Here is a 72,089-nt window from a genome sequence, read left to right as displayed (position 1 = left end):
GAATAAAACCTTTGGAATAATTTAAGAATTACTCTATACAATTTTTAAAGGAAAATCTATAGTTTGTCCTAAAAAAAAGTCTGGTTTTGTTATCCATAGAAGCAACCTCTGGGTTTATATGTATGTATATTGTGTGTGTATATGTATGTATTATTTGCTTAGAAACTTCTAGTCCCCTTTTCTTATGCTGGATACATGCAGAAGCAGAATTACTCCCATTGAACTCAAAACAAAGGAGTCTCTGAGGATAGGGGGACATTAAGGTTAAAAAAAGTACTTTAACATGAGTGCTTTATGAAATTAACATTATTGGTAAAGAGAGCTCAATTATCCAGGGGCAAATTAATCAGATGCATCTTTAAGTAAGAAAACTACACCATGGGGGTTGGAATATCCTTGCTCTTTGGGGAAAGAAAACTTTGAATCTGACTGGCTGCTTATGATGACAATTTAGTAATGGGGAACCAAATCTGATGAGAAGTGATGACACTAGAAAAGGAAAAATTTATCTGGGCTGGACTAGCAGGGTTTAAATAACCATCACACTGCTGCATGAAAATCTTGTCAAATAAAATAGACATAGTATAAGTATTATTCCCATTTTACAGAAGAAGAAACTGAGCCTCAGGAAAGTTAATTGACATCCTCCAATGATATGATCTTAGATGCCCACAGCTCAGCACCCCCATCCACACTATTTAGTATTTACACTTCTGTGGTTAATTTCAATAAACTACATGATAGCAGGAAAGAAATCCCTAGCAGCAACTACTCAGGAGAGAGCAGCAAGTAAGACAACCAAGGACTCAGCCCTCTGGAAGCTTTATCAAGGTAAAGTAAGGAAAGCTGTAGATTTACAAGCTAAAGAAGGGAGGGGGAAGATAAAGAATCAAGCATCTGAAGGCATGGTAAGAAAGAAAACCTGAAGGAGAATCATAGCAAAATAGACATTATGTCTTAACATAATTTCAGGTAGCGGTCCACATGACAAGGGCTTAAACATTTTTTTTTCCTTTGTTTCAGTGAACAAAGAGTTAAGCTGCACATGGGACAACTAGGAAACATCTGTTCCCTACCCCCTTCTGTGTTAGATTAGCATGCTTATGAAACATGTGCACTAAGCCACTAAATGTCTGTGGCTTCTTCAGTATTTTCTCTCCCCTTCTTTAGCCAATGCATAGTCTCTCTAGGTTAGCATAACACAGCATTGGTTTAAAAAAAGGGAGAAAAAGAATTGGGGGAGGTGGGAGGGAGGAGTGTCAGAGATACAGTCTTCTCAACATAATGGATCAAGATCTTGTTCAGATACTACCTCCTAGGGGAAGCCTTTCCCGACATTATCAGTTATTCACTCCCTCCTCAAATTATTTACAGTGCTTACAATATAAATTGCAATATAGTAATTGTAATACAATTGTAATATTTACAGCACTTACCTGTATACAGGTTACATCCTCCCAATAGAATGAAAGCTCTTAAACACAGGGAACATTTCATTAACACCAATAATAAAAAATAGCATGAATATTATGTTTTAAGGTTTGCCAAGAACTTTATATACGTGATCTCAGTTGATTTTCATATCACCCAAGTAGATGAAAAAAAAAACAAGGCAAGAGCTTAAATGATTTGCCCAGCGAGTAGGTAGGCTACAAATTTTTTTTAAAACACTATATATGTCTGCCCTTATCAAAGTGCAAAGACAGTCTCTGCCCTCAAAGAGTTTATATTTTATTGGATAAGATAAAACACGCAAATAGAGCTAAAAGTTACAGCTAAAAGTCTATATACCCATAAACTTTTTTTTTTAAAGCCCTTATTCTATGTCAGGCACTTTGCTAAGTGCAAAGACAGTCTCTGTCCTCAGTGAGCTTACATTCTATCAGAGAAGATAAAACATGCCAAAGAGCTAAAAGTTGCAGCTAAAAGTCTATATACCATCAGATGCACAGTTGGAAGAAGAAAGGTAGGCATGCCTGTGTCCCAAAAATGGAGGCATCCTCCCATAGGAGCTCACTAAAGGGAAAAATAGGTCATTATGGCAGAGTGCCAGAGTGAGAAAGCCCCAGGCATTAGGGGAAGTTTAGGATTTGAAATCAGGTCTGTCCTTGCCTAGTCTAGCACTTTCTCCCCATACTACCTTTTGTCTTTGCAAACCCAGTCACTAGCACGATGTCCTAAAAGCAGTAGTCACTTAATAACTGTTTGCTGAATTGTTGAATGCCCAAAGGACTATACCTTAGATCAGATTACCAAGAAGTGAAATACTAACTGCCTGCCTTCTACTGCGTTCATGTATTTGGACACTGATGTTGTATAGTGAAAAAAAGACTAAACTTTAGAGTCAGAGGACCCATGTGTAACGTTAGACACTGGACCTCCTTTTGTTTCCTTGATTGCAAGATCAGGGGATTGAACTATATGGATTCTGAGGATCTCTGAACCATTACATATATAGAAAAAGGGAAAAGTGATGAAGACTTTTTAATTATTTTATTTTTTAAAAGACTTTTTTAAAAGTTAGCATTTAAATGGACTTTAGATGTCACAAAACCAATTGCTTGTATTTTACAATTTCAAGAAAACTTGAAGTCCAGACAAGTTAATAGACTTGACCAGATTTAGACAGCTAGATAATTCTCCAAAACTGGGAATGAATCCCAAGTCTCTGGGATCCCAAACCAATTTTCTTTCCCCTATCATTGTAAAGCCAAGCACAAGCAGCTTTCCAGAGGACTGCTGCTGTGAACAGCTTTCGAGGTTCTGATTACATAGTATAGTGAGCTCTCTATTTATTCAAGAAAAAATTAGAGCAAAACATTCATAGAAAATCAAAATAAAGCGTTCACATGTTTCAACTTATCACAGAAAATCAAAATACAGCATTCATCATGTCACAACTCAAAACTAATTACTAAAATGGCCACATAGTTTTCACCAATGTGGTCACATCATTTTAAACAAAGCACATTCATTTAGTCAATCACAAAGTACAAAAGGCAAAGTTCTCCACCGCTAGGTCACAGTAAATCATAATCTTCTCAGTCAGTACACAGTATCCAAGTAGAGTCTTCTTTCAGCTTTACTTGAGCCTAGCTCTCAGCTTCCATGGTTCCTCTTCCATGGTCCCAGCTCCAACTGTCACCTGGGTTCAAAGGTAGGCAGCTCCTGGTTCCTTGTCCAGTTCTTCATCCAGCTCCCATTCCATATTGAAGTTTACAGTGTCCAGTCCACCTCAAGTCCTTCACAGTTTCTGTTTCTGGAAAGACAAAGCTTGACAGAGCCACAATAATATTCATATACATTGCCAGCACTATCATCAATTCACTATCTGCTGTGAAATTAACTAAGACCATCAACAAAGTCTGAGAACTCAACACAAACCATCAAAATAGAAATCAAAACAGACCCACAAACAAGGTCCAAGAGGTCAGCACAAACCATCAGTAAACTCCCAGGACCTCCAAAACCCTCCTCCAGGATTTCTGTACACATACAACCAGAAAATCCTCTTTTAGGGCTTCCAGGAAGGTCCCAGGGCTTCTGTACAAAGCCTCACAAACAAACATCAACACAGACAGAGCAAACAGAGTGCCAAGATACCACAAGTCTTCTCCTTCTTGTCTCTGCCACCACAAGAGTCCTCTTCTCAGTCCTGCTGTCTCTAGCCTGGGCCTCTCCTTATACATGGTCATTAGCTCCTCCCTTCCTGTTGCAGGAGTTCATGAATTCTAGGGTTCACAAGTTGTGGGGTTCACAGGTTCTGTTTTTTAACAGACTTGATACAAGGCTCAAAAGAAAGTTGAACTGAAACAAGGTGTTAATTCAATAGCTGAAACAAGGTGTGAACTACTTCTCTGCTTGCCATTACAATCATCCCTGTTGATTTGTATTTAATCAATAAGCATTAATTAGGCACCTATTACATTAGTTTGTTTTTATACTCCTCATTGGTTGATAGTTTCTCAAGTTGCCATGGACACACAAGAGCTTAGCTAGGCTAATCTTCACTTCATATATACATTCCATTAATGAACTCCACTAGTAAAACAGACCACATGCCCTAACCTCCATGTCATAAGGCAATTCAGCTGTGCTTCAGAGGAGGTCAGTTTGTTACTATCAGTATCAAATGGGCAGAGAAGCAAAATTTGAAGCAATGAAGACATCTTATTGAAGGAGACAGAAGGAAATGGATGATATTATAGTGTATAACTATGATGGAATATTATTGTTCTACAAGAAGTGATGAAGGGTATGATTGCAGAAAAAGCTGGGGAGCATATGAATGATGCTAAATGAAAGGAGAACCAAGAATATAACTTATGTAATAACCATATTGTAGAGAAAAATCAACTTTGAAGCACTTGGAAACTCTGATCAACCATATTTCCAAAAAAAATCACAAAAGAATTATCCACCTCCCTATAGAAGAGAGATTGGAGAATTTTTTTTCTTTTCTTTTTTTAGGTGTGCTTAATTGGCAATTTGTTTTACATGATGATATGTTTTTGTAAAGACTTTTGTTTTTACTTGCCTCCTCAATTGGTAAGGAAGGGAATAGGAGGAAGAGAATTCAGAACTGAAAATAAAATGTTTGAATTTAATAAAAGAAAGGAAAGTGGGAAAGATGAGAGATGAGACTAGCAGGGAGAGAGGGGAAGAGGACTTCAATCTTTTCCTAACCTATACTCCATCCATCCCTACCCAGTCTAAGTTGGAAAGAAATGGTTGTTTAGCAGGGAGAAGATAAGACTTCAGGATAGGAAGTATTATAGTTGCCTTCAAAAGTTTTAAACTTTGTCATGTGGAACACAGCTAGGTTAATTCTGCTTAACTCCTGAGGGCATAATCAGGAGCAATGAGTGGAAATTACAGCAATATGGATTTCGGCTCAACTAAAGGAAAAATTACCTTACGATTAGAGTTGTCCAAAAAGTGAAATGGGCTGTTTTACCTTTTTTTATTTTGGAGGGCAATTGGGGTTAAGTGACTTGCCCAAGGTCACATGGCTAGTTTTGTGTGTGTGTGTGTGTGTGTGTGTGTGTGTGTGTGTTAAGTGTCTGAAGCCGGATTTGAACTCAGGTTCTCCTGACTCTAGGGCCAGTGCTCTATATACTGTGCTACCTAGCCACCCCTGAAATGGGCTGTTTTATTTGTAATGAGTTTCTTTCCACTAGATGTATTTAAGCAGAGGGTGGCTGAATATTTATCCCAGTGTAGACAGGATTATCATAGGTAGCAGTAAAACTAAATTGTCCTCAGGACTAAATGATCAATTCCAATTTAGATCACATTGATTTTATCCTTCAGAGCTAAGCAGTGCCTTCTTTGAAAACAATTGGCACATAATAAGTGCTTCCTGAATTAAATTGCCTACCAGAAGCTCTTATTCCAAAGGAATTAGTATTGGTATGTGGATCAGTAGATATCCTATGAGACAATGCCCAAGAACATATTCCACAGAACCATTGATTCATGGGAGGTTAAGCTATGGGTCAGGACATATATGTCTATGCTGAGAACCTTGAATAAGGTGAAAGGGTATAAAATGTCAACATCATTGATAATGTCTCCAGCTTCTTTCACAGTCTAGCTAGCAATAAATAGGACTACCAATTATTTTTCTAACACTAGCAATCAGTAGTGTGCTTAAGCACCCACTATGTACCCGAAAATTGGACTTTCCTGCAGCTTTGAACTGTCAGAACCACATGTAAATTTTATTAGGTTATGATGTCATGATGGGGTTTTATTGGCCCTGGAACATTGCTCACAATGGCAAGATGCTTAGCCAAATAATATAAAGGCACAAGTTCAGTATCCGCAGGGATGGAAAAAAAAAAAAAAACAAACCCATGCATTCATTTACTACCCACTTTATTTTGCTCTCCATTTACTATTCAAAAGAAAGTATATCTGTTGAAAATTGAATTTAGCAAATTTCTCATTTTTCCTATCAAACTTGCTATGAATCATATAGTACCACCAGTTGTGACATTTTCAGCTCTACCATCAAGACTGACAATTGCGCTTTCCTATTACATCAACCCTTTTCCCCCCCACCCATTGTAAAAATGACTCCATTTGTAATAGCTGTAGGGGAGTTAGACCCTGACACCTCAGGGATAATTAACAATTATGTTTCAAATGGGAGGAAAGTCAGTATACTGAGGGAGATAAATAGGAAAGTAAAAATTTCTGAAAGAGCAGGAGGAGGTGGCAAGTATTTTATAGAGCTGTTAAAATGTTTTTAACAGTTTCAAGAACAATGGTACATCACAGAGCTTTTAATACCCCCCAAAAAATCCTCTGTTACGAAAAAGGATCAAAATGGTCACTAGATGGTGGGTTTTTATGGGCTTCATTCAGGGTTGCAAATATTACTGCTACTTAACAATTGCACTTGTCATATAGTTTCCCCATCACGAGAGCTGAAGTCACTCAAACACACTCAAATGCAAATTCACCACTCACACAATTCAGGGTAATCTAATACTTAGCAATCTCTCTCAGCTTCTCAAAATTCCTAGTAATTCCAAAAGAGGACTAATTCTTTTTTTTTCTTGCTTTTTTTTGGAGGGCAATTGGGGTTAAGTAACTTGCCCAAGGTAACACAGCTAGTTTTTAGTGTGGCTGTGAAGTGTCTGAGGCCGGAACCGAACTCAGGTCCTCCCGACTCCAGGACCAGCACTTTACTTGCTTTGCCACCTAGCCGCCCCAAGAGGACTAATTCTTTCAGCAGTCAGAGATTGTTTCCTACAGACATTAGCAGAACAGCTTGAAAGTTTTATTGAGGTTTCTCTTTAGCCTGCTACTTTAGGGCTGGGTAATCTGTGTTATATTCATTGACTTTTCTTCACACTAGCCCCCTGCAAGAAAAGGGAAAAAAAAAAAAAACTGAATTTGCACTAAGATATATTTGATAGTTTTGTGAGTTGTTTTTGTTTGTTTTTTTAATTAGCAAATGTTAACAAGCAAACATCTGAAGATCTTCACCACTTACCTCATGCACAGTAGTCAAAATTTATTCACCTGGGACTTCCTATGACCTTTTTGGGAATATCTCGCAAATTTTAGATATATTTTCTTATTAAAGGATAAGACAGGCAGGAGTTCCTCAATTTTTTTTTGCTTTTTTTTTTGGAGGGCAATTGGGGTTAAGTGACTTGCCCAAGGTCACCTGGCTAGTTTTTGTGTTAAGTGTCTGAAGCCATATTTTAACTCGGGTCCTTCTGACTCCAGAGCTGCTGCTCTATTCACTGTACCACCTAGCCACCCCCAAGTTCCTCAATTTTTTCATTTTCATTTCTGTTCATACCATAACATTAATCTTTGTTGTGTGAAATTAGGGCACACTGAAATAAAGTAAGGTGACTCAGAATGTGATTGCTACTCAAAGTTCCATATCATTTTAAGCACACTTAGTAAGGATTCAGTAGCTCAGGCTTAGTAAGCTCAGTAGGTAAAACACACCCTTTGAGGATGACTGCCTTAAGGAAAGTTCTTGGTTGCTTATCTAGTACATTTTAAGGAGCTCTTGCCCCCAAAGCATTTTCTGCCAACATTTGCCATAACATCATTTTCCTTCCCTGTCTGGAATTCCTATCCTTGGTTAACTCTCCTGGGTGAGACAATAAAGCATTGTCCACAGAAAAACACTAGTAACTGTACTCATGTTATTTGGCCTCTCCCATTAGCACATTAGCAAGATCAGTTCGTTAGAAGAGTTGGTTGACACATTTAAGACAGAACATTGATCCTGAGGGAACTGGTAGCAAAAGTGAATCTATCCTAGAATGAGAGGGCTAAGAAAGTAGACAGATACTATTGCTCTTATTTTAATAGTTTCTCATTTTTTTAAGAAAAATAACAAAATTAAAACTTTCTAAAGCACTTGAAATCTAGATGATATTTCAGCAACATAAAGTTGTCTACACTTAGTGCATTGTTTCTTGACCTTGCAGCCATTTTAGCCACTCAACTCAGCTCATCTCTTGTAACAGAATCCTCTCTCATACTGTCATTAGTTTAGGATTTGATGGGGGTCAGAGAGACCCCCAATTAAGTCTTAAACATTGATCTCCTGTTAGAGGAAGTATAAGTTATATAGATGATGCAGAGAACCTAAGAGTTGGTCTTAATATGTTTCCAGTTCACCTTACAGAAACACATGTTTCTTTTTTGTTGGGGGGCTTGGTGATACAGTGGATAGAATGCCAGATCTTGTGTCAGGAAGACCCAAGTTCAAATCCCATCTCAGACACCCATTAGCAGTGTGGCCCTGGGCAAGTCACTTAACCTCTGTTTGCCTCAGTTTCCTCATCTGTAAGATGGCCACAATAATAGTGCTTGCCTTTGAGGGCTGTCATGAGGATCAAATGAGATAATAACTGAAGGGCTTAGCACAGGGATTGGCACATAACAAACACTAAATAAATTTTAATTATTCACTATTATTACTTACCAGCTATAATCTACCAGTTAGATTGAGTCATTTGGTCCCATCAGAAGAGTATCACTACATTTTAAATGACATTCATTAAACACATTCATAAACACATTTGGGATGCTTAAATCACACTACAAAACATTTGCACAGCACAGGGAAAAACAAAATACTTACTGATTACCAGCTTTTTGAACACTGCTCTGAAACACCATATTTCTTTTTGGCCTACAGATTGCAAAAATTTGTCAGGTTGCAACTAAATTTTGACACTTTTCTAAACATTTTGTGAGCATTTGACAATGCTCTTTTATTTTGACCTTAGGTCTGATCTCTATAGCTAACATTTATAACTTCCAGAATTGGTAGAGAAAGAAAGGAAAAGCATAACATAGATTGGCTGTTGCAACTACATGCCTAGAAGAAAACAAATCAAAGATGATTGGAAGGACCATAATAAGCCTCTTGGTAAAAACAAACATACCCTTTGTACCATAGACCTTCATGAGCAGTGGATATATTTTGCAGAATTTTTTTACTTCTCTGGCTTTATAAGCCACCTCCATTCCCAAGAAATTTAGGAAAATTGTTCCCTGCTTGCTGCCACTCACTATACTGACACCAATTCCCCTTGCAAGCCAACTGCTCACATTAAGGAATGGTTTTTATTGAAATCAAGAGAGAGCAAAATAGAACACTTAGAAAACAAACATAGACCTGACAACTAGGAACCCCCTCAATTCAATATACACTTATTAAGCACCTATTATCTCCTAGATACTGTATTAACAACTGGGGTTACAAAATAAAAAAAGGCAGCAGCAGCAAAAGACAGTTCCTGCCCTCAAAGAGCTTACAATCTAATGGAGAGACGATATGCAAACATATACACATAAAGCAAACAATATATAGGATAAATAGGAAGTGACTAATAGATTTCCCAAAGATTTCTTATAATCTAAAATACACAGGTTCCTTATTTCCTATAGTTCTTAGTAGCTTCTAGGAGATATCACCTTGAATTTCTTGCCACCTCATTCCCAACAGGGAGCTCTGTTGCGCAGAAAAATTGTTGTCTTTTGGCCAAGGAAAGCCAAAAGAAGTCTGCCGAGGCAAAAAATAAAATAAAATTAAAAAAAAAATTGTGACAATAGCCACGAACTAAAACACAAAGAACAAAAGTCCCAAAGTATTCTCTTATTCTTTGATACATAGTATGTGATTAATAAATATTTATTAACCGATGTCTAGTAATGAAGCCCTAGACCAGGAACTTGCTCTCATATAAATTTTTCCATTTTATCCTATACTTGTCACCTTCTTACCACACCACAGCTTGTATAAGAATACATTCTGTATTAACTCCAGGGGAGACTGGTCCTCTAAAAACTAAGGAACCTTTTTTTGAAGCTGACTCCCAGAAGACTGCGAACCTGTAGTTTGACTTTATCGTTATCGTCAACCTTAATGCTTTCAAGGGATATCGGAGAGGTGAAACTACTACAGATGTGAGAGGTATGTTTCAATGGTTTTCCCAATGAACCCACCCACACCTCTAAAATGCAACCCTCAGGACAAAGGAGCTAGTGACACAATTAGATCTTAGATATAACTTTTTTTTTTCCTATTTCTCAATTCTACCCCAAGTATCTTGGGAAAATCTACACCTGATTTCCTCCAGAATATTGAGGGAAAAGTTCTCATTTGCAGCCACAGATAATATACTCACAATATTGCATAAAGTTTTATTAAAAGGAAAAAAAATAGAGGTCCTTGACTGAGTAACCATCCATTTGAAAGATTCCCAATGTATATTCCCAGAGTTACTTGAAGTCCCAAATATTAGGAATCCTCCAATAAGGGTTCGATGTCTTCCTACTTTTCTGTAAGTCAAAGAGGAAAGAAAGTTAGAATAAAGGGTTTCTCCTCTCACCACCCTTGTCCTCTTTCTAGCTTGTCGTTGCTCATGGTTTTCTTCTGTAGCATTCAATTCCAATATATATTAAGCACCTATTTTGCCCAAGACACTGTAAGACACTGGGCATATTAAAGTAAACATAAAGTAGCTTCTGTCCTCCATAGGGAGAACGTAATATGTATTTCAGTAGTTCAATGGATCTGTAATTTCACCAATGTGAGCACTACTACAATGATGCAGGTCACATTCAATGCTTACTGTGTCCCAGGCACTGTGCTCATCACTTTACAAATATTATTCCATTGAATCTAACAACCTCTGAGCTAGGCACTATTATCTTCATTTTACAATTGATGAAACTGAAGATGACAAAGACAAATGACTTGCTTAGAGTCACACAGATATTAAGTGTCTAAGACCATTTATAAACTCAGGTCTTCTTGACTTTAAGCCCAGCCCTCTACTTCCCCACCCAGCTACCTTTAAGTGGTTCAATGGGACTATGAAGTAAGTCACTATGCCCCTACAACAGGGAAATCATGATCATGGTTACTCAAGTCAATGGCAGAATAAAGATCTCCCCACCACCTTCAGAGAAGTAGGAAAAGGGGCTATTGAAGAAATATAAGAAACCTTACCCTGAAATATTGGGGCCAGAGTCAGCCATGTGAGATTATCATACATTTCTCTGAAGACATTCTTGACACATTTTCTCTTGCAGAATTCCTCATTTGTATTATTTCACTGCTTGTTCATGCCCACTCTGCTTTTCTCCATTGTCCTTTGACCCTCAGCCTCAATTTTTTGGAAACAATAGTATTTCACTGTCAACAACCATATGTAAGAGACAGTTTGTGTATATAAGAATATGCACATATACCCTGGGTTGATGCAGTCAGAATGTAATCACACATTATAATGTTTTAATATCTTAAAAAGTTGTATCCACATGCTTTTTTTTTTAATGATATTCAAACACCTCCAAGTCAAAAAGGAAATAAAATTATTGGCTGGGAAAACAAATGAACTATTATTGACTATTAAATTATTAAATACTATTAGTCATTATTAAATTATGAAATACTATTATCTGGGTGCTTTAAGTAACTAAAATCCTGTAATGGGAATGGGAATTTGAAGACCTTCCCTGCCCCTTAATATAAGAGAATTTAAAGATCTTTCTTGCTTTGAAGATCTTCCCTGTCCCTTAATGGATTGAATGTAATCACATGGAGCCTGTGGTGGGAGGAGTTTGCTGAATGGGTGGAGCAGAGCCCAGAATAAGCTGGTAGTCACAGCAGTCATAGCTGGGGGAGAGAGAGCACACAGGCGATGAGACAGCTAGGCTTGTGTTTGTGGAAAGATTTTGGGATGGTGTTGCTCTCTGCAGTGTTAGTGTGTATAGGTTTCTTTGTTACTGTGATGAATTCAGTTTGGTGGTGTTGGGATTTGGCTTTCTGGTGTCTGAATAAATGTTTGACTTCTGTCTTCTATATGGAGAGTCTTATATTTTGCATTTCAGAACTATGCCAGCAAATTCATAAGTGCCAGTGAGGTAAATATGGCATTGGTGTGACAAAGCCTGAGCAGCTCAAGGAAGGCAAGGAAATGAATAATTAAGAAAGAAGATACCTGAGAGGAAAAGATGATAATTTGTCTTTCTCCTTTTCCCCTCCTCCCTCCACCACCAATCTTGGTATCTGACAACAGCAAAGGAAGGGGCCCATAAAGCAGTTCAAGATTTCATTGGTCTGAGAGAGCAGATACAGACCCTCCAGACAAACAGAAAGAAAGTCACCTGAGAGAGAAAGCAGCCTCAAGGAACACAACTCCTGGTAATCAAGAGTCAAACCCTTGAGAGAAACAGACCTAGAGTGAGTGCTGTAGAAAGAAGAAAAAGATTTCCATTTCTTTCAGTATCAGGAGTTGTGAGTAGCCTTTCTCACACATGTATCCTACACATGTGTCTCACTAGAATTATACTTTTAGTTTGAGGTCACTCTTTCTATTAAGGCTTTGTGTATTTGTGGAACAATGTACCCTCAGTTTAGAAAGGGAATATTTGTAACTACTACTATTATACCATCTTAGTAAATGCATCCTCTAAGAGCAAACTGTTTCCTTTTTTTTAGGGAGATATTTTCTCCAGTTTCCTGAGCTCAGTTTGAATTTCCTGTCCCAGTTCACAAACTTTACTTTTTAAGGATTTGTTTTCCTCAGTGAGATTTTTTTATATTTTGGCCAATGTAATTTTAAAAGAATTGGTCAATTTATCTTCTACCTCTCTAATCTAGCTTTTAAAATCTTTCTTGAGCTCTTCTAAGAATGCTCTTTGGGCTTGAGACCAGTTCATATTTCCTTCTGTGGTCTCAGGTGTGGATATAGAGTCAATGGTGTCTCCTGAAAGTGATTCTTCTCATTCACAATAATAGAATTCAATCGTCTTTGGTTTTCCCTTTCCATTTCCCATTTTCCATTTCCTGACCATTTCAATTGCCTATTTCCTGGCTTTTAAAGTGGATTTCTGTTTTTGGGGTACAGAGTGCTCTGACCCAGCTTCTCAAGCTGGGAGCTAGGGGCCTGGCTGTTGACTTTGTGTACTGTAGCCTCTGAGTGTCTAGACTGAAGCCAAGGCCAGGACTCTCAGTATTTCCCCTAGGTTACCCTGAGGCTCCCAGAGTGGGATGTGGGGGAGGGGTGGTCTGGCCACTTCAGGTTTCTGCCTCTGTGTCCCTGGGCTAGAGCTCAGGCAGGCTCAGTAACTGGTGGCCTGCAGTGCTGTTGTCTGTAGATTTCTTTGATTGTGTTAAGGCACACCTGGGCTTCTGGTGTTAGCATTTGCTGGCTCCACACCCCTGGGCTTCGGGATTTCCCACTGGTCAGCTAAGATGGGGTTTGTTGGGACACCTCCCGCCTTTCATTTCAGGCCAAGCACAGCTTCAGTCATACCCTTCCTCTAGGACTCCCAAGCCTGTTGCTGGTTCCACTATTTCAGGATTTTACACTGGGGCAATAATCTCTGGGTTTTCAAGGTCAGAATAGGGGATTAGAGCATATAGGGTTTATTCCATCATCCTGTCACCCAGAAGTTCAAGTAGATGATTTTTAAACATCCGGGTAGTGGGTTGATAGCCCCAGGAGAAGCTGCTGTCACTGCCATGGGCCCTGTACTTTCTCTTACCCAGGTCTGACAGATCCTCCATCCCTAGGGAAGAGGTCTTCTAATCACCCTTGTGGTGGGGGAATCCACTCACCAGGGCTCCCTCTGGCTCTGCTGTGGTCTGGTCTCCAGTCTGTACTGCTGCAGCCCCTGTGCACTCTGTGCTTCCCCTGCCCAGTCTTACATGCACACACTTTCCTGGACTGGGAATCTGTAGTGCCCTGTCTCCCAGTGGATTCTGTTACTCTAAAATCCATTCAGACTCACTTTTTAGAGGTTACTGATGGAATTCATGGAGGAATTCAGGTAAATTCCTGCTTTCATTCCACCATGTTGGCTACAACCCTGAGAGAACTGTTTCTGTTGGCATGCTTTCATGGGAAGCATGCCAATAGGCACTTATGAGATACAATGCTAGAAGGGTAAATCCACAGGTTACACCCCTCCCCCAGAAACTAAGGCAGAAGCTATTCCCTGGGAACCTAACCATTGCGCAGCATTGGATAAGACATAAAATCTAAGAAGAGTTTTGAACGATCCTTTACTTCAAAACTAAGACAGTTTATCAGATTGTAACCTCTATGATGACATTCTTTTTTCAACAGATTACAGTTTGTATCAAAAGATTTAGAGTTGTAAGAGCCCTTGGAGGTCATTTAACCTAGTCTCCTGATTTTATATACAAAGAAATTTAAGCCCAGAGAGATTAAGTGATTAGGTGAGTGATCACAACTGCAAGCCCACATCTTCCTATCATTCCATATCCAGCATTTTCCCCCAGTGATAATTTCAGCTGGTCATAGACACTGAATAATCAAATCTCAAAGAGAAGATTATTGTAACCAAGGACAAGTATTCATGAAAAAAGATATTTCTACCAAGTTACCTTTTCCTATATATAAAGTTGTCCCGTGACAGTATCATAAATGACATACTAACTTACAAGACATCGTACATTTGAAGATGGCTCTATTTGAACAGCATAACAACTAGAAAAAATAAGTACATTTTGAAAACAATCATAAAAATTATTAAATCCAGCATCTTCATTCTATAGATGAGGAAACAGGTTCAGAAAGGTTATATAATTTGCCCAAGGTCAAAGAGCTGATTAGTGGCATAGTCAAAACCTAAATACAGTTAGGTGGCAGAATAGACAGAGTAATAGTCCTTGAGTCATGAAAATTCATCTTCCTGAGTTAAAATCTGGCCTGAGACACTTACTAGCTGTGTGATCCTGGGCAAGTCACTTAACCCTGTTTGCCTCAGTTCCCTCATCTGTAAAATGAACTGGAGGAGGAAATGGCAAACCACTCCAGCATCTTTGCCAAGAAAACCCTGTAGCAGCAAGCACCCCAGTGTCCCCAGGGTAGCTGCCAGCACAGATTCTTGGATCTGCTTTGATAAAGGAAAGCAACTCAGAATGGGTTAACAAGCTTACTTTATTCAGTCAAGCATGTATCATTCACCTAGTTCAGGGGAAAAAGGTCAGCACCCCGAACTTCAGAATATACAGACAGAATTATCAAGACAGAGAAACAGATCAAGTAGATAGATTTCCAAACTGTCCAACCATTACATCCATACCAAATCAACATCTGGGTTTTTCAAAGCTGAGGGGGGGCTCTCAACAACAGCTTCCCAGAATCTTATCTAATCAAATCACAGAACACTTCTCAAAGTGAGCCCCAAAACAAAGCTACACATCAAGGCTTATATAGCCTTCTCCTGGCTCAGAGAATGTAACAATCTTATTGACTCACTGGCCAATCAAGAAGTATCTACTGAAAAACAAGCCTCCCACCCCAGGCTCCAGGTGTACTTTAGCCTAGGGGCAGGGAAGATCTTAAAAATTTATATTCCCATTACAAACCCCAAAAATGGGATCATGAAAAGTCAGACATGACTGAAAAAGAAATCCAATTATTCTAATTCTGCTCCTAATGTGTTTCTTCTATAACATCTTTCTCATCAAAAACTGTCTAGTTTATCACAAATTCAAGATAGAGATATTTCCCATTTCTAAAACAAAGACATTATAGCTAAAATTAATCTTTTTATCTGTCTTTTTGATCAAATCTTCTTTTTGAATATCAACATATAAAAATAACAATAGATTCCTTTAATCGTTAGTGCCTCCCCCACCACCAAAATTATTTTGCATATACTCAATAACAAGAGCTAGCAATTAAGTAGCTCTTTAAGATTTGCAAAGTAGCCTTATAAATATTTTCTCATTTTATCCTCAACAACCCTGGGAGTTAGTTAGACACTACTATTATTGCTATTTCACAGATATGTAAACTGAGACAAAGGTTAAGCAACTTGCTTCTCAGCCACTTAATACCTATGGGACCTTGAGATACAGACTCCCTCGGCTTCAGTTTCTTTAACTGTAAAATCAGATTGGATCAGGTAGCCACATCTGGTCCGCCCCCTCCTCCCCCCAGGTCTAGTTCTTTGATTGTATCATCCTATGTGATCTATCTCCATAGCAGCTCTTAATGTTTTGTGTGTAATGGACTCCTTTGGCATCACTTCTCAGATTGTTTAAATTTATAATTAAAAGAAATGCTAACTTTCAGTCAGAGATTAGTGGAAACAAATAGGTATTTTAACAGGGAACCCCTGAAATCTATCCAGAGCTTTTGAGGGTCTATAGACCCAAAGTCAAGAACTCCTGTAGTACAGAATGCAAGCTCCCTGAGGGCAAAGATTTTGACTCAAGCTGTTTCCCCAGGGCCCAGCACATAGCATTACACTTAATAACTGCTTATGGACTGAATGACAATTTTTAAAAGGACCATTAGCTGGTAGGTCTCCTATGACATTTAGTACCAGTTCCTGAAACAAGCTTGAAATTCAACTAATGCACTTAATAGACTCTAAATAGCAATCATTTGTCAGGACAAGGGAGCACTGAATTAATGGCATTAAGCAGACACCAGATTTATGTATACATTAATGCCCTAATTTATAAAAAACAAATTTGTGTGCTAAGGAAAAAAGTGAAAGACTCTTCTTAATTTGTTGTCATGATCTCATTTACCTTTTTAGTATTTGTTATTATTTCATAAAATTAATTGTTTTTCCTTTTGCTCCATGTTTTCCCTGATTGGCTTGAAGGGGAGACAGCTGTGCTCTTCTGGGTCCTGAAAGACAGAGTAGCATGGGGCTGACTGAAATGCTGACTAATGGTTTAGTGCTGGTAAGTGCCACAATTTCCCCACACAGCTCCGTCAAAGTAACTAGAATCCTGGCGGGGATACAGGCCCTGCTAGGCCCTGAGCAGACTGACAATTTGTGCTAAATTGTAGCGAATTTGGTGATCTGGGCAAATGCCCACCAGGGACCAACTTCAACTCACCTGGTTCCTTTCAGTAATGGACACATCCAAGTGCATGTGCTCTGGTCTCCAGAAGAGGTGAAATGACCATTTTCCTACATCCCACATTTCTTAGACATTGTTGGGGGTATGGGGCAGAGAGAAGCAGAGAGTAGACAATGAAGGGATTGTATTTTGGACTAAGCTAAGGTTGTCCATCCATTTCTCTAAGGTTTTTTGTCTGATTTTAAAAAACATTACTTTGTCACCATTCTTCTCAAGTAACTTAAAGGGCTATACTCTCATTTGAGCCTCATAATAACCCTGCAAAGTGGGTATCATACATATTATCCCCATCCTTTGAAGGGGGAAACTGAGACTTATTCATTTACTCAACAAGTATTTAAGTACTTATTTTACATGGGTAAGCTCAGAGCCCGGCAGAGAGAAGCAGCCAGTGGCGTTACCATAACCAGTTACACACACATACATACACATACACACACACACACCCCTTCTATCAACTTGTCATTTCATATTTGGTACTATTTTTCCAGTCTTAGTATATGGGGTTGTTCATTGTTAATAATTTTCTGGTTCATAATGAAGAAAAAAAAAAGTTTAAGCACTTACTTTGAGTCAGGCTCTATGCCAACTGCTGAAGAAACAAATTTAAAAAATGAAATAGTTCTTGCACTCAAAGAGCTTATAGTCTGTTGAGGAGAAACAAATATAAATGTAGCATTCTATTAGTGTAGGCACACGTGCACACACACACTTACTGAGAGGTCCCCCAAGAGTCCACATTTAAGGTACTTTATGGGTTCATACTTGAAAGACTCATAAGTCACCATTAATATATTAACCATGACTTTTAAATGTCAGCCAGTCTTTCCTTTCACATGTCTTACCTACAAGTGTTCCTAATGAGTATGCCCGTTCTCATGTGTTCTCCATATGTATACTGAGTCAGCTTTTCTTAATATGCCATTTATTTAGCAAATGCATTTAAGCTGAGCAACAGCAAAACAACTTCCTCATAAACCTAGGTAAAATCTAAAAAAAAAAAATTAAAGAAACTAGGTAAGGTTAGGCTAGGTGGTGCAATGAGTAGAGCACCGGCCCTGGAGTCAGGAGGATGTGAGTTCAAATCCGGCCTCAGACACTTAACACAAAAACTAGCCGTGTGACCTTGGGCAAGTCACTTAACCCCAAATGCCCTCCAAAAAAAAAAAAAAGAAAGAAAAAGATGCATCAGCAAAGAAAATGGATACAAATAGAGAAGTATACATATGGAGAATACATGAGAAGGGGTGTAGCCATCAGGAACACTTGCATCCAAGGAATGTGAAAGGAAAGGTATTCACATCTCTCATGCCACAGTATCATTGATGTCCTCAGCTTACTCCACCTGATATTATTCTCCCTGTCTATTGAACCATTGCTCCACCATCACTGCAGGACAGGTAGGAACAACAGCTATCTTATGTAAGTTGGATTGGTTTCCCTTTAAGGGGTAGAGAGACTATTTTGGGCATCACCATTGACTTGACTTCCTCGTATGCTCTCTCTCTCAGAGGCATAAAAGTCCTGGTCTATAGAGAGTTTTTGTCAGAAGTTTTAAAAGAATTCCCATTGGCCTGTAAGAAGACCTTTCTGACCCACTACAGTCAGTTGCCATGGTGAATAGGGAGGCAGTTGAAAATAGCATTTTATCTAAATTATTGAGTATCCTTTTAAACTTCAAGAATTGCACACTTTTAAACCTTATTCTGTATAAAGCTGGGTTTTTTTATTTGTTTTTTGCTTTGTTTTTAATTGCAGAATAGGGTCCATAAGTATTCCATTACACTTTACTCCTGAGTGTGAATCATTGAACTGATCTGAGGTAGGCATAGACCGGAATACATTGGTTGTATTCCAACACCTTCAGATTCTGGTTCAGCTGAAATCCTCAGTGGTTTTGTGCTACAAGTTGGATGTGGTGCAAGATCCATGAAGAATGTCTTCTGCCTTCTCCAGGGATGAGGAACCAACAGTAAATAAATATTTTCTTTCTAGAGGATTCAGTCTTGACCTCTCAAACTTCAAGTAATCCCCAAGGCAAATTTCAAGCGACTTGTTACCCCAGAAATCTCTCTTCTCTACTATTAGAGAAGTTCCAGGATCATATGGTCCAGATAATTCAATGTCTTTCCTCCAATTACATGGAAGATGGTTGTTTAGTTCTGTCCAACTCTTCATGACCCCTTTCTGGTGAAAGATAGTGGGGTGGTTGTCATTTCCTTCTCCAGCTCATTTTACAGATAAGGAAACTGAGGCAAACAGGGTGAAGTGACTTACCTGGGATCACACAATTAGTTAGTAGTAAGGCCAGATTTGAACTCAGGAAGAAAAGTCTTCCTGATTACAAGCCCAGGGCTCTATCCACTGCACCACCTACCCGTCCCATGTAGAAAGTTAGAATTCTGGAAAAAAAAGACCTTGAATTCTTTTCTCAAGCTATATTCAAGCATATTTCCTATAGTCCCATATTTTTGCTATAAGATGCCATTGCAAACATAAATGCAATGAATTGCAGTAAGCTTTGGAGGTAAGCTGCAGCCAGACTGTGAAGGGCTTTGAATGCCAGAGCAATTTGTATTTTAGCCTAGAGGCAACAGAAAGCTAAGGGAGTTTAAGTGACCTGTCCAAGGTCACACAGTTCAAAGTGTTGAATTTGAACCAGCATCTTCCTAATTCTACCTGCAATACTTTAGTCAGGCTGCCTCTCAAAGGATCACAACACTCTACTGTATATTCAATATGCATTCAACCCTTGGCAGCAGTATCTGAATGGTTCTCATTTGTCTTAAAAACTGATTTATGTGAGCTATTCAATTGACTGTTTAATGCTTAGGCACTATAACAGCTGAAAAAAAACGAAATGACCCAAAAATTGTCCATGTGGTAACTCTCTCCAGACATGACTTGTCTCATAAGGTTCTGGTGGGTAAAGGATTGCTATTCTCGCTTTATAAATTGGTCAAATGAAGCAGTTAGGTGAAATATTCTAAGTTCACTCCACATCAGAGGTATAGCTAAGACATGGATTTAAAATAAACTCCAACGGCTGGTTACCACTCCCATCACTCCTAGAAAAGGTGCAAATCATTTTGCCCTTTAGCCTTTTCAAATATTGAAATGACTGTTTGGAGCTGAATAAATTACCTGGATGAGAAACTTGATGAGGTTGAAATTATTGATCAGTTTCAGAATTAGAAGGCAGGATGTTGCTTCCCCTCCCCCCGTGCAGGTACACACTTTCACACTGACATGTCCCAGGAAAGTAGTGAACTTTCACTTACTGCCAGCAGTTAAGGATTTTGCTAGCACCTCTCTAATTATACTCTAAGATGCATGTATGCAAAATGACCTCTTCTGACCACATCACAAGCAGCTGTCTCAGTCTCAACCTCCCACTTCTTTAAAGAAACATTTATGGGAAGAAATGTACATCTTTGTGGTTTCTCAATGTAAATCAGAAAACTGACAGGGTATAGCATCTTCTCCTACTCCATTTTTTTTGTCCCAACCCTAACCCCTCCAATCCGCTTTCAAAGTTCCATTGTAAAAGCTGACTGATAGCATTCAGTTTTCAGACCAGAATCTGGTCTGTTCAGATCTGAAACTGGGCTTTTCTCTGCTGTGTGGAAATCCCATGGGATCCTATTGCTACATCACTTAAGCATATGTTAAGACACCAGCAGCCAAGTATTGAGACAGTAGGAGTAGCAGAAGCAATCTCTCCTGGGGCATATGCGCCACACAAAGCCATAAAGCCAAACTATTCTGGCTGCTCTTTATACATGGGTCCATTCTTTGTTAAAAAATAAGGCTTAGCATGTACACGTGAACCCAGGCCATTTGCTAATGTAGAGCATGGAGAGGTATTTTGTCAGCATTTGAGATGTTCTTTTAAAATGTGACCGTATATCGTATATATAAAATGTGACCAGACATTCTATATATGTTCACATTTACATTCTAATCAGAAACATGCAAATTGTATATTTGTCCAAGGAGAGAGAGGGCAGACACTAAACATGGAGAGAGGAGTGCATATTTTAAGCATAATATTAGTAAAAGAAAATCTCTTTTTAGAAAAGTGCAAGAAAGTGTAGGGAATCTTGCAAAGTAAATATTCTTGGGGAAAATAATCATGGTGCATAGATTTTACTTTTGACCACTCACCTCAAAAGAGGCAGACAAGGAAATTCATCTCTTCTGAGCTGGAGGTATTGTCATTGAGTTGTTTTACAATTGTATCTGACTCTTTGTGATCACATTTGAGGGTTTTTTTTCCTTTTTGGGGGGCAATTGGGGTTAAGTGACTTGCCCAAGGTCACATGGTTACTTTTTTGTGTTAAGTGTCTGATGTCGGATTTGAACTCAGGTCCTCCTGACTCCAGGGCCAGTGCTCTATTCACTGCACCACCTAGCCACCCCTAAGTTTGAGTAGTCAGCTTTCTTTTTTTTTTTCTTTTTCTTAGGGGCAATTGGGGTTAAGTGATTTGCCCAAGGTCACACAGCTAGTAAGTGTTAAGTGTCTGAGGTTGGATTTGAACTCAGGTCCTCCTGACTCCAGGGCCAGTGTTCTATTCACTGAGCCACCTAGCTGTCCCAAATTTGAGGTTTTCTTGACAAAAATACTGGAGTAATTTGTCATTTTCTTCTCTAAATCATTTTACAGATGAGGAAACTGAGGAAAACAGAGGTAAGTGACTTGCCTAAGGTCACACAGCTAAGTGTCTGAGAGCATATTTCAACTTAGGAAGATGACCCTAAGCCTAGCATTTAGCCACCTACCTGTCTTAGTGGGAGGGAGGCAGCAGGAAGGAGTAAAAAATATGGGAATTAGCAATACCACTCTATGGAAAGTGTCGTCAAAATCTAACAGTTAACAGATTGCTCATACTCCTCTACCCATTTCTGATTGTCTTGAAGAGGAAAGGAAAAGGCGAGAATGTTGAGTGGGTCACAATGGCAATAGAGAGAAAGGCAGAAGGGGAAGACCGCCATAATTTTCATTCATTAGGAAGAAGGAAGTGGTAACAAAATCTTCAGAAGAATGGAACATTGATTTCTTCAGCCCCTGAAACTTTTGAAAAATTTTGAAATAGTTCTAATGGTTAAGAAGCTTCTCCTGACATCAAACACAATTTTTACCCTTTGCAACTTTTACCCCTTGCTATTCATTCTGCACTCTGAGACCAGGTAGAACAAGTCTCATCATTCACCCACTTGGCAGCCCTTCAATACTTAATGACTTAGGAGCTATCATATCCCCCTCCAAGTCCAAACTAGATATCTTCAGTCCCTTTAACCAACCCCCATCATATGGTCTTGAGGTCCTTTACCATTTTGCTTGCTCAGGTCTAAATGCTCTTGAGATTGCCAATGTCCTTCCTAAACTGTAGTTCCCAGATCTGAACACACTCCTACAGATATGACATGGGCAGAGTAGAGATAGACCATCTCTCTGGAACCTATATTTGTGTCTTGTTGCAACCCAATATCTAATTGGCTTTCTTGGCTGCAACAATCACACTTCTGATTCATATTGAGCCTGCAGTCCACTAAAACCCCCAGATCTTTTCTAAGCTGTGGCTATGTATATGGCTACATATACATATATCTCCTATTTTATATTTGATAGTTTGAACCCAAGCATATTAAGTTTACTTTTCCCCCCAGTTAAATTTGCTTACTATATTAGTATGAATGCTCTAGCCCAGTGGTATCAAACTCAAATATAAATAGGGTCCACTAAAACATATATAAGAATCCTTGTGGGCTACATATCAACTTAGAAAACCATATATTGACATTATCTGTTATCTGTATTATATTTTTATTTATTTTGTTAAATATTTCCCAACTACATTTTAATATGATTCCATTCTGGCTGCAATGGCTGGTGGACAGGGTATTTAACACTTCTCTAGCCTGTTAAGAAAGTTCTATATGTTGTCATCCAGTATACCTCAATGTTTTATGTCCTTTGACCATTTTATAAGCATGGCACCTATGCCTCAACCCAAGTCATTGACAAAATTATTAAAAAGCACAGATTCAAGCAAGAATCCTTGGGTGATTCATTAGAGGCCTGCTTACAAGTTGAGATGGAATCATTTTAGCCAGTTGTGAATTCATTTAACTAATGGTGTCATCTGTTCCATCTCTCTCCATATATACCCCAAAGATGGCAGGAGATATTTTATCAAATAACTTGCTTAAATCTATGTAAACTATATCTATAGCATGTCCTTGTTTTCTAAGTGTAGTAACCCTGTAAAAAAAAAGGAAATAAGTTTATTCTGGTATGACCTATTATTAATGAGTCCATGCTTATTGGTTGCTTTTGTAAGTGTTCACTAATACTCTAACCTCTTTAATACTACGTTGTAGAATTTCTCTGGTTCTCAAAATCTAGCTCATTAACCTTTAGTATAGAGCAGGAGTGGGGAACCTGTTGCCTTGAGGCCACATATGGCCTTCTAGGTCCTTGGGTAAGGCTTTTTGACAGAGTCCAAGTTTTATAGAATAAATCCTTTTATTAAGGGCACTTGCTCTGTGAAGTTTGGATTCAGACAAAGTGCCACAATTGAAGACCTAGAGGGTTACATGTGGCCTCAAGGCCACAGGTTCCCCACCTCTGGTATAGAGACTCCATTTTCCTTCATAAGAAGACAAATCCAAAAGAAAGATAAAATGTTTTCAGATTCTGTCTAGATATTCTATCTTGCAAAAATATAGTTCTCAGGAAGCATACTCAAAACTGATAGAACTAATAGAGATTCTCTAGAGTCTAAAGATTGAGTATATAAAGACTCTCTCATTCTAAAAGGACTTACGCTTATCCTCTGATCTCTGAGTGAAAAGAAAGATGAAAGATCTCTCTGTTGGAGAAGAGATAGCACCTCAGCTGAGGACTCCCACTGAAGGCAAGTGGATGACAGTAGTAAGAACAATCCATGAAAGGAAGAAAGGCAGAACATACTAGAGATGTGATGCTGACATTTCCAGAATAAAATAGTGGAGACTCAATGCCTAGTCAAGAGTGGTAGCAATATTATGCCCAGTGGAAGGCAAGGCCAAGAACTTCAATAAAAGACTTTGATGGTCTTCGTTATAGGCATGGATTATGCCTCTGAGTGTGTGATCTGGCCACACTTGTTCCCTATGAGAATATCCCAACAACCATATACCTTGGCAATAGTTATTGGTTGAGTGTACCCCCTTGCCCTATGAATGTTTGCTGTTCCCAATGATGGTGGGAAAAGCTTTTGAGGCACATGAATTGCTGCTTTTCTTATTAAATCATTTTATTGTATTTTGCTTTGAACTAATCATCTCCTGACTGACTAGTAAAAAGTAAACACATTGATTGGGGCTCATGAGCAATGGTTTTGAGTGAATGTAGATTCAGAGGGTGTCTTGAACCTGGGGTAGAAGGGATGCTTCAGATGACACAATTTTCAAGTATTTGAAGAGCTTTAAGGTAGAAGGGGAATTTTAGATACGTTCTACTTGGACACAGAAGCAGAACTAGGAACAAAAGGCAGAAATCTCAGAGATAGTTCCAGGTTTGGTGTATGTAAAGCCAAGCACAAGGAGCTTTCCAGAGGACTGCTGTGAACAGCTTTCAAAGTTCTGATTACACAGTATAGTGAACTCTCTATTTATTCAGTAACAAATTGGAGCAAAACATTCACAGAAAATCACGGTACAGCATTCACCATGTCATAGCTCAGCAACTTATCACTAAAATGGCCACATAGTTTTCAACAAAGTACAATTATTTAGTAACTCAATCATTCAAACATCCTTAAGGAGGTTTGCCTCCTTGAGGGACACAAAGTGCAAAAGTCAAAGTACTCCATTCCTGGATAGTACATTCATTTAGTCAATCACAAAGTCTTTAAGTACTCAGTTCAATCACAAAGTACAAAAGTCAAAGTAATCCACCCCTGAGTAGTACATTACAATTTCATCAGTCGCTACTCAGTACCCTATTTCATCAGTCACTACTCATTATCCATGGAGAGGTCTTTTCATCTTGACTTGAGGCAGGCTTTCAGCTCCCATGGTTCCTCTTCCATGGTCCCAGCTCCCACCCAAATCTATCCAACTTCCACCTAAGTACAAAGGCAGACAGCTTCCAGCTCTTTTTCTAGCTCTCTGTGAAGTTCCTGCTCCACACTGGGGCTCACAGTGTCCAATCCATCTCAAATCCTTCACAGTTTCTGTTTCTGGGAAGAGAAAACTCTGTTGAGCCACAGACAGACAAAGTACCAACACCACAGTCATGCTTCCTCTAGCAGCTCCAGCTGGCCCTTGGAAGCCTTCAGCAGCTCCGTTCTCAAAATCAAAATCACTTTCTCCCATTCTCAAAATCAAAATCACTTTCTCCATGCAAGTTCTAGTCCAGCAGAAGCAGACCAGCCTTCAGATGCTTGCTGAAAGAAATTCCCTCTCCCTCTCTCCCTGGCAGCAGCTGCTCTGCCTCCAGATGCTTGTCCCAAGAAGTTCTGACTGTCCAGCTTGTGCTCTTTCTTAAATACAGTATAGTCCCTCCCTGTTCAGCCCCTTCCTGTTATGTCAGCAACAGGGGATCATACCTCTGTTTCTTTAACAGAGGCTTAATTTGAAACTAGTTACTAAGTATCTCTCAGCTTTCCAATACAAAGGGATCTTCAAATTTCATTGCTATTACAATGTTGAAAAAGAATTTCCTAAAAATTAGAGTAATCAAAAAGTGAAATGGGCTTTTTTAGGAGATAAGTTTTCCCTTTAATAAAAATCTTCAAGTGCAGACTTCAGGACTACTTGTTTAGGTTGAGAGATGATTTTCCTTCAGTCTGGTACATATTAGACAAGATGGACTCTGAGGTCCCTTCCAACTCAGATTCTGTGAGTCTGCCAGGTACAAACAAGGAAACAAATCCATCTTATACCTCTCTATTAAATACCATACCTACTGACCCATACTTTGTCTAAAGAATTAAAAATGTACAGTTTTTATTAAAAAGATCAGAAGAATAATTCAGCTCCTTAGGTTTAATGACCTGTGTGAAGGGAATATAAGAGAAGAAATATATTATACCCAAAAAATTTTAATTCAAGATTGAATTGTAAGAGCACTTACTCAGCAATTAGATATACCATTTACCCATAGAGCATTCTCAAATAATTCTATGAACTATGTTTCTGAGGAATGAACCTATATCCATAAAAGTTAAGGTTGAATAATAATAACTAATAACCATATAGAAACAAAGAGCACCTAAATATTTAAGGTAATATATTTGACATTTTAGGGAATTAAATATGAGGCTTTTAAGTATTTGTTAGGGGTAAATACCAAATGCAAAATTGGTGTCCTTAATAATGCCCAAGGTTAAAAGACAATAGCATGAGTAAATATGAAAGCCAATATGTCCCATCATTATGGCGGATAAAGTAAAGGGGATAATCCTTACAATTAGATAATATAGCTTTTCCATAGTTATATAAGTGGTATTTTTTTTTTATTTTGAACATCAATCCATGGTAAGCATAAGCTAAAATTGTAATGGGGCGAGTAAACCAAATAAATAGCATTGTGTTATTTAATCTCAAAAAAAGGTTTAATGACCTTTATCTGATTATAAAAACATTGCAAGCAACTGTATTAAATAAATAGGACATATTAAAAACTGCTAACTGGTAAGCAGCTTGAAAATATCCAAATTAATGTGTTTTTTAAATCAAATTTAACAGTCTCTGTAGTAATATTAAAAGGAAGAGATGGATATGACTAAGACATTGCCAAATATCAACAATTAGAAGAAGAGGTAATGAGAAAGCTCAGGGTAACAACCAGTAAAGCCAATTGCAAAACGAACATTAAACATGCATCAAACTTTAGTCACTGCTTGTTCCAGATACATTAGTATTGGACCAATAAACATGAGAAATATTACAATATGCTTTTAGCTTTTTTGCACACGGTCCTCATTCAATAAACAAAACCCTCTTGCCTCCAGGATAAAACAGAAAATCTTTAGCCTGGCATTTAAAGCCCTCCACAATTTGGGTCCTCCCTCCCTTATCAGGCTTAATTCATGTTACCTCCCGCTAAGGTACCAGACATTGCAATGCAACTGGGCTACTAGCTATTCAACATAGACAATAGTCTCTCCCATAGTAGCATCTTTGCACAAGGGATCCCCACCTCTCCTATGCTCCCCTAAGCACCCCCTTGCTTCCTTTCAGATCAGTTCAGTTACTGCATCCCTCAGGAGACTTTGCCTGCTCCCCCACTTCCCAAGCTGTTATTTTCTCTGTCTCTAAATTACTTGGTATTTTTCTATGAAAATATAATGCCTGTCCTCCCCTGACACTCTCATAGAATATAAGTCCTTTGAGGGCAGGGATTCTTTCCTTTTTGTCCTTGTATACCCAGTGCCTTGCATAGAAAAGGCATTTTAAAAGTTGAATTGAGAAAATTTGTTTTTCTAGAATTTAGTCATTTTTACCCAAGATTGCTACATTCTGTAGGAGGAATTTCCATTTTTATTTACTGAAACTTATGAAAAAAATTCTCTCTTGAAATGTCCCCTATTGACACATTTTGTCTTCTCTCTTTCTCCTTTCTTCTTTTCCTCTGCAAGAGTCATATTTATCAGGGGCAGCCAGGTGGCTCAGTGAATAAGAGCACCAGCCCCAGTGTCGAAATGACCTGGGGATCGAATCCAGGCTCAGATACTTAGCACCACACCCAGAAATAACTGACTGTGTAACCTTGAGCAAGTTACTTAACCCCAATTGCTTTAAAAAAAAAAAAGAGTCATATTTATCAGATAAACATTATTATTATTATTATTTATTATTATTATTATCCACATCTGGAAGGGAAAAGGATTAAAGATGATCTTGTCTTTCTCCCCCAAGTGGTTGTCTCTCCTTAGTCTTAGACATTCAAGTAGAGAAAAGCTCCCATATTTTAGGAGAGGCTCTTGCTAAAAAATAGCTAGCATTTTTACAGCACTTTAAAATTTGCAAATCATTTTATATATGTTAACTCATTTGATCCTTGCAACAGTCAGTGCTTAGCACAGTGTCTGGTACATAGTAGGTGCTTAGTAAATGTTTATTGATGGAGGTTAAAAAAGGAGATACTGTTATCCCCATCTTAAAGATGAGGAAAATGAGACAGAAAGAGGTTCAGTAACTTACCTTGGGAATGTTTGAAGCAGGATTGGAAATCAAAGTCTTCTTGACTTCTTGATATGTCCATTTCCATGCACAGAGCCACTTTATGATCAAATGATTGAATATATGCAAAGAGTTTTGTAAACCTCGAAGTATTACATAATTGCTAGCTATTATTTTTGTTGTCATATGCTTGGTAATATGCACAATAAAATATTAGGTATCAATGAAAAGCACATAAGCAGACCTCCTACTAAAGGTAAACTTAGTCCTAGATAAAATTAATCCATCTGGCCCAGTACTGAGCTATGATCCTTGGTAGTAATTTAGGTTTATGACAGCCCCCCTCTAAGTAATGAATCTTTACATTTTTTGCATATTTAGGAAGTCACAAGAATTAATGCTACCATGAGGTAGGGTATCATGACATGTAGTTATTGTTCTGTCATTTTCAGTAATGCCTAACTCTTTGTGAGTCCATTTGGGATTTTCTTGGCAAAGATACTGGAGTGGTTTGTCATTTCCGTCTTGTGCTCATTTTACAGATGAGAAAACTGAGACAAACAAGATTAAGTGACTTGGTCAGGATCACACAGCTAGTAAGTATCTGAGGTCAGATTTTAACACAGGTCTTCCTCGCTCCAGGTCAAGCATTCTATCCACTCTGTTACCTAGCTGCCCATGGCACATAGTGGGAGTGACTATAACCATTTCTATCTCCAGAAGACTGAGACGAAAAAGAGACTATGGGCACAAAAGCGGGGGAGGAGGAGGGAAGGAACAGTCTGCTATTTCCAAGGAAAGTGCAGGTTGAAAAATTTTCCTCTTCTCAGGTGGAAACTAGGGGTGGGGAATAGGCTTTGCCCCAAAACAATGAACTTAGAGGACACTGGTAGTCCTTCATTAGCCTAGAAACAAGAGAATAAGCACCTAGTTTATAAACCTAAACAGTTAAACTAGAATGCTACCAGATGCAGTAAGTGGTGAGGTGCTAGTTTACCAAAGCTTCTTCCTGCCCTGGATCTCCAGGGATTGATGTCTGCCTACCACATGAGAGTGTTTGCCATCATGTAATTGGGATCACATATCCACTGGAAGAAAGCTGGGTGGCACAGTAGATAAAGTTCCAAACCTAGAGTTAGGGAGACCCAAGTTCAAGTCTAGCCTAAGGCACTTACTAGCTATGTGACCTTGGGCAGGTCACTGAACCTCTGCTTCTGTTTCCTCAACTACAAAATGAAGATAATAATAGCAGCTATCTTCCAGGGTTGCTGCAATGATCAAATGAGATACTATCTGTAAAGTGCTTGGCACAGTGCCTGGCATATAGTAAGTACTTTATAAATGTTTGTTCCCTCCCTTCTCTTCTGGGGCTCAGTTCCTCACCTATAAAATAAATGAGTTGGACTAGAAGTCTACGATGTCCCTTCCTTCTTTAATCTGTGATCCTTTGTCCATAGCATACTGAAAGGAAATCCTACCATAAGCATGCAAGCATTCATTGCAACCCTTCCTACTTGGTCAACTTATTATTTCAGTCCAGAAAAAAAAAGTGGCAAGCTCAGTGATTTTAGAAAAGCATGGAAAAGAAAAATGATGAGCTCAGGGATTTGAGAAAATAACAAAGAGCAAAATGAACAGAACCAGAAGAACATTGTACACAGTAACAGCAGCATTGTTTGAAGCATCAGCTTTGAGAAACCAAGTCATTCTGACTATCATACATACCCAAATTGGGGCAGCTAGGTGGTGCAGTGAATAGAGCACCGGCTCTGGAGTCAGGAGGACCTGGGTTCGGATCCTGCCTCAGACACTTAACACAAAAAATAGCCATGTGACCTTGGGCAAGTCACAACCCCATTGCCCTCCAAAAAGCAAATACATAAATAAACACCCAAATTAACCTCAAAGATCCTATGAAGGAAGATACTGTTTGAATCCAAAAAGGAATATTGCTGTGGTGTAGGAAATGAGCTGGTCAGTTTAGAAAAATATGGAAATCCTGGGACCTATGAAGGAAAATGCTATCCACCTTCAGAGAAACAGACAAGAGGAGGAAATAAGTATAGGGCCGTCTCACATATATGTGTATGTGTATCTATAGATATATAGAGATCTATCTAGAGATAGAGAGATAGATCTCTATATATCTATAGATACACATACACATAGATGCATGGACCCATAGATGGACACATAGATTCATACTTATTTGTGATTTTCTTTAGGGTGGGGCAGGGGAGGAAGGGGAAAAAATTTAAGTAAAAAGTACACAGAAGAGAACAAAGGAAAACTAACAAGGAAGCAGAGAAAAGCTGGGCAACTTTGAAAACAATATGTAGGCTTTTATATAGGTTTTCTTGAAGCAGACATTTGTTTTCTATTGAATCCTCTCTTATGATCTGCTGTGTACATACCAAAGTTTTTTTTTTCCTTTTCTCATTTTGTATTTAATTTTTAAATATAAAAAAATATGAAAAAATTTTTTGCCTAGAAGAACCATCTCCATTGTTATCCTGAGCCATGTAGAAATAGCAAATCACTCCTCTTTAACAGGTGTAGTGGCCAGACAAGAACCTAGGACTGCCTTCATGTCGTGGTGACGAGGATTCCTCAGGTAGGTTGGCTGGTTTCTTCTCACTGCATCTCATTTCATTGGAAGTCGGGTTCTTGCCCTTTTTTCTGCTACTTGTTCCCTAAACTTTAGCTTTACCCAGCCCAGCTTACTAGCACATTCAAGCTTTGTGACTACAATTTGTATTGTCTTGCATAAGTCACTCCATTCTTCTAGGCCTCAGTTTCCTCATCTATAAAATGAGTGGATTGGTCCAAATATCTAAGTTTCCTTCCAGCTTTAAATGCAATCATTAGAAATAGCCAGTGAGTGCAATGGAGAGAGTATTGAGCCTAGGGTCAGAAGATCAAAGATAAATCTGGCCTCAGACATGTACAGCTGTATGACCCTGGTAAGTCACTCAACTCTGTCTGCCTCACAGTTTCCTCATCTGTAAAATGGGTATAATAATGGGACCCACTTCTCAGGGTTGTTGTAGGTATTAAATGAGATCATGTGTAAAGAGAATAGCGTTTGGCATAATACATGCTTATTTCTTTCCTTCCCACTTCCTATGCCCACTTATCTGTCCCATCACTGAATCCCTGTTCAATTCAACAAACATGTACTGAAAATAGGAGAAGAAATAAAGTTGAAATAAAGCATAGGCTCCTTCCCTCATGAAATTTCGTTTATGAGGGAACAGTATAAGTAAACCAGGGTTGAGGAGTAGGACAATGTTGAGTAGCATCAAATACCAAGATGAGATTATTGCGACATTCCCCCAGTTCAACAATCTACTCCCAGTTCTCAGATAACATACGTAAGCTTCCTGACATATCTCCCATCACTTCCTCCTTCTTCCAGAAGGGTAGAAGGGACCTTATCAGAACAATAACAATAAATAATGAACAGTAAACTAAAGTAAAGTTAGTAAGCTAAAACTTAGCTTAAAAAGGCCAAGGTCTCCCTCCCACTGCATCTGGGGCCATCTCCAGTTGTCCTGATCTCTATTTTGCCACTGGACCCAGATGATTCCAGAAGAGAAAGTGAGGCTCATGTATCTACACAGCCCCACCTACCTTAAATCCAATTCACCTGCATGCCATGGCATCACCTCCCTGATGGCATGGTTCTCTTTAAGAATGAAGGACAAATAACAAACCTTGGGCCTACCTGCACTGCTGCCTCCTCTGCTGATGTTGCTACTGCCCTGTCATCACCTGTGCTTGCCCACTCTTCTAGGTCTGCTCCCCCATGCTACTGCCTATAAGCCAGGGTACCACTGACCCATTCACTACTACCATAAGGCAGATGCCCATTTGTAATGGTAATGTAATTGGAATTTGAAGATCCCTTTGTATGGGCAAAGGTAACAGGTACTTAGCACTTAGTAATTAATCAAGCCTCTGTTAAAGAAACAGAAGGTATGAACCGATGTTGCTGATGTAACAGGATGGGGTTGACTGAAATAGGAAGGAGCTAATGCCATGTGTGTATATAAGGAAAAGCCCCTGCTGGGTCAGGCAGATCTTCTTGGAGCCACCTTCTGGAGGCTGAGGAAAGGAGGACCAGGCTGGAGAGAATGATTTTTATTTTGAGAACCTGGTTGAAGTGATTTTGATTCTGGGAACCAGCTGAAACTTCTACTGAGTCTGAGGGCCAGCTGGAGTTGCTGAGGAGCTGCTGAAGTCTGAGGCCAGCTGGAACTGCTGAAAGACTGAGAAAGCATGACTGTGATGCTGGTACTTTGCATGAACCTGTTTGTAGCTTGGTTAAGCCTTGACGTCCTGGGAACAGAAACTGTGAAGGATTTAAGGTGGACTGGATGCTGTGAAGTTCAGCGTGTTACAGGAACTGCACAGAGCTGGACAAGCAACTGGGAATTGTCTGCCTTTGAACCCAGGTGACTGTTTGGTGGATTCAAGTAGGAGCTGCCTGCCTCAAGTCAAGATGAAAAGACCTCTGTGGGTACCAAGTAGTGACAAAATTGTAACTTATTTGTGACCAAGGGGTGGATGGCCTGTGTATTTTTCCACTACCCCTTAAGAGGGTACTGAGTAGAGACTGATAACTGAGTAGTGACTGACTTGTAACTTAGTGTGCCCCATGAGTGGAAAACTTTGACCTTTTTATTTTGTGTCCCTTAAGGAGGCAAGATGATTGAATAATTGAGTTTATTGAATGATTGATTGACTAAATGATTGTACTTTGCTGAAATCTATGTGACCACTGTGGTAAAAACTATGTGGCCAAATTAGTGATAAGTTGTTGTGAATGCTGTATTTTGATTTCTGATGATAAGTTGTAATATTGTGAGTGCTGTACCTTGACTTTCTGTGAATGTTTTGCTCTGATTTATTATTGAATAAATAGAGTGTTCACTATACTATGTAATCAGAATCTTGAAAAGCTGTTCACAGTAGCATTCTTCTGGAAAGCTGCTTGTGCTTGGCTTTAGACCATTCCACGCCTGCCCCAACTACTTGCAGGCTGGGGTATTACCCTGTTACTACTTTCTGGAGGAATCGGCTAAATAGCTAATTTACTAGGTAGAGGTAGAAATAAACCAAGATTACCTTGTATCACACCCTCTTCCTTCTATCTCCTCTCCTCTAAAACCAACCCTCAAGTCCAAGAACTCTAAAAAGAAGGACTGTCCTTATATAATCCCCACCCAAAGGGCCTGCACCTGGTTCTCAGGTGAGGTGAAAGAGGGAAGGCTAATTACCTCGAGCTGCTTTGTGTCCACATCATAGTGTCCACGAATACTTGGGAAATAAAGAAGTTACTCTTACTGGAAATCTTCAAATCAAGCTTTCATGATCACTTGTTAGGGGATGACATCTGTGTTTAGAAATAGGTTGAACTAAATTGCCTCTGAGGTGTCTTCCAACACCGAAATTCTGTGATTTTTTATTCTTATGATTACAGAAGGTTAAAAAAAAAAATGGGTTGTGATGCAATGGAGAGCTCAGGTGTAGCCATTTTGTCAAGATTAGAAGTGAAGTGCAAATGAGAGCAGCTGATTGAGGTAAAAGAATGAACAGTCTAAGATAAGGAAATTGGAGCATGTTTATAAGTAGATCATAAGATAATAGATTCAGAGTGGGAAGGGGCCTCAGAGGTAATATAGTTCCACTTCACTTTATAGATGCAGAAAATGAGGGCCAGAGATAGGGTGTGACCTGTTCCAGGTGATCCAGGGGTAGTGAGTAGCAAGAATGGGGGCGGGGGAAGTAGCAGAGAGTCACAGAAGTTATGCATAAAGTGATGGCTGGATCAAGAACTAAGGGGAAACAAGTATAGAAATGTAATGGAATTCCATGGTGCTGTTAAAAAATGATGACAAGGACAGTTTTAGAGAAAATTGAGAAGACTTTGGTGAGCTGATGCATAATGATGAGATGAACCAGGAGAACAATTTCTATTATAGCAAAAACTTCAAAAAGATTTGAGAACTCTAATCAACCCAATGACCAAGAACAGTTCCAAAGAACCCTCTAGTATAGGCCTTCTTCTCCTCATGCCTTAATTACTGCAATAGCCTAATGTGGGTCAGCCTGCATCAGATGTCTCCTCACTCCAATCCATCCTCCATTCAGTCACTACAGTGATTTTCCCTAAAATGCAAATTCAATCATCTCACCCTCCTCATCTCAATAAACTCCAATGTCTTCCTTTTGCCTCTAGTAATAAATACAAAATGCTCTGCTTAGCATTCAAAGCCCTTCATAACTTAGCCCCCTCCTACCTTCTCAGTCTTCTTATACCTCATTCCCCAAGTGATCCAGTGACACTGGTCTCCTGACAGTAACAAGACACTCCATCTCTTGACTCAGGCATATTCTCTAGCTGTCCCAAATGACTGGAAAGATCTTTCTCCTCAATTCTGACTACTGACCTCAATGGCTTCCTTTAAGTCTTAACTAAAATCTTACTTGCTATAGGAAGCCTCACCCAACTCCTCTTAATTCTAATGCCTTCCCTCTTTTAATTATTTCCTCCTTATCCTATATAGAACTCACTCTGTATATATTGATTTCCAAGTTTTCTCCCCCATTAGAGTGTAAGCTGTTTGAGGGTAAGGACTGGCTTTTGTCTTTTTGTATCCCCAGTGTATACCACAGTACATAGTAGGTGTTCAATAAATATTGATTTATTGATTGACCCACCAATAAACATGCTACCCCCTTCCTGACAGAAATGATGGACTCAAGATACAGAATGAGACACATTTTGTTTTTACATAAACAATGCAGGAATTTCTTTAGTTTGACTATGCATATTTGTGACAAGCGGTTTTTCTTTTTCTTTTTTGTGTGTGGGGACGGGAGGTAATGAGGAAAGAAAATAAATTTTTGTCCATTAAAAAAAGAAAAAAATTAAGTTACCAATGATCTTCTTATTTTAAAAAAGGTCTAAGAAGAGACATTGACACTACCAACTTCCAAGAATTTTTAACCAGAACTTAACCAAACCAATTCTTATCTGACCTTCAGATAATAGAAGATGAAGATGAGCCCATCGCCAGCAAAGAGATCTAGGTACTTTACACAGTTTCCAACAACATAAACTAAATAATCATTGTAAACTTGAAAAATTTGTGGTGGCTTTAGCAACCTTGGTAATGGATGTTGTGAGAAAATGCTAGTCTGAACTTGATTGATACAGGGAAGTTCCAGTGAGGAGACCACTTCCACCAAAGCAGTTCAGTAACTAATCTGCAGCTTGTTAACTAATTTGCCAAAAGTCATCTAGCCAGCATGTGTCAGAAACAGAACTTAAAGTCGTCTTCCTGAAACTGAGGTCAGCTGCACATCTATTCTACCATGCTAAGTCTCAAAGAAAAATATTATGGATGATATTTTTCTGGTTGTCACTAACTCACTACTACACTGGGGTTAACTTTTATCGTGCGTTAATAGCTATGTTTTGCAAATATCACACAATCCCAAAGTGTCTTATTATTAAACGCTCTGAATATCACAAAATTCCCCTACTTTAATGTCATGTGAATATAGTCAGTATCACTCAGGCAACAGTTGATCTAACAGTTTCTGGGCTTCTTTCTGATAGACGGTGAATGACATTTTCTATGCTCTTTTTTGAGAACTCTAATCTTTCTTTTCTTTTCTTTTTTTGGATAGGGGAAGGCAAGACAATTGGGGTTAAGTGACTTGCCCAAGGTCACACAGCTAGTAAGTGTTGAGTGTCTGAGGTCAGATTTGAACTCAGATCCTCCTGACTCCAGGGCCAGTACTCTATCCACTGCACCACCAAACTGCCCCTGAATGACATTTTCTTAAGATGGTCCTTCCAGAATTTGCACTCTACCTTTTTAATTCTGTAAGGACTATCAGAGTAAATCTCTGCAGTTGGAGCAAAGGTTTGTATAGTTAAACCGATCTGTAAATATTGTGGAGCATGCATTTCCTATGCTCTCCTGACCCTGTTGGTAAGACCTCTCTGCCTGTGGATTATGGATAGCATTGATATTTAATGATGCTCTTTTAATTTCTGTGATCTGCAGTTATTTAGGTTCATAGGCTAAGACCTTGTCTTCAATCATTACAAATGTCAAATTTGGGAGAGTTTAGAGTTGTCCCTGACTCCTCCATATAACATCTCCTTGTAATAATTTATAATAATAATAATCCCATTTAAATAACATTTTAATATTTTGAAATACCCTCTTCATAACAATACAGGTAGAATAACTATTATACTACTAACAAACAGTAGTATAATTATTGTTGCCATTTTACAGATGAACTCAGAGAAGTTATATGACTTTCCTACAGTCAGAGCTAGTAAGTATCAAGGTTAGAGCTAAATCCAGATCTTGTTTTTTCCACTATGTCAAACTGTCTCAAATATTAGCTCATATTGTTAGAGACTTCATCTAAGAAATTCCTAAAATTATAATACTGAGACAGAAGGCACAGTATATACTTGCAGCAATGCCCTTGTGAGACTTTTCATTTGAAGTATCAATTGTAAATCAATTATAAAGCAAGAACTGATGAGGTAAAAAGTATCTTTTCAAAAGCTCCACAAATTCATTGGATATTTTATTTTTATATAAAACAGAGATCATTAGAGATCATATTATGGTATATACAGCCTCACAAGCTGTGAAAAGAACAGTATTTTTCTATCCTGTTTGCTTCAAAATAGAAACACAGTCTCTCTACCTAAGTATTAGAGGAATCAAGTTGACAGATCAAATTCTTCAATGTGCCTACAAATAAACCTTTTTAAACAGAAAATATTTTAAGTTCTAGGATTCTAAGAGAAAAGTGGAAAGGCTTTTGTTTGTTTAAATTAATTGCTTATTAAAATACTTGAGAATCAGATTACATTATCTGCAGTTGTCTGGCTTTAAGCAAGGGGGTGGGGTTGGAGGGGGCAGACCCATGGAAAGAAGGAATGAGCAATATGTTGATATTAGTAACAGACAAGGATAAGTAAACCTTTAGCTGAATGAACTTGATTACTGCAGAAATTACTCTATATTACAACAATGATCATTTTAAAATTATGAAATACTAAGGACCTCAAAGGGAATTACTGTACAATATTTCACCACAACTCACCCTCATATATGTACAAATTCATCATAGCCTAACTTTTACAACAGCAAATTAGACATTCAGACTAGAAACAATGTCGAGGATTCTGTGGGTTTTGCTTTGGTTTGCTTTGTTTGTGGGCAGGGGACACATGAGACATCCCTTAAAGGAGCCAAAGGTGTCTTTATTCCACCTTCAAATAAGAGAAAGGTCAGGGAATGTTATATTCAATTTCTAAAATATTATATACATTTCAATTTCCCAATCAACCTCAAAGAGAAGTCTAGAATTAAGGGCAACCATAGAAAGTTAGTCAACATGTTTGCCTGGGCTTTTTATTCCAGTCTCATCAGTCACTCCCTGTGTATTTTAATCTGTCAAATATCACCTAAAAAACTTTCGGTAATACAACCACACTCAATTCCACTGTAGAATGCTAGTTCAGAATAATTACCTCGATTAGTAGGTACTACTCTATGAATACCATGGGAAAAAGAGTGGTTTTGTACAAACCAACAGAAATTGTGTGAATTGCTTCAAATCCACCTTAACACAAAAGGCAATTCATGAAAGAAAGATGTAGCAGCCAAACCAGTCAATTACATGCAATAGTTTGCATCTGGTCAAGATATTGGATTATCTCAAAATCAACTCTATGTATTTCTCTAAAAAGTGAACTAGTCTTAATTCACATTGCTTTTCCAATTCAATATATGCCACACAGCATTCTTTGGGAAGAAGTGGGAGTATTGGAAAAATAAAATAATGAAGGTGGTGCTGCAATCCTCATAGGAATTAAATTCACTATTCTATGCCTTTGTAGTTGAAAAGTAGCTGAAACTTTCCTTTCCCAGTTGACAATTACAGATACAGTGCATCAAGAGAGTGTATGATAAATTTTAGTGTCCATTTGACCTACCAAATGTATTTGTTTGGGAAAATATAAATGACAAATAGACTCTTAGATTAATAGCTACCATATTGGTAATGTACAAATCACTCTTAATAGCCACTATTACTTTAGTAAAGAGATGCTTGCTAACTGCTCTTTAATTAAGTACACTTAATGACCTTAAGGGGATTAGTAGTCTTGTCTGATAATCAATAAGCATGGCAAGATTGCTGCCTCATAAACTGGGGCAAGAGAACTGAATTAATCTGCAAAGATTACTTTTACCTAGTTCCTTGTGTTTCTTATAAATTGTTTTCATCTGACTCTTTGCAACTTATAATAAAACATGAAGAGAACAGTTACTTGTTTAACTGGTGATACTCATTTTAAGAAACATGATTAAATAACAAACCATACCAGAATGTTCATGGGATAAATAATAGTCTTCCTTCTGTAAGTTACTGTCTCAAATAATGCCCAAATGAGATTCTTAGCTGCTCTATGTGACTAAATTGGCTAACACAGAGTGGTTAATAGAGTATATATACAGTCAACTCTTGACTACCTGCATGTGGACTGTCCACTTTGTGAATCATCTATCATAAATGTTTAATCCCAAATCAGTTTGCTTGGGCCAGCCAGTAATTGTTCTGGAATGCCTCTCTTTGGTCACTTTGTATTCAGAGAATGGCAGTAGTGGGGATTACAGCTGAGCAGCGCCCAAGCAGAGAGAAAACATCCAGCAGTGCAATGTTGGGCAGTGACTATGACGCTGGCCAAACAACATCTGGCAGAGATTTCATGTCTGACTGAGCAACATCCAGCAGAGATTGTAAGACCTGAGGCCAAAGGAAAGTTGCATCTTCACATGTTTTCCATGCCCACACATGTGGGTCTGTCTCTCTACGAGTGTTCCCTACTCCAAGATGAGGCCATTCTTTTTTTTTTTTTTAAAGCAATTTGGGTTAAGTAACTTGCCCAAGGTTACAGGGACAGTTTGTGTGGGTGGGTGTGGGTGTGGGTGTGGGTGGGTGGGTGTTAAGTGTCTGAGGCCAGAACCGATCTCTCCTGACTCTGGGGCCCAGCGCTCTACTCACTATGCCACCTAGCCACCCCAATGAAGCCATTCTTACCATAGATATTGTCTATAGTTATGGGAGAGTGTCCCAGGTTTATGGAGCAAAGGTTTTACTTCTCCTTTTCTTACTCTAACATTTCAGCAAACTCTTTCTTTGAACTGATTTTGTCTTCCAGCGAATTCTTGAAACACCTGTGTGCAGTTTTGTTAGCTTTGATTTTAAAGGATATTTTAAAGTACCCTTGTTCTGCCACCTTCACTCAATATGCTTTCCTCCTTTGAAGTTCATGCCATCAAAGTAGACCACCTTCTCCTACCTCACCTCCAAATAACTTTCTAACTTCCTCAAAGGCCAAGAATCTGGATTAGTCTTCTTTCCACTCCATCCTGTCACCATCCTTAGGAGTCTGATAATTGTAAGGATCTCAATAGTCACATGGATGGCTTTTCTAACATTGTAGGCTCAATTATCATGATTTCCATCTCTTCTCTTTTTCACCAATCTTTTAGGGAGGATGCACTTTATATCTCACCACCATCTAAAGCTGCCACTTTTAAGAACTCTGAAACTCTCTTCACTAGCCATCATTTCCTATATTTCTAGTTCTGGAACTGGAGTCAAAAGATGAGGTTCATGAACTTATTCAAGCATTCTGGAGAGCAATCTGGAACTATGCCCAAAGGGCTATAAGTAATTTCATAACCTTTGACCCAGCAATACCACTTCTAGGGTTGTATGCCAAAGAGATCATAAAAGTGGGAGGAACACCCATATGTACAAAAATATTTATAGCAGCTGTTTTTGTGGTGGCAAAGAATTGGAAATTAAGGGGATGCCCATCAATTGGGGAATGGCTAAACAAGTTGTGGTATATGAATGTAATGGAATACTATTTGCTATAAGAAACAAGGAGCAGATGGACTTCATGTTTACCTGGAGAGGCTTATACGAATTGATGCTGAATGAAAAGAGCAGAACCAGGAGAGATTTGTACACAATTACAGACACAATGTATGTGTGACAACCAGCTTTGATAGACTGGACTCTTCTTAGCAATGCAGGGTTATAAGCCAACTCTAAAAGACTTACGATTGAGAGAGATGTCCACATCCAGAGAAAGAACTAGAAAGAACAAAGTCTGAATGCAGATTAAAGCAAACTACCTGCTCTCTTTCTTTTTCTTCTTTGGTTTTGTTTCCTCTTTCCCATTGTTCATTCCATGTGATACAATCCTTCTTTATAACCTGACTAATGTCCAATGTGAAAGTATTTGCAGATCCTATACTTGATTGTATGCCACCATGGGGGGGAGGGGAGGGAGGGAGAGAAAATTAGAAACTCAAGGAATTGTGGAACTGAATCTTGTAAACTAAAAATAAACAAACAAATTAATAAAGAAAAAATAAAAGATTGAAAAAAAAGAAAATGAGGTTCAAATGCCACTTCTGAAATTTACTAGCTACGTGACCGTGGACAAGGCATTTAACCTCTTTGAGACTCAGTTTCCTTTTCTGTAAAATAAGAATAATAATATCTCTGGTACTAACCTTGCAAAGTTTTGAAGGAGATAAGATATGTAAAGTCCTTTGCAAACTTTAGACTACTATATGTCTTTTATTATCATTTTTTTATTTGTATCTCTCCTACTCCTTGACTTGTCCTACTCTTTACCCTTATCATGACCTGTACTCATTAGATCCATATCTTTTACCCCAATCTAGACACTGTCTTTTGACTTTGCTGCTCTTTCCAATTCAATTTTGATGTGATGGTCAGTCATTTCAGCTTTGCTCTCTTTATCATTAACTCTTTCCCTCTGGTCCTTTCATCACCCATACCCTGATAAACCCCAACTCTGAATAAAATGCACTATTTACTTTGTCTGATCTTATTCCTACAAGGGAATACTGGAGGAAATTACAGCATTATTCTGAAATGGTTAACTATTAATTCATGCTTTCCAGACAAAAATTGGTCTTCCTTGATGCCCAACAATCTTTATGATCATTTCTCATTGATTTTCTGTCAATTTCTCTGACACCGCAGATGTTACAAATGGTCTCCCCATACTCAAATCCCCAGCTCTATCTCCAACCTTTTCTTTCTCTCAACATATAACTTTGCCTCCTATTTTACTGTGGGGAATTTTTTCTTAGTTTTCCCAGGACCTAGCATAGTGCTTTGTACATAATTGGTGCTTAACACATAGTGGTTGGATTGAGTTTACTGAAAAAGTCAAGGTTATCCAAAAAGAGCTTCCTGAAATTCCCCTCCTTGAAACTTCAAAAGCTCTTTCTGTCTTTACTTCTCTCCCTTTTCTCTAGTCATACAGCAGTGGTTCTCAAAGTGTGTTTCAGGGATCCCTAGGCATCTCCAAGACCCTTCAGAGGATGTGTGAGGTCAAAACTATTTTCATAACAATATTAAGGTGGCTAGGTGGCATAGTGAATAGAGCACTGTCCCTGGAGTCAGGAGGACCTGAGTTCAAATCTGACCTCAGACACTTAACACAAAAAACTAGCCATGTGACCTTGGGCAAGTCACTTAATCCCACTTGCCTTCCAAAAAGCAAAAATAAAAACTAAAATGACAATATTAAGATACTTTAATTTCTAATAAGGTAAATGTATCTTTATCTATTTACCTATCTATCTACCTAAACTTAAATTAAAAAATCCTGGCAGGGGGGTGTCATCAGTAATTTTAAGAGTATAAAGGAGTCCTCAAAAAGTTTGAGAACTGCTGAATCAGAGTTTAAGATACCATCTCCTTGCCAAAGTTGAATCCTATACCTCTGCCCTTGATTTTATCACATGCCCTCTCTTTTGGAACCTCAAATTATTAATCATCCCTACTCTCTCTTTCAACTTCAATGTCTCCTTCTGTACTGGCTTTCTCCTCTCTGCCTACATTCATGGCCAGGTATTTCCATGCTAAAAATAATAATCAAAAGCCAACAAAGTAAACATTAAAAACCAAATCCTTCCATTGACCTTGCTATTTCCTAAACTATTGTTCTATTTCTCACTTTCTCTTCATTTTATTCATGAATTCATTCATTCATTAAAAATTTATTAAGTGACTAATAGTAATTATAATGAATAATTTATCATTGCATTCCAAGTGCTAGAAATGCAAAGTCAAAAACTAAACAGTTCCTGCCCTTCAGGTGCTTACATTTTATTGGGAGGAAATAATATATATACACATAAGCAAAAAAGAAAATAAATATATGCAAGATAAATGCAATGTAATTAGAGGGAAAGCAGAAGTAATAGCAAAGTTGGGGGATGAAGGGAAAAATCAAGATAAGCTTCCTACAGTAGGTAGCACTTGAGCTAAGTTTTAAAGGAAGTTAGGGTTTATACTTTAAAAGACAGAGACCATGAGAAATGAATTCCAAGCATCAAGGATAGCCTACACAAAAGCATGAAGTAGGGATGTTCACTTTTTACCCTCATCTTTCAACTGCTTGGTATCTGGCTACCATTCTTACCACTAGACTAAAAATCTGTCCAAAGTTACTAATCACCTTATCATTAATTTCAACCTCTTTTTTCTAGGCTGCATTTTCTTTAATTTTTCTATAATATTCAACATGGTTGGTCACTTGCTCATCTTAAAACTACCCCCTATCCCCTTGGCTTCCACCAGCCTGAATTCTCCTAGTTATACAGTTAACCTATTTGCTCCCTTCCTGTTTCCCTAGCTGCCTCTCTGTTCCTCATTTTCTTTGATACAGACATCCCCTAAGGCTCTGGCCTTGAGCTTCCTCTCTTCCACCTTGGAAGGCTCTCTTTCACTCTGGGGGCTTCCATTTCACCTCTATGTAAATGACTCAGATCTACATATCTAGCCTTGGAGATCCAGTCTCACATTTCACTGACTGCTGAATAGTTCCATCTGGATATATTGTCACTCCTCAAATTAAACATGTACAAAACTGAACTTATTTGGGAGTAAAAGTCTGTTATTTATTCTTTAGACCTTCCTTCACACTGTTGTTAAATGCATGCCTTAAAATTGTCTTTTTTCTGAAACCTGAAGCTACTCCAAACTTCCTTGTTTTAGTGATGAAATCACTATTCTACCTTTCAACCCAGGCTTAACTTTTCCATCTTTCCCTATCCAGTAGTTCTTTTCCTGCTTATAAAAATGCCAAAAATTCCTCTAAAAAATCTTCACTTTATCCTGCCATATCTACAAGGGCCCATACTGTATGTCTCTTTCCTTTCGAAACAACTCTAGGAGGAAAATTTGTCTGTAACTATTGCTTCCATCCTGCTCACTTTTCAACATACTGTAAACTGTCTTCTATTTTTTTCATTTAACTGAAATTGATTTCTTTCCAAGGTTACCAATGATCTATTAATTGAAAAATCAGATGTCATTATCTCAGTCTTCTTGATCACTCTATAGCAATTAACAAGGTTGACCACCCTCTCCTTCTAGACACTCTCCTACCTGGGTTTTCATGATACTTAACTTTCCTGGTTCTCCTCCCATCTGTCTCAATGTTACTTTTCACATTTATTTGCCAGATCTTTTTCATGGTCCCACCATATATATGTTCATTACTCCAGGCTCTGTCCTAGATCTATTCTTGTCTTTTTCTAAACTTTTTCTCCTGGTGATCTCATCATCTCCCAATGTTCAACTATCATTTCTTTGCAAATAATTGAGATCTATTTATCTATCTACCTATCTATCTATATGTGTGTATGTGTATATACATATATATATATACACACAGGTATATATCATGCCTGTATATATCATATATATATATATATATATATATATATATATATATATATCAGGTCTCTTTGCAGAACTCTAATCTGTCATCATCATCCATCTTTTGTACATCTCCAATTAGATGTTCCATAGGCATCTAAAATTTAACTTGTCCAAAATAGATCTTTCTCATCCCTTCAAATTTTCTCCTCTTTATAGCTTCCTTATTTCTGTTGAGGATACCACTCTCTTTCCAGTTATCCAAATCCACAACTTTCATGTCATCCTCATTTCTTCCCTCTACCTCACACCTCAAAATCAATCAAATTGCCAAATCTTGTCCATTCTCCCACCATAATTTATCTCACATTCCAACCCTTATCTCTATTAATATAGTCACCACTCTAGTTTAGGCCCTCATTATCTCTCACTTAGATTGTTGCAATAGTTTTAATTTGGTTTCTTAGCTTCCAAGCTCTTCCCTTTCTAATCTGTCTTCCACTGTGTATAAGAATGATAAATTTGGAGAAAGACTTAGGTTTGAATTAAAGCCCTATTATTTAATGCTTGCATGATAATTGTCTAGTTGCTTCATTTCTTTGCACCTTTGTGCCCTCATCTGTAAAATAAGAGGTTGGATGAGATGGCCCCAAGTGCTTCTTTCCAACTCTCATGCATGATACTATGATCAATGAATCTTTAACCTTGATTTTTCTACTATAAATACCTGAAGGTTGGTACTGTTGTTTGCCAGAAGTTGACAGCTGGTTGTCATTGTCTTGAGCTCCACATCTTTGAAATGTCTCTTTTGCTTGCCTTATTTTCAGTGCTTATTATAATAGTAATGGCTTTAGGGACAGCATCCTGAAAAGAGTTTATCCCAGTGGAGTGATGTTATAATCCAACCTAGTAGACTGTGTGCATGCTAGGATATTACCATTGGTGATCCAGTACTGTCCATTAATCTTTAAGATGATCTGTAGATGATGCTATTAAGACTGCCTAGGAAAATCCATTATCATATGCTAAGATCTAAGTGGAAGAAACTTCAATTGCACAGAGAACAATCAACTTGATGCCAACTTGCCATTGTAATCTGCCCACCTTTCTCCAAAAAGACATGATAATCTATTAACAATTTGCATCCATGATAACATACTACCCCAGGAGGTTTTCTTAGTTCATATATTGCTGGACAACCATTATTATTGTAACTAATACATTTTTCTGGATGTCTAAGCAATAGGGTAGAATACCACAAAATTGGCTTAAGTTTCTATTATGCCTTTTTTCCAAATCTTGTAGGTCAGAAGGTTTCACATATGCTACCACATATGAAATGCTCAACATTGGTAATTTGTTGAGGTAGAGAAGCTGAGGAATAGGAAGTTAATTGACTTCCCCAAGGTTACACAGTAAGTTTCCTAATAGCCATTGATCTTGTTGAAACAAACTAACTTTCAAGAACACATGGTCTTGTATTTCATATAGGTGCTATAGACTTTTTAAAAATTATATGATTTTTGTGAGAAAATGCCCATTTTCATCTTCTTGTGGTTGCAACAAATAATAAGTCCTATTTTCTATAGAGATCCCCAACCTTTTGTGAGAAGCTGATTTGCGTCTTCCCAAATGCTTAAAATCATCAATAGGATGATAGGAGAAAGAATGGGTTCCCTGAGAAAAACAGGTATTCCTTAAGGGAGCAGTAATGGAATACAACTACTGTAAGCTGAACCTCCTTGGTCAATCTGCTAAGAATCACTGAATCAGAGAACCACAGATTTCAGAACTAGAAGGGGCCTCAATAGCTACCTAATCCAACCCATATGTGAAAAAGGATCTCTCTCTTTTCTTTTTTTTTTGCTTTTTGGAGGGGGGAAGGTATGGCAATTGGTGTTAAGTGACTTGCCCAAGGTCACACAGCTAGTTTTTTGTGTTAAGTGTCTGACACTGAAAAGGATCTCTTCTATAACATATATTGTTAAAAAAATTTCTCTTTACAATAGGCCCAAACTCTCCCTCCAGAAATTTCTCTGTATCTATTTTCTGCAACAGATTTGCTCTTCCCAGCAAGGTTCATAGAGCCTACTCAGATATTCTCCATTATTGTGTTGTTACTCAGTCATTTTTCAGGCATGTCCAACTTTTTTTTTAAAATTTGGGGTTTTCTTAGCAAAGATACTGGAGTGGTTTGCCATTTCTTTCTCCAGCTCATTTTATAGATAAGGAAATTGAGGCAAACAGGGTTAAGTAACTTGCCTAGGATCATACAACCAGTAAGCATCTGAGGCTGGATTTGAATTCAGGAAGATGAAATTCTGTCTCTAGGTCTGGCACTCTATCCACTGTACCATCTAGCTATTAGATTCTCCCTGCCTGGTTCCAATCCAAAAGGTGGAACTATGGAAGCCTGTTTCTAGTCATTCATGACTGAGGGTCTGGTATTGTGTGATGATGAAATGCCTTCTAATTGACTGTAAAAGTATAAGAAAAGATGAGCTGAGAAAGAAATGAGCATACGTACTTGACATGCTAGTGTGTCAGTCTCTTTTCCTGCTTACTAGTGAATGAGTCAGGACTATTTTGACCTGCTGGGTAGTTGGAGAAGGAACAGCTGGGCATATTCCCTCTTCTCATTGCCAAGGGTCCATGAGCACATGGCACCTCTATTTCTAGTGTGTGATTCTTCTTTCTTGATCTTAAATGAATGACAATTTCAATGTGTATGACTCTTGGCAATCTTGAGAATTCAGATCTAGAGATTTCATCAGAGGTCCTTCCAATCAATCAAAAAACATTTATTAAGCTCCTTCTCTGTGCCAGGCACTGTGCTAAACATTGAAGATGCAAACATAGCCCCTGCCTTCAAGGAACTTGCAGTTCAACATGGGAGACAACATGCAAACAAAAATATACAAAGATACACAAAGGAAGCTATACACACAATAAATAGGAAATAATTAAAAGAGGGAAGGCACAGAATTGATGGATTGGGGAAAGCTTTCTGTAAAAGATGGGATTTTAGTCTGTACTTAAAAGATGACAAGAGGGTCAGTAGCCTGATGTAATGTAATGCCAAGGAAAGGCAACTTCCCAAGGTTCAAAATACCAGCATAGGTGCTCTCCATTTTACTCAGTGACACTCCAAGAACAGAGAAGATCAAAATATGACATCATTCAAAATACAGAATTTACTAAGTGTGATTAAATAATCTCCAAGTACTACCCCACCCCAGGACCTTACATTCATTCAATCAATTACAAAGTCCCTGTTCTAAATACTACTCCACCCCTAGGCTGTACCTTCATTTAGTCCATCACAAAACCCCTCTTCTCAAATGGAGATTAGTTTCCAAACATAAGTAAAGTACATTCATTTGTTCAACCATAGAACACAAAAAGGTCAAAAGTTCCCCACCCCTGGATCACAATTGAATCTACCCCAGAGTTACATCAAGTTTAAGCACAGCACTTAATGCCCAAATGGAGGTCTTTTCTTCATCTTGACAGGAGGCAAGTTCTCAGCAATCTTAGTTCCTGGGGAGACAAGGCTTAGCAAGGCCACAAGATACATTGCCAGTCTCTTCATTGATTCATCCTCTGTCTGCAGAACAATCCTAGAACCCCTGAAAACATTAGCAAAACCCTCTCCCAGGATTTCTGTAAAAATACAACAAGAAAATCCTTCTTCAGGGCTTCAGAACCAACAGAAAGGTTCCCAGACCCCTGCAACAACAGCACTGTCCTTCGCCAGTGGACAGTATTCACTCTCTGTCTGCAGGACAGTCTCAGGAGCTCTGAACCAACAGAAAGGTTCCCAGACCCCTGCAACAACAGCACTGCCCTTCACCAGTGGACAGTATTCACTCTCTGTCTGCAGGACAGTCTCAGGAGCTCTTAACCAACAGCCAGGTTCCAGGACTCCTTCAACAACAGGACTGTCTTTCACCAGTGGACAAATCTGGCAAAACAACATCAAAACAGACAGACAAAGTACCAGCAAAACAGCCATGTCTCCTCAGTCCTTGGCAGCTCAGGGGGCAGGTCTCAAAAGTCCAGGGCAATTCAAAGTGGCCCTCAGCAATCCTCTCCATCTCTCTCTGCCTCCAAAGGTGCTGCTTCCAAAAAGTTCTTCCGCCTCTCTCTTGTATCTCTCCAAATCTACGTCACCAGCTCCTCCCAGTTCAGGACTTTCTTTTCACATCAACAAGTCCATCCCACAGGTGGGATTAACAAGCTCTGGGTTTTAACACAATCAGTTTGAAAACCAAGCCAATACAGGGGGATCTTTATATTCCATTACTATCACACCTGAGTGAAAGAGAAGAAGCCTGGAGCTGAGAGATGGAGTGTCTTGTTTATGGGACAGCAAGGAGGCCAGTGTCAATGGATCAAAGAGTACATGTCAGAGAATAGGGTATAAGAAGACTAGAAAGGTAGGAGGGGGCTAGGCTGGAAAGGGCTTTGGATGCCATTCAAAGAGCATTCTGTAGTTAATCCTGGAGGCAAAAGGGACCAGGGACCATGATTGTAGCAGTAGCTGCTAGAGGAGTAATGAATGGAATTACTTGAAGACATATGGGGAAAAATAGAGAAAAATGCTGGCTTGGACTGTACAAAGGCACTGACTCTCACAACCCATGTTCTCCTACCTAAGTAGAATGTCATACGAGTCCATGAAGAGACAAAGGTACTTCCAATAATCAGGAGTTTTGACTTTGTCCCTTTTCTTCTTGAATACACCTTATATATTGCCCTCCATTTTGATTTTTTGCTTGCATTTACACGTAATCCTTACTGGAGAGATACTTCACCTTGCTCTAATCAACAGGAGAATAAAATAAACTTCTTTGACCTGTTTAAAACTTTACCTGCCCCAGGGTCTCAGAGTTACCCTTAAAAGTAGAAGTTAGCCACTCTTTGGAAACCTCAAGCTGTGAATGCAATTGCCCAGTTATGGGAATGACCCCAGAGCAGGTATACATTTTTCCTCAATAGAAAATGAGCTTCTTGAGGTCAAGGATTATTTCACCTTTTCTTTGTATGTCCAATACTCGTATAGTGCTTGGTCTATCTTAAGCATTTTATAAAGGTGTGTTTAATTAAATTGAACACTTTCTTCTAAGACACAGAGGATTATCATCTCTTTGTATCTTAGCACAGAAACTGGCATAGAGTAAGAGCTTAATAAATGCTTGTTGACTGACTGACAGGAGCACCTACACTGAAAAAATTATGAATCCTTGAAGCATTGGACTTGTCTGTGAAATAGGCATTATAACGTTCACTTGGCAGCCTCCAATTCAAACAACTGTGCAAATTCCAAATACAATTAAAATCAAATCTCAATTATTCAATTTAATTCAACTCAACGGGCTGAGCATGAACAGTCCAAATCCACAGATAATACAACCAGCTCATTTTATCCATAAGGTTAAATAGCCCTTTCTCCCAACCAGTGCTTCTAACTAAGAGCAAACTCAGCTAATGAAACTGGTAGTTGTTCCCTTCACTAATCTGCATTTTGCTAGATGTAGGCATGTATGGAAAACATCAGCTATATATGTAGGTATAGGTAGGAGAAATACAAAGGGTTTAGAAAATGCACAAATTTTATAATCAGCCCCTTACTTAATATAGTTTTGTTTGCCTATTTGAAGAGGTCTTATCCTATTGGTAGATTTTGGCAGTGTTGCCTAATGGAAATAACATTGGATGTGTAGTCAGAGGACCTGGGTTCAAAGGTGAAAGGGAAAAGTACAAATGTTTATTAAGCACCTACTATGTGGCACATAGTAGGTGCCAGGCACTATGCCAAGCATTTTGCAAATATTTCATTTGATCTTCACAACAATCCTGGGGGGTAGTTGTTATTATAATACTAATTTTCCAGATTAAGAAACTGAAGCAGGAAGTTAAGTGACTTGCCAGGGTCACACAGCTAGAAAGTGTCTAAGGCTGGATAGATTCCAGACCCAATTCTCTTCCCATTGCACCACCTATTTGCCTGGTTCTACTACCTATTTGACCACTGACCCATTATTTACCTTTTTTTGACTCTTAGTTTCCAGATCTGTAAAATGAGGAGGTCAGGGGGCAGAGCTAAGATGGAGGCATAGAACAAGGAAAACTCCTGGAGCTCTCCCCATAACCACTTCAAATACCTATAAGATATGATTGTAAACAAATTTTAGAACTTCAGAACCCACAAAGTGACAGAGAGAAACAAATCTCCTGCTGAAGGCAGCCCAGCAGGTGGACAAGAAGGGTTCATCACAGCACGCTGGGAACCAAGCCCAGTCTCATGTGAGCCAGCCGTTTTGGCCCCAGGGCAGCCCCGACCAGTGGCTACAACAGACTTCGGGAGAGTGGATCACCAGCAGCAGTGGTGGTTTCCAGAATTATCAACACATAAATGCCAAAGAAAAAGTGAGAGGTCAGTGTAGAACTCTGTTGGAACTGGGGTGGGGGTGGAGCGTAAGAAGGAGTGGTCCAGGCCCTGCCCCCAGAGCTAGAAGTGTTGGAGGTGGTCCTGCAGCCACCTCCACGTGGCTGCTTCAGATCTCCTGGCCTGCAGATCACAGGGAGGCCAACCAAACATTCAGAGGATAATTGCTCTTACTTTAACCTGACTGGATCTGTATCACGGTCTTGGGTGGTAGTCCTGAGGTGTGTGACCAGTGAGCCAGAGTTTGTGGGAGCTGTGGAGACGGCACCTTCCTAATAGCTCTAGCAGCTGTGAAAACCCCAAAGATTTGGGACAAAGGTCTCCATTCTGGAAGCAGAGTTCCACTGTGACAAAGACAGAATGGGGTAAAGTATCTCATACAGAAGAGGCAATTGAGTGGTAACATGAGCAAGCAAAGGAAGAAAAGCAAGCACAGTAATCCAACTTTAGATTCCTTTTTTGGGAACAAAAAAGGATCAAAGCATGGAATGGGAGGAAGACAACAAGGTCAGAACTCCTGCACCAAAAGCTTTCAAGAAAAATATGAATTGGTTACAGGCCATGGAGGAGCTCAAGAAGGATTTTGCAAATCAAGTAAGAGAAGTGGAGGAAAAATTGGGAAGAGAAATAAGAATGATGCAAGAAAATCATGAAAATAGAGTCAATAACCTGACTGAAGAAAATAACACCTTAAAAAATAGATTAACTCAAATGGCAAAAGAGGCCCAAAAAGCCAATGAACAGAAGAATTCCTTAAAAAGTCGAATTTGCCAGATGGAAAAAGAATTTCAAAAGCTCACTGAAGAGAATAATTCCTTCAGAATTAAATTGGAGCAAATGGAAGCTAATGATTCTATGAGAATCAAGATAGAATTAAACAGATCCAAACAAATGAAAAAATAGAAGGGAATGTGAAATATCTCATTGGAAAGACCATTGACCTGGAAAATAGATCCAGGAGAGATAATTTAAAAATAACTGGACTACCTGAAAGCCATGATAAAAAAAAAAGAACCTATAAATCACCCTTCAAGAAATTCTCAAGGAAACTTGCCCTGATATTTTAGAATCAGAGGACAAAATAGAAATTGAAAGAATTCGGCGCTCACCTCTTGAAAAAGATCCCAAAAAGAAAACTCCTAGGAATATTGTAGCCAGGTTCTCGAGTTCCCAGATCAAGGAAAAAATATTACAAGCAGCAAAGAAGAAACAATTTCAATATTGTGGAAAAACAATCAGGATAACACAGGATCTAGCATCTTCTATACTGAGGGATTGAAGGGCTTGGAATATGATATTCCAGAGGTCAAAGGAACTAGGAGTAAAACCAAGAATCACCTACCCAGCAAAACTAAGTATAATATTTCAGGAGAAAATGTGGTCATTCAATGAAATAGAGAACTTCCAAGCATTCTTGGAGTTGAAGAAAAAATTTGACATTCAAATACAAGAAGCAAGAGAAGCATGAGAAGGTAAACAGGGAAAAGAAATCATAAGGAACTTATCAAAGTTGAGCTATTTACATGCCTACATGGAAAAATGGTAACTTATGAAACTTTTCTCAGTATGAGGATAGTTGAAGGGAATATACATGCATATATATGTATGTATACATATCATATACATGTATATATAGGAGGGTATATGAATACATATGTGGGTGTCTGTACAGAGGGCACAGGATCAATTGAATAGGAAGGGATCATATTTAAAAGGTGAAATTGAGAGGTGAGAGAGGAATGTAATGAGAGGAGATGGGAAGAGACAGAATGGGGTAAAGTATCTCACATAGAAGAGGCAAGGGATTCAAGAAGAGTTCAATGGAGGGGAAGAACAGGAAGGAAAAAGGAAATGAGTCAACCTTACTCTCATTGAATTTGGCTTAGGGAGGAAATGACATACACACTAAGTTGGGTATCTTGCCCTACAGGAGAGTAGGAGGGAAGGGGATGAGAGGAGAGATGATGGAGGGGGACAGGTTGGGGGGGGGAGGGATATAGGAGAGAGCAGATTGAGGGAGAGGGTATACAGTGGGATCACTGTTTTGGGGTGGTGTGTAGGGAAAAGATGGGGAGAAAATGTGTAACTCAAAATCTTGTGGAAATTAATGTTATAAACTAAAAATTAACATAAAAATTAATTTTAAAAAAAGAAAATGGATAAGGTCAAAGAAGAAAATAGAATAAGTGGGGGTCGGGTAGGATGGAGGGAAATATAGTTAGTCTTTCATAACATGCCTACTATGGAAATGATTTGGCTAACTACACATGTACAACCTATATTGAATTGCTTATCTTCCCGGTGGGGGCAGGTGAGGAGGGAAGAAGGGAAATAATCTAGACCTCAAAGTTTTAAAAACAAATGTTTGAAAAAAAATTTTACATGCAGCTGGGAAATAAGATATATAGGCACTAGGGTATAGAAATCCATCTTGCCCTACCAGAAAGTTAGGAGGATGATGGGGGAGGAGAGAAGAGAGAACAGATTGGGGGAAGGGGTATCCAGTAGACTTGTTCTTTTGGGGTGGGGGTAGGGAAAAGATAGGGAGAAAAATTGTAACTCAAAATCTTGTGGAAATTAATGTTGAAAATTAAAAATAAATAAATAGAAAATAAAACAAAAGGGGTGGAGTCAAGATGGTGGGGTAGAAACAGGACTTCCATTGGGCTCTGGCTTCCACCTCTTCCTATTCATGTAAGAGTTGACTCTGAAGAAACTTTGGAGTTCAGAACCCACAAAATGACACAGAGAAGCTAACCTCCCACTGAGGACAGCCTGGCAGGCCAGAAGGAAGAGTCCAGCACAGCCCTCTGGCAACCCATCCCAGCCCCCGTGAGCCAGAGGTTTTAGCCTCAGGGCAGACCTGACCAGACACTGGCTGGAGGGACTTCAGATCACTAGCAGCTGTGGTGGTTTTCAGAATTATAAACACATAGATGCTAAGGACAAAGTGAGAGGTCAGTGCAGTGTGGACTTTGGGATCCAGTAGTTAGGGATTGTGGTTGGCCTTTGCCCTGGGCATGAGAAGTGGCTGAGGTGCAGTAGCCATGCAGCCACATGGCTGCTTCAGCTCCTGGCCGGCTGATTGTAGGGGGACCAAGCAACCAATCTGACGGGTAATTGTTCTTGCTTTAACCTGCTTGGATGTGGATTGTGGTCTAGGGTGGAGGTCCTGGGGTGTGCGACTGGCTTGCCAGAGCATGTGGAGGCTTCAGAGAGGGCACCAAACTAACACCTTTGGCAGCTGAGAAAACCCCAGCAATTTGGACGAAGCTCCCTTGTCTTTTAACAGAATCCTACTGTGGCAAAAAGCCCAAAAGTAAAGTAATTGAGTGGCAACATGAGCAAATGAGGGAAGCAAAGCAAGCGGAGCAACCCAACTTTATACTCATATTTTGGGGACAAAAAAAGATCAAAGCAGGGAACAGGAGGAAGACAGTGAAGTCGGAACACCTGCACCAAAAGCTTCCAAGAAAAATACGAGCTGGTTACAGGCCACAGAAAACCTTAAGAAGGATTTTGAAAACCAAATAAGGGAAGTAGAGGAAAAAAATTGGGAAGAGAAATGAGAATGATGCAACAAAATTACGAAATGAGAGTCAACAGCCTGACTGAAGAAAATAACACCTTAAAAAATAGACTAACTCAAATGGCAAAGAGGCTCAAAAAGGCAATGAGGAGAAGAATGCCTTAAAAAGCCAAATTTGCCAGATGGAAAAAGAATCTCAAAAGCTCCCTGAGGAGAATCATTCCTTCAGAATTAGATTGGAGTAAATGGAAGATAATGACTTTATGAGAAATCAGGATACTATTAAACAGATCCAAACAAATGAAAAAATAGAAGGCAATGTGCAATATCTCATTGGGTAAACCATTGACCTGTAAAATAGATCCAGGAGAGATAAATCCAGAGATTTAATAATAACTAAAAATTATTGGACTTCCTGAAAGCTATGATCAAAAGAAAATTTAGAAATCATCCTTTGAGAAATTCTCAAGGAAGATTGCCTTGATGTTTTAGAACCATAGGGCAAAATAGAGGTTGAAAGAATCCACCCATCACCTCCTGAAAAAAGATCCCAAAAAGAAAACTCCTAGGAATATTATGGCCAGGTTCCAGAATTCCCACATCAAGGAGAAAATATTTCAGGCAGCCAGGAAGAAACAATTTGAATATTGTGGAAATACAATCAGAATAACACAGGATCTGGCAGCTTCTACACTGATGGATCAAATGGCTTGGAATATGATATTCTAGAGGTCAGAGGAGCTGGGATTAAAATCAAGAGTCACCTACCCAGCAAAACTGAGTATCATGTTTCAGGTGTAAATATAATCATTCAGTGTAATAGAGGATTTTCAAGCATTCTTGATGAAAAAACCAGAGTTGAATAGAAAATTTGACATTCAGATACAAGAAGCAAGAGATGCATGGGAAGTTAAACAGGGAAAAAAAATTATAAGAAACTTATCAAAGTTGAACTATTTAAATCCCTACATGGAAAAACAATAATTGTAACTGATGAAACTTTTCTCAGTATGAAAATAGTTGAAGGGAAAAGAAATGTGTGTGTATATATATGGATATATATACATACATATATATGTCTATGCAGGAGAGTATATGGTTATATGAATACATATGTGAATGTGTTTATATATGTTTACAGGTACACATAGATAGAGGGTGCAGGACCAATTTAATAGGAAGGGATGATACTTAAATGTTAAATTAAGAGGTGAGAGAGGAATATAATGAGAGGAGATGGGGAGAGACAGAATGGGGTAAACTATCTCGTATAGGAGAGGCAAGGGAAAATGGTTACAATGAAGGGAAAGAACAGGAAGGCAAAAGGCAATGGGTCAACCTTATTCTCATTGAATTTGGCTTAGGGAGGGAATGACATACACGCTAAATGGGGTATCTTACCCTACAGGAGAGTAGGGGGGGAAAGGTATTAGAGGGATATTGATGGAAGGAAGGGTAGGCTGGTGGGGAGGGAAGTTGGAAGCACCCACTTTTGAAAAGGGACAGGATCAAAGTAGAGAATAGAACAAGTGGGAAGTGAGAAAGGAGCGAGGAAAATATAGTCAGTCTTTTACAATATATCCACTATGGAAATGTTTTGCATAACTACACATGTACAACCTATACTGAATTGCTTATCTTCCCAGTAAGGGTGGTTGACAAGGGAGGAAGGGAATGAGTCTGGAATTCAAAGTTTAAAATAAAATGTTTAAATATATATACTATTATTAATATTATTTTACATGTAACTGGGAAATAAGATATACAGGCACTGGGACATAGAAATCCACCGTGCCCTACTGGAAAGTCAGGGGTTGTATGAGAGAAGATATGGGAGAGAGCAGATTGGAGAAGGGGATATCCAGTGGGATTGCTATTTTGGGGTGGTGGGTAAGGGGAAAACGGGGAGAAAATTTGTAATTCAAAATATTGCGTAAATGAATGATGTAAACTAGAAGTTAATAAAGCATTTGATTAATATAATAAAATAAAACACTGGGATTAAAGGAAAAAATGAGGGGGTCAGATAAGATGATCTCTGAGTTCTTGTCAACTTTGAAAGAATACAGTGCAATTTTAGAAGTACCAAAGGGCCCAGCTATCCCAAAATATATTCATCCTTCTAGCCTCCTCAGATCTCGACATCCAAAGTGCCTACCATTCCTTTGGGTTAAGGCATTGTCTCTAGTAGAACCTTGTTTAAACAATTTTTAATGAGAAAACACAGTGATACCCATTGATTAATTAGCTTGTTTTAACTTATCAACAGAAAGTAGGACACTGAAGAAATTGGACAAAGGACAGTTCAATTTTGTGGAGAAAAAGAAAGAATCAGAGAATGGAAAACTGCTCAGGGAGGGCCTATGAAGGTGGGGTGTCATAACAGAAGCTTACTAGGGCAGCTGCAACTACTAAAGGCCCAGAAGAGAAAGTTCTTCCCATCAGTCTTTAGCACTGTCATGTGGTTCAGTATAAGAAATGAATGTGGTTTTATTGGTGGAAATGACATTAAAGAAGTAATATCACCATCTGCTTGTCTTTGCATCCTGAGGACCACTAGACCTTTCCATCTGAAACTTTTTAAGTGTCTCTTCCCTGATATAATATGAGTTCCCTGAGAGCAGAGTCTCCCATCTCTGTTTTACTCTTTATATCCTCAGCACTTAGCACAGTGTTCTGCACACAGTTTAAGTACCTAACCAATGCTTTTTCAATCATTCATTCATTCATGAGGCCATCACAAAGTTGGAATGGGAAGCCCTATAAAAATGTAGGCCCTCACATTTGAACCACAGAAAGAAAATATCACCTAACTCAAAACTTTTCCTACATACTAATCATGTGAAGGAGCCATGATTTTTAAATTAGAGACAAATCAGCTCTCCTTAGAATTATATCAGGTGCTTTGTGTGTGTGTGTGTGTTTTTTTTTTTAATTTTTAGAGATGATTTTCATTTCCCAATCCACTGGAAAAATCTTTTCTCATCATTTCCCTGAATTCTCATTGCTTCTTGTTTCCTTACAACAGATTGAAAAAGTGAATGATGACTGTGACAGCCTGGGGCATCTTAGGAAAATCACCCTGATCCCTATTTTCCTCTTGAATGTATTGGCAAAGTACTTGGGAACCAAGCTGGCGGGAATTCTGCCATGGATTACAAACAGAGGGCCAGGCTTATGAAACTCCCAGCAAAGAACATTCCTTTTACCCTTTTATGGCCTACAAAATGCCAGGAGAGTTTCCAAGTAAGAGCAATCACTGTTAAAGAAAATAGGACATAAAATAAACTGTTATTACCTGCAAAACAGTTGTATTTCCTTTCCTTTCCAGAGAAGCACATAAAGCCTCTGTATACTCTGACATGAGGAAACATAATAGAACTTTTATTTCTCTAAGTGCTAGGTATTGGGCCTTTAAAGATGAATTTTGCAAAAAAAAAAAAGTTAAAAAAAGTCATCTTTATTCAGAATTTATCAATTTGATCCCTATGGTCACCGAGTCATGGAGTTAGAAGGGTTCTCCAGAGGCTGTCTGATCCCCTCTCTGCCTTAGGTCATTCAGTACCTAAACTGTCTGCAACAAATGGTGACCTGCCCTATTTTTTAAGGATCTCCAGGGGAAGAAGCCCAACAGCCTCCCCTTCGTAACCTCTTCCAATGTTGAATAATCCTTATAGATGAAAAGTTCTTCATGTCAAATTCTCTCTTTCAAAAAGTTCAGAAAAAAGATAGTATAATCCCTGAGCCTGAGCCTCTAAAAAGGAAGACAGTTCCTGAGAGATGGCAGGCTCTCAAAAATGAAATTCTGATGGTCGTCACAAATGATCCCAAGGAGATAGAAACAGGGGAATCATCTAAAGAGACTGGTGTGGTTGAATGGGGAGTTCCCCAATGAGCTCTGCTTAAAAAGGGATATGTACAAAAGTTAGAAAGAGGGGCACATAGTCCAGGAAGAATAGAATAGACAGACACATATCTGTAAAGATAATGTCAGGAAGGCTAAAGACTAGAATAAACTGCTGGTTATACAAAAAGTTAAGAACAAAGAGGGTTTTCTTCATTAGTTGCAGAACAGGAAAAAGAGAGGGATAGATCTTGAACATTGAGTTGTCTAGCCATCCTTCCTGGGGTTGGAGCCAGTTCCAACTAGCTTGTAAGAACCTACTGTTAAATTTGTTGTTTAGTCATTTTTTAGTCATGTCTAACTCTTCATGAGGCCATTTGGGATTTTCTTGGTAGAGATACTGGAGTAGCTTACCATTTCCTTATGCAGTTCATTTTACAAAAAACTGGCAAACAGGATGAAGTGACTTGCCCAGGGTCTCACAGTTAGTAAGATTCTGAAGCCAGATTTGAACTCACAAAGATGAGTCTTTCTGACTCCAGGCCCAGCCCTTTATCCATTGAGCCACCTAGCTGCCCTTGTGAGAATTTAAACCTTGGAAATTAGCAAAATAAATCAGGATTTGGTTTCTATTATGGCCTTTGGAAGCCTTAGCTATTAGGCAGGGTAGCCTTATTTCTGAGATTCAGTGTTTTGGAGGTTAGTGCCTGGGGTTAAGACTCTAGTGTATGAGGGTGAGTTCAGCCTAACTCCCAAGGACTAATTACCACCTGATTCCTCATCAAAAATGAGATCTTAAAACTATTGGCTACCTAGGGTCCCCAGGAGTCAGAGGGCCTACACTGACTCAATCTTTAGTCATCATAGGTTCCCAGAGGGTGGATAGCCCCTATCAGCTGGTAATTCCTCATCCTGTCCCTGGCAAGTTAGAAGCTCCTGCTTCCCTTATCCGTGTGCTTCAGAATCAGTGTCTGCTGATGCAAAAACTCTCTCTCCTTCCTATTTCTTCCTGTCTTCTCATCCTCATCTATCTCATTCCTGCTCTTCCACAGTCCGTAGCCTCCTCTACTCATTCATTCCACTGTGCCCTCTGAAATCTTCACTCAACTGTTAACAAACTCCATTTATCCTGAATTTCCTCACTTCACACACAGGAAAGGTCATGGGATCATTAGAGGCCATTTAGTCCAACTCCTTCATTTTACAGATAAGGAAACTGACTCCCAGAGTGGTTAAGTATTATTAAAGACAGAGGCAGTATTTGAACCCAGATGGTCTAAATCTAAATCCTGCATTCTTTCATCTACACAATGTTCCCTCTTCACTCTTAATCATCTTACAAGAGTAGAAACCTGGCCAGGCATATTCATGAACCATTGGTGGAGCTGGAAACTGGTAAAACTATGCTAGATAGCAATTTGGAATCAATCCCGCAAAGTCATAAAACATGATTCCCACCTACTAATAATGTAGGTGAGAAACTCATCATGCAGATTGAGACTTTTTTTTTCTCCTCAGGACATGGAGGAATTTGTTTTGCCTCACTATGTATATTTGTTCAAAGCATCTGGTTTTTCTTTCTTTTCAGCTATTTGTGGGAGGAGGTAAGACAAAGAGGGGAATTTTTGTTAATTGAAAAAAATAAAATTTAATTTCAAAAAGACATATGAATTGATGCAAAATGAAGTAAACAGAACCAGGAGAACAATATATACAATAACAACACTATAAAGATAAACAACTTTGAAAGATTTAGAATTCTCATCCAATGACCAACCATGATCCCAGAGAAGTGACAGTGAAACTAGCTACCCAACAACAGAGAAGTGATAGATTCAAAGTGTGGAATGAGACATACATTGCTAGACATGGCCAATAAGGAAACTTGCTCTGCTTTAGTATACGTATTTGTTACTAGAGTTTTCTTTTTCTTTCCTTTTTTTACTCCCATAGGAACATCTTCACCTAGGAAGTTTCCATCACTCTGGACTTCTCTCAGTGGAAATATTCTCATGCCCTGGGGATTCTTCCTATGATGCACTGGTTCTTCCCATTTTAAGGAGGACACTCAGACCATCCATACCTTTCCCCTTTCTCCTTCCCCCTTTAAGTAGTGTCTTCCCTCATTAAAATATAAACTCATTGTGGGCAGAAACTTTGTACTTGAATTTGTATTTCCAGTTTATCACACTGCCTGAAATGAGGCAAGCATTTAATAAACACTTTTTAAACTTGAATTGACTTTGTTCATTTGGGGTGGAGGAAGCGGGAAATAAGATTAATTGAAAAAAAGAATTTTAAAATTTTTTTAAAGCATTTTTAGAAATCACTACATCCCTAGCCACTTTCTTTAGTAATGGTTAATTGCTTTCTCATGACCTCTGAAGTACTGGACCTTGAGACAGAGCAGATATGCACCTTGCTCTGTGCACTTCCAGACTGTCCCTTTCCAGCTATTCAGGAATCCCTCTTCTCTTGAGTTTTTCTCCACCAGTCATTATTAACCTGTCTAGTAACTTAGCATCATTACTGACTATCCAGATCATGGCCACTCCTTTCATAAGAAGTTCAGTACCAGGGACAGAATCTTCCTCTTCACTAAAAATATGCATTCATTCTTGGTGGCTTCAATGGATATGATAAACTCTGAACTCCCACTTCAACAACCTTTCAAACAATAGTGGCCAAGATAGACTGTTTCACTTTGATGATCAAGGACTTGAAAATTCCCTCTCTGACCCAAACTATTTTTCCATCTCACCTGTCTCATCCTGTTAAATCCCCAGTATAAGTTCTTAGTCATTTCCATGACCTTCAGTGCCTTAATGTTTCCATGTTCTCCCAGTTCTCTTCACAGTCTTGACTAGCTTAGTTATACACATCCCAGCTACCCTTGAATCCTCTGTCACTTACAACCAGTCAGGTTTATAGGGAAATGGGCCTTTGTCTGGGAGTTTTGAAAATACCTCTCCCTATGCTACTTCTTTGGGGATGTGTTTTAATAACTAAGGCTGTTCCCAAGAAGAATGGGCTCAGTTTGGCTTGTGGAAAAAATGGACTTTGTTGGGAGGAGACAATTTTTGTGCTGGCTCATAAAAGTGAGTCATGACGGGACGTTTCTGAAAATGGGATTTGGATGTTGTATGTTACAGTTTAACATATACAGTTATCCCTTTGACATCACACTTTCTCCATCATGGTTTTGACACATCACAGATCAGCATAAGAAATTCAATGGGAATTTGGGGGGAGTTTTGCAAAAGCTGCAGATGACACAGAAAAAGTTTAGAAACTCAGAAATGAATAAAATATATGTATAGTACTGTATAATATCAACATATTTTATCTTTTAATACCATAATAATTCAGATGTCTTCTCTGGTATGAAGGGAAAGTAAAAAAAAAAATTTTACTTGGTTTTTCCAGATCATTGGGGAACCACATTCCTAACCCCCATGAGGTGGAAGGGATAACTGTAAATGGAATATATTTAATGAGGTCAAGTAAAAATATAGTTGTTTGGAGTCTGAAAAATATAGAAGTAATATATCTAAGTTGTCTATAATATCAAGATATTTCCCTGTACCTAGCAAAGCTTTGGAGGAGGAAAATTCTAGATGCTACCCCCCATGTCTACCACCCCCAATTCATAGGTTAGTGGTTCAAATACTGGATCTGCTGCCTTATTAGAAGTGTGATCCCAGGAAGAACACTAAACTCTGGGCCTTAGTTTCCTCATCTGTGAAATGAGGAGGTTAAACTAGACCACCTATGAGGTCCCTTCCAGTCCCTCCCAGTAGGATCTTAGGATATCTCTGGGCACTGTATTTTTAGGAGAATTTTAAGATACACAATGAAAATATTCATTTTCCCTAGAGCCGAGACTCCTTAGAGCCAAGGAGCCCTCAAAGGATACAGGGTTATCTGTTGCACTGTTAATTTCTGTCATGATGATGTTCTTCACAAAGGCTATTGTGTCGTCAGAGATGGCAATATGCATCAATGGCTTCTTGAAGATTTCCTCCCTGAACTGCAGCCTGTCTCTATACCAGGGAAAATTCCTTTTACATCAACAGAGAAGCCAGAAGGTTTAAGCAGAAGGAGAGCCAGAGGTCCTGATAAGCAAACATCTCAGGAGCAGTTGAGGACGGGATCAAGTTTCCTCCTGGGGATGGCTAGGTAGCACAGTGAATAGAGCACTAGCCCTGGAGTCAGGAGGACCTGAGTTCAAATATGGCCTCAGACACTTAACACAAAAACTAGCTGTGTGACCATAGGCAAGTCACTTAACCATAATTGCCCTCTAGGAAAAAAAGCAAAAAAAAAAAAAAAAAGATTCCTGCTGAATATAGGCGGTCAATCAAGAATAACTGTGCCCACAGTAAATCCTAACTCTTCTAGTGATTTGAATCCACCTCTTCCCTGCATTATTAGAAAATGGAAAGTTTGCCTAAAGATGTGAAATGTCTATTACAATTCTGAAAAGGGATGATAACCAACACTTACATAGCACTTTAAGGTTTGCAGAATACTTGATTGATCCTTAGAAAACCCTGTGAAGCAGATGATATTATTGCCCTATTTGTAGAGAATGAAACTGAGTCTGAGAGGGGTCACATGACTTGCTCAGGGTCACCCAGCTTGCATCTGAGGCATGATTTGCAACTCAGCTTCCTGACTCCATGGAATATATAACATGTGATGTTCCAACATAAAAGGGGTAGAGAGAACTGAGAAGGCTGTAATTTCTGAATTGTGTATATCTGCTGCTGACATTATCCCCACTCCTACCCTGAGCTATGCATTCATTTTTTCTGCAAGTATTTATTATTCCTCTCTATGTGCCAGTATTAGTGTTGGACACTCATAGAGCAAAGAAAAAAAATTGTGTCTTTCCTCAAGAACCTTACATTTTATTGGGGGTCAAATACATAGGTTACCAACAATATCTTATGGATGACCCAGTAACCTTTTCTAAATCTTTATCTTTCTAGACTTTTCTGTAGCATTTGACATTGTTAACTCCTGCCTCCTCCTGAATACTCTCTTTTCTCTTAGTTTCATGATACTTCTCCCTCTTGGTTCTCTGCCTACCTGTCTTGCCTCTTCTCAACCTCCTTTGCAGAATTATCATCCTTAACCATGACTATATCCTAAGCCTCTCTCTTGGGCCCTCTTCTCTCACTATACTTTCTACTGAATACTCTCTTTTCTCTTAGTTTTCATGATACATCACCCTATTGGTTCTCTGCCTAACATCCATTTCCTGTCCCTTGCAATAACCTAAGCCTCTGTTCTAGGTCCTCTTCTCTCACTATACATTCTCTCTCAGTTACTTAAGAACTTTCATATGTTTAATCATCATTTCTAAGCAGGTGACTCCCAGAACAATACATCTTGGACTTAACATCTTTCCAGAGTTGTAGTTCTTTTTTTTAAGCAATCGGGGTTAAGTAACTTGCTCAAGGTTACACGGCCATTTATTTCTGGGTGGGGTGCTAAGTATCTGAGCCCTGATTTGATCCCCAGGTCATCCTGACACTGGAGCTGGTGCTTTTACTTGCTGTGCTACCTGGCTGCCCTTACAGTTGTAGTTCTATACCATTAAATGTCTATGAGACATTTCTACTTAGATGTCTTATAGGCATCTCAAATTCAATATGTCCAAAATAAAACTTATTATCTTTTCCACCAAGTCAACCTGTTTTTCCCCAATGCCACTATTTCTGTCATTTCTACCAACACCCTTCCTGGTACTCATCTCACCCTTATCCCCACTTCTCTTCTTTCATATCTGTACCCCTCACTTCATTCACAGAACTAAAAGCTGAGTTTAGGCCCTCACTGTCTTTTGAAAGGAATATTATAATAGCTTCTGAATTGTTCTGTCTCCCTCTTGTCTCTCCCTCTTCACTCCATCCTCCACACAGCTACTGAAAAACATTTCTAAAATATTTACCTGAACATGTCACTCCCCTTCTCAAATACAGACATTCATTTGTCTTTTGAAGCCTTCACAATCTGGCTCTAGTTTACCTTTTCAGGTTTGCACAAAATCCAAGGTCTTTAATGTCTATAGACAAATTCACAAAATGCAAGTCACAAGCAAGGCAATGCAATCAATGATTTAGTTCAATGTAGTTGAATCCTTTCATTTTACATATAAGGAAACTGAGCCCCAGAGTGATTAAGTAGCTGAAGATCATACAAGAGATTGAGTTGGGATTTGAACTCAGTTGGGTTGACTTAAAATCTAGTACTATTTCCACTGTACCATACTTTCTCACAAGATTTGAGCTAGAAATCCTTAAAAAATGAAGTATATTTGACTTAAGTATCTGAAATTTGATGGGATGGGATTTATCACTGGAGTATGGCTCTGGAGAATCATCTACATTTTTCAAAAGAAAAAGGATTCAAAAAAAGAGGTTGGAGGGGTTGTGGTAGCATTACATATTTAAAAGATATACTTGCATATATGAAGAAAGTCCTACTTACTACTTTATCATGGAGTAGAAGTGACCCACAATTTCAAAGGTTATATGACAAAGGAGTAGCTCTGTAGGAGACTGTGCCAGTTTTCTAAAGACCAACTGAGTAAAGTATAAAGAGACTTCTCACCAGCAGGCTGGCCACTTAGTGATGAATTTTTTTAGTCATAGAAACCCATCAAACAAAAATATTAATGATTTCCCCATTGACAATCATTGAGAAACTGACTATAATCCCTGAAGGTTGCAAATCCCTACTCCTGTTGCAGGGAGTATATTCTGGTAGCTGTTGTCTACTAACCTTTAGGAAATTCCCTTTCTTTTCCCAATTAGTTCAGTAACTGGCATACAATCTTTCCTCCCCAATTGCTTCTCTCATGCTAGAGGACTTCAACATATACATTACTGCTCCTTCAAATATCCTTATTTCTCAGTTCCTCAACTTATTTATTTCCCATGACTTATTTCTACACCCTGTCTCAGCTGTCTATGTGTAGTGATGGCTACACCCTTGATTTTACCAACACTCACAAATGCACCACTCTCATTTTCAGGAATTCTAAAATTTCCTTATCTAATCACAATTAGCTGTCATTCCACCCCTCCCACTGTTGACGTTCAATGTCCTTCATAACCTGCCCCTCCCTCATTTTCAGTCTTTTTACACTTTACTCATCTTCATACATTGTGAGATCCAGTGACACTTTCCTCCTTGTTCCTTAAATAAGACGCTCCAGTTAGAAATTTCAAACATTTTTAATGGCTGTCTCCCTTGCCTGGACTTTTTTTTTTTTTTTTACTCCCCATCTCTATTTCCTGCCTTCCCTGGCTTCCTTCAAAATCCAGCTAAAATCCCATCTTTCACAAGAAGCCTTTTTTGGTTTCTCTTAATGCTAATGCTTTCTCTCTGAAGGTTATTTCCAACTTATCCTGTCTATGTCTTGTTTGTATAAAGTTGTCTTCATATTGTCTACTCCATTAGACTGTAAACTCCTTGGGAGCAAGGATTATCTCTTGCCTTTGTTCATATCCCTAGAACTTAACACTGTGCCTGGAACATAACAGGTGCTTAATAAATGTTTTTTAACCAACTGACTTTACCCAGGTTTTCCCCAATTAGAGTCATGAGTATCTGTAAAGAATTGAGACCCAAACTATCATTGGAGAAATAGGGATGTGAGTATATTCATAAGGATTAGAGGCTAATAACTATCTCTTGCTTTATGTTTATTCCTGTTATAAAGAGATGATTTTATGTTTCATTGCTATTTGTTTTACTTACATATTAATCAACTAAACACAGTGAAAATGAGCTGAATAAATAAAGATATTTCCCACAGCTTTAATATCTGGGGCAGAGCCAAAACAATCCGAAGAAGAATACTAATTTTTGAGAATTTTTTTTTGGAGGGCAAAAGGCAAGTCAATTGGGATTAAGTGACTTGCCCAAGGTCACTCGGCTAGTAAGTGTTAAGTATCTGAGGCTGGATTTGAACTCAGGTCCTCCTGATTCCAGGGCTGGTGCTCTATTCACTGTGCCACCTAGCTGCCCCTAATTTTTGAGAATTTTTATGAAAGTAATCTAGTCCTGCTATTAGATGCTAGGATCTGACACGTAGGTTACTGTGTGGTGTAAAGTGTGACTATGGCCGTGCCTGGTTGAAGTAGGCACCTAGGTGGCAAAGAAGATAGATGATTAGAATTGGAGTCAGAAAAATATGATTTTGAATCCTGCCTCAAACACTAGCTGTGACCCTGAGAACCTCTTTGGGCTTCAAGTTGCTTGGCTGGAAATAATAATAGCACCCACCTCAAAATAATGCTGTGATAATCATGGAATAATATATGTGAAGCATTTGGCATGCCTCAATAAACTATCTAAATGCTAGTTAGTATTATTATTATTAAAAAATTATGAAATAGAAGAAGAGGTTAGGTAGTTGTTGAAATTGATGAAGTTGGAGAAAGCGGTTATGACAGGTGCTAAGATGCAGAGAAGGACGGAATCAAGGGATAAAGCCTTTGTAGAAGGTGGAAGAGTGACCTGGAGGTCCACAGATGACAGTGACAAAGATCTAGTCAGTGTAATATAATAATACCAGGTCATCTTCAAAAGAGGCAATGTCATCAAGTGATGATGATGACAGGGTAAGTCTGTGGAAGGGACAGTGAAGGATGCTGATTCTTCTTCCCCAGCCCTGAGAGGAAGGAGTGTAACTGAGAGACCAGGAGAGGAGGGGCCAGAGTTGGAGAGGTGGCAGTGGCATCTTCAGGGGAGAACCAGGTTTCAGGAGACGCCAGATGGAGTGTAAGAGAAAAAAGTTCAAGGCTGAAAGGAGAGTGTGTTAATGATAGGATAATGCTTCCACTGGGCACCGTGGGAGGAGCAGGCTAAGGTGCAATGGGGTTAGAGAGAAGGAAGGTTGAAGGGGACAAAAAAAAATGAAACTGATCCTTTAACCATTTATTATATGACCTAGTTTGAAGTTTTATCCTTGCCTTCCTCTGGACATGGCCAATTCCTCTGTAAGGTACTAAAGAACCATTCTTTATCTTCTATTTTCTCTTCCTCCTTCCTACTTTTTTTTTTTTTTTTTTGCTTTTGCCTATTTTTTTTAAGAATTCAGGTTCTCCTTTCCTGTGTTTAAAAAATACACTCAAATGAATGTCAAAGAAGCCCGAATTTTAATAAAGAAATAACTTTGGGAGGGGAGGGGAGGTTGGGGGGGAGGGAAGTTAGAACACAATTTTGAAAAGGGACAGGGTCAAAGAAGAGAATAGAACAAGTGGGGAGTGGGATAGGATGGAGGGGAATATAGTCAGTCTTTCACAATATATCCACTATGGAAATGTTTTGTGTAGCTACACATGTACAACCTATATTGAATTGCCTATCTTCCTAGTAAGGGTGGGTGATAAGGGAGGAAGGGAAAGAATCTGGAATTCAGTTTTAAAATCAAATGTTTAAAATATATATATATATATATTTTCCATGCAACTGGGAAATAAGATATACAGGCACTGGGGTATAGAGATCCATTTTGCCCTACTGGAAAGTCAGAGGGGGTATGGGAGAAGATAAAGGAGAGAGCAGATTGCAGGAGGGGGTACACAGTGGGATTGCTGTTTTGGGGTGGTGGATAGGGGAAATATTGGAAGAAAATTTGTAACTCACAATCTTGTGGAAATGAATGATGTAAAAGAAAAATAAACATACAATTTAATTTTCAAAAAAGAAATAACTTTGGTTGTACTTTTTTTTAAGAACCTGAGTTCTCCTGTCCTGGGAGAAGAGAATTAAGGAGGAAAGATAATTTTAAAATCCCCCTCAATGAATGTCAAAGAAGTCCAAATTTTAATAGAGAAATCATGTTGTCATTGGCTGTGTTTTTAAAATATCTTCCCCCCAAGGCCTGTTTTCTTTATTTCTTTTTTTTTTTTTTTTAAGCAATTGGGGTTAAGTAACTTGCCCAAGGTTACATGGCCAGTTATTTTGTGTGGGTGTTAAGTATCTGAGGCCAGGACCAATCCCAGGTCCTTCCTACTCAGGGGCCAGAGCTCTTACTCACTTCACCACCTAGCCACCCCCCAAGGCCTGTTTTCCACAGTGTATTAAATGCCACTCCTTTTTGAAATAAGTAATCTAACCCTTCACCTCTTTACCTGAATGAGTTTGGATGGACAGAGATAAGAGTACAAGACCATGACTTCACTGCTCTCAAGAAAAATGTTTTCTGCCCTTTTGACTAAATGAAATGAATGCAAAATCTCTCCTGAAGGGGAGAAGAAGAAAGAAAAAGAAAGGATGGGGACAAATTAGCTTCATGCATCTGGCACAAAGCAAAGAGTAGTAAGTACAGATGGTACCCAACTCCAACAACAACTGAAGAACTCTTTATAGAGGTGGGGGTTGAGGGGGGGGGTTGGTGGAGATGCTATATAGATTTTTGTGAAATTTCATAAACATAAAAATAGTGGGGGCTCCATGATTGGAGTGGGGGGATGGGATGCAGAGATCCTCACAACATTCTGAAGGTTCTTCTACCCATGTCTCAGTTTGCTTGTCTATCTCCCTGACTCCACAGAAGAACTTTTTGAGTTGTTTTTGACTCAGTAGGTGCAGGAAGTGGCACTAAAAGAGAGCGTAGGATAGAGTACCCAAAGTGCCATTAAATAACATGGATGAAGAGCTAGCAAAAAGACTAAAAAGGAATTTCTAGACAGGAAGGAAGAAAACAAAGAGAGCAGTGTCCCAAAAACCTAGAGAAGAGAGAGTGCCTAGGAGGAGAGGGTGCCAAATGTTTGCAAAGTCAAATGTTGCAGAGAGGTCAAGAAGGATGAGGATTGAGAAAAATCCATTAGATTTGGAGGAGACAATTAAGGAGACATTGGTAATTTTGCATAGAGAAGTTTCAACTAAGTAATGAGGTCAGGATCCAGATGGAAGGGAGTTTAGAAGAGTGAGGAGAGGGAAGTAGAAACAGGGAGTGAAGACAGCTTTCTTAAGTTATTTGATTGAGAAAAGGAAAAGACATATAGGATAATAGTTTGCGGAGATGGTAGGGGCTAATGAGGATCGTTTAAGGATTGGAAAGACTTGGGCATGTCTGTAGGCAGTAAATCGGGAGGAATCAGGAAACTGGAGGGAAGTTGAAGAGAAACTAATTTCAGTGCAGTAATGAAATTGCAAGCCAGATTGCAAGGAAATGAGGATAAGGAAGTGGATGCAACAAAAGTAAGCAACTTTTTTTCCTAGGAGTTTGTGAAAGGGAGAAGGAATGTAGCTTGAGGGGATGATAGAGAAAGTGCTGGTTTTTTTTTAATGAATCTTGAATATTTGGGCTTGGTTGTAGGCAGCAGGAAGGAGCCTGTAGATAGGGAGAGATAAAAGATTAGGGATAAAGGGTATTATTGTGGGAAAAATCTGCCACAGATGGGAGAGGATGAAATCAAGAGTACAAATATAGGGGTTGTTTAAATGAAGAAAAAACACTTCATTAGAAGTCAGAAAATAGGAGAGAATGGGGCATGGTGAGAAGTGCTAAAGGGTTTTGAGATAGAGTAGAGTAGACCTTAATCATTAATGTCCACTATAGGCAGCTAGGTGGTGTAATACATAGAGTATTGAACCTGGAATCAGGAAGACCAGAGTTCAAATCCCGATTTATAACATTTAGTAGTTGTGAGACCCTGGGCAAATTATTTAATAGTTTCTGCTTCTTTTTCTCAATTGTAAAATGGGGATAACAATATCACCTACCTCTCAGAGTTGTTATGAGGATAAAATGAGATATTTGTAAATTGCTACATAAATATTAGCTATTATTATTTTCTTGGGAAAGAATGAGGCAGAATTCTCTATTGAGAGGGAAAAGCAGCTGTGTGGGACAGAGATACCAAACACAGACGAGTGGGCCCATATTAGTATTGGTCTGAGTGAGGCTGAACAAGATTAAAATGCAATTGGGAATTATTTAACAAAATAAGTAAAAGTTAAATTAAACACAGATAACATTACATTTTAAAATTAAGGCAATATGCAGCCTGCAAAGGCCTTTAGGTATGCATTAGTGGCCCCAGTTAGTTTGTGAGTTTGACACCACTGGTTAGAGAGACTTGAGGAGAAAAAAAAAAGTTGAAACCCTTCTTTGAAAAAGGCTTTGTGGTAAGTGTATTATAATTAATTAGGAAAGAATAAGAGGTTTGCCTTTAGCAGCATGGTCCCAGCTGAAGTTTGACAGCTTGGACCTGGGCAGCACACTAATCTGACTTCACCCTTCAGAGATTTTGAGAAAGAGCAGAGGACATGAATAGAAGGGATAATCAAGGTTAGGGTTTGTTTTGAAGGGATAAGTGGCAATAAGACAAAGGAACAAGTAAGGATTTAGAGAGTAGAGGATAGTGGATGAAGAAGGATCAGAATTAGGAAGGGAGAAATGCCAGAGTGAGTCAGAGAAAAGATGATAGCATAAGAAAGCACTGAGGATTAAAGGTAAATGATAGGATGAAGAATAGGTTTAGGAAGAGGGAGGTATAGAATGATATGAAGTTAAGGTCAGATAAGAGAAATTTCAGGATTCTTGATCATAGAAGTGGGCTACTTGTGAGTTATGGTAAGATCAAGACTTGGATCAATTTTATGTGGATGAGATGAAGTGCAGGCCATCGAATTTGATGAGATTGATGAAAACGGGATTTTTCAGGGAACATCAACTTGTATGTTGAAGACCCCTTGTATATGGGTAGGCAGCTAGGTAGGTGGCTCAGTGGAGAGAGCACTGGACATGGATTAAGATTTAAATTCAAATCCTGCCTCAGACACACAACAGCTGTATGACTCCAGGAAACCAATATAAGTGAAAGTGGGGAGGAGAGGGGCAGAAGACTTTGAACCAAGAATAATCTTTCAGAGAAAAGAGGAAGAATGACCTGGGGCCTGGTCAATAATTGCCATTTTGATCTGTTAGTGGCAGAGAAGGTCTGGAAATGACAACTTCAGACAAGTCACACCTACGCCTTCTCTGGGTTCAGCACATGGGAGAAGGAAGAAAAATGAACAAATGTGCATCTAGTTAGGGAAAGGCTAGTCAAAGAAGCTGTATCTTCTCTGGGGACTCAGGTCTCAGTAAGTACCAGAAGATGAAAGAATCATGGGAGGAAGGGGTCTAATGTAAAGGGAAGTTTATAGGCATACAATGAAATTTGAGAGGGCAGAGTTTTCAGGGAAAAGATGATGATCCCATTGTATTCTGCCATGGTCAGAAAACATCTGAAATATTGTTTTAAGTTCTGGGCATCACATATAAGAAAGACACTAATAAAATAGTATCCAGAGACGAGCAACCAGGATAGTGAAAGCCTTGAGTTCAGGCCATGAGTTCAGAGCAGCTGAAGGATAGACTTATTTTGCATGAAGGCAAGCTGTAAGAATGGAAATAATAATTGTCTTTATGCAACAGGACTGTGACATGGAACAGGGTTAAGATTTTATTTTTGCCCCAGAGCACAGAACTAGTCATCATGGGTATATGTACAAAAAGCATAAAATTTAGGCTTACTGTCAGGAAACATTTCCTAACAATTAGAGCTATCCTGAAGTGAAATGGACTGCCACAAAGGATAGTGGATCGCTCCTCCTTAGAATAAGGGCTGGGTAATCAATCCTTTGGAAAAATGGATCCATTTTTAGCTGTGGTTTGGAAGAAGTGACCACCACAGTTTCTTCTCAGAAATTTTGATTCCATTATATTGTTCAGATAATAAAAATACTTTCCATCTTTGTTCATATTTGACAAAGATTCATGCCCTTTGTGTAAATATTCCTTTGAAAAGCACAGTTCATTCTTATTTTAGGAAGGTAATAAACTTTTGCAAGAGATGTGGTCCAGTTTCTACTTTAGTTTATACTTATGATCATAGCTTCAGAGTTGGAAGGGAAGTTAGATGTAAGCTAGTAGCCACTTCTTTCATTTTACAGATGAGGAAACTCAAGCCTGGAGATTAAGTGACTCATCAAAGTTCACAATAGTAATGTGTCAGCACCTGGATTTGAACTGAGACCCTCTGAAAGGAAATCCAGCACTTAGTTCTTGAAGAGTAAGATATAATCTCAAAAAGGTTCCCCTGTTCTGAATCTAACACATGCCTAAACTAAGTTAGGTAATGCAAGCGGTCTCATCCATGAAGTATTTTCCTCTTTTAAAATCAATGTTGATGTATTCAGTAGAGGAATGAGTCTATACAGAGCTTACTCAAGTCATTGCCAGTTATATTTTCTCATTCAGTGACAAGAGCCTGGCAGGGGCTTTATTGCTGTTGTTTGGGGGTGGGGGGATGAGAGGAACACA

This window comes from Petaurus breviceps, unplaced genomic scaffold (genome assembly GCF_028583685.1).
Source record: "Petaurus breviceps papuanus isolate PSGF00001 unplaced genomic scaffold, PetGlider_PUasm1.0 90702, whole genome shotgun sequence".
Taxonomy (NCBI): domain Eukaryota; kingdom Metazoa; phylum Chordata; class Mammalia; order Diprotodontia; family Petauridae; genus Petaurus; species Petaurus breviceps.
The sequence above is the reverse complement of the archived record's forward strand: the minus strand, read 5'-3'. Positions refer to the sequence as shown.